The 70,694-nt window shown below is 49.7% G+C and overlaps 2 protein-coding genes across 6 annotated transcripts in view; both read right to left on the reverse strand.

The window, feature by feature from the left end:
- Nucleotides 1-23,979: 23,979 nt before the first annotated feature.
- Nucleotides 23,980-56,005, reverse strand: UBE2V1 (ubiquitin conjugating enzyme E2 V1). Of its 4 annotated transcripts, XR_002480070.2 has the most exons (5): nucleotides 55,942-56,005; nucleotides 36,524-36,672; nucleotides 27,281-27,406; nucleotides 24,606-25,826; nucleotides 24,196-24,212 (listed from the first exon to the last, which is right to left on the reverse strand). XR_002480070.2 is itself a non-coding variant. In XM_021685892.2 (4 exons), the coding sequence occupies exons 1-4, from the start codon at nucleotides 55,961-55,963 to the stop codon at nucleotides 25,680-25,682; spliced, it is 444 nt and encodes a 147-aa protein (XP_021541567.1). In that variant the 5' UTR covers nucleotides 55,964-56,005; the 3' UTR covers nucleotides 23,980-25,679. The 4 variants fall into 4 exon arrangements, 3 of the variants coding, with proteins under 3 accessions (XP_021541567.1, XP_021541569.1, XP_021541568.1); XM_021685892.2 differs by having other exon boundaries at nucleotides 23,980-25,826; XM_021685894.2 differs by lacking the exons at nucleotides 24,196-24,212; nucleotides 36,524-36,672; nucleotides 55,942-56,005 and adding an exon at nucleotides 36,337-36,364 and having other exon boundaries at nucleotides 24,228-25,826.
- Nucleotides 56,006-64,338: 8,333 nt separating this feature from the next.
- The window catches only part of LOC110576694 (plasmanylethanolamine desaturase), a 23,175-nt gene continuing 16,819 nt past the window's right edge, over nucleotides 64,339-70,694 (reverse strand). Inside the window, exons 3-6 of one of the 2 annotated variants that reach the window (XM_044918542.1) lie at nucleotides 70,524-70,606; nucleotides 69,328-69,472; nucleotides 67,781-67,993; nucleotides 64,339-65,824 (exon numbers count right to left, since the gene is read on the reverse strand). In XM_044918542.1, the coding sequence (XP_044774477.1) occupies nucleotides 65,703-65,824; nucleotides 67,781-67,993; nucleotides 69,328-69,472; nucleotides 70,524-70,606 (563 nt within the window). In that variant the 3' untranslated portion in view covers nucleotides 64,339-65,702. Of the gene's footprint in view, nucleotides 65,825-67,780; nucleotides 67,994-69,327; nucleotides 69,473-70,514; nucleotides 70,607-70,694 lie in introns of both variants that reach the window. The other variant, XM_021685891.2, reaches the window with a different exon arrangement.

A 70,694-nucleotide genomic window follows, 5' to 3' on the forward strand; every position in this document is an offset into this window, starting at 1 on the left:
TCCCAGACGGGGAACTGAGGCAGTAGAGGTCAGGGGATCCACACAAGGACACAGCCAGCGGAGGGCTCCCCCCTGCCATTTCCTAAGAAGTAGCTGTGCAGTGTCAGGAAGACATGTGATCGTGTCAGACACACTGAGTTCAAACCCTGGCCCTGCCCCTCACTGTGTGGCCTCAGGCAGGTCACCCTATCTCTCTGGGGCTCAGTTTTCTCTTCTGCAAAATGGGGAGAAAACGAACCTGATGGCAGGACTTTTGAGCTAATTAAGCATGTAAACCACCAAAGGCAGAGCCTGGCACCCAGTAGACCTTCAATTCGTGGTAGGTCTTCCCAGAGGGGAGGCTGTGCTGGGCCATCTTGGCTCCGTTTGGGGTGGGAAGGGCCCCTGGCTGGAAAGGGTCAAGAGTCCATCTCGTGTGGCTGGTCAGTGACCCCTGCTCTATGTAAACAGGATCCGGTTCTTCTGCATCTCCACCCTCCCTGGGGCTGGTGCGCTGGCCACAGCCGCTGCCCTTTCTTATGCTCTCGGGCACTTGGCCCTGCTGGCCTTGCCTGCCGCACCCCAGCCACGCTCGCTCACTAGTGCTGTTCTCCAACCTGGCCCCTTTTGCTCCTCTGTTCTCCCAGCTCACTCCAGCCTCAGGGCCTTGGCACCTGCAGGTCTCCCTCCCCGAATTCCCTTTTCCCCATATTTCTCCTTCTTTAACAGAGATTTTATTTTTAGGTTCTATCTTTAGAATCTAAAACAGGACCTAGAATATTTTGGGCATTTAATAAATATTTGTCCTATAAGTAAATGAATGAACTTTGATTTCTGATCCAATGTAAGAGTCTTTGTTTTTTAGTAGACCCGCTCAACCCATTTACATTTATTATTTACGTGGATATGTTTGGTCTCATTTCTTCCTCTCTTCTGTTTTCTGTTGACTAACTGAATGAATGAATGAACGAATAAAGCAGAATACATTGTGATTACTGGGGTGGGCTGGAGACTGGGGCTTCTCCAAGCTGCCCTGGGCGAACCAAGGTAGGAAGAACATGGGACTGACCTGGGGAGACCCCTCATTCTTTTTCCTTTTTTTAAGATTTTATTTATTTATTTATTTAAAATAATCTCTACACCCAACGTGGGGCTGGAGCTCACAACTCCAGGATCAAGAGTGGCATGCTCTACCGATGGAGCCAGCCAAGCGCCCCAGGGACCTGTCATTCTTGCAAGTATTTATCCCACGGCTCTCTGTCCCCCAGATAAGGGCTTATCTTTGTCTCTCCCAGTGTCCCTCACCCCTTGCCTCCCACCCCCACCCCCACATCCCCACAGGAAGTGCCGGGTGTAAGTATGAGTCTGGATTCTGGAGCCAGATCCCCTTCCGGCCGCAGGTGCCCTGTTCCCCGGTGGCGGGGTCTGACATCCCCCGCCGCGTGTAAGGTGGCGGTGGTAGTTTTCACTTCCTACGGTGATGGCATGGAAAGGCCCGAAGGGCGTGACTCGGGGCAGAGGGCTTCGCACGGTGCTGGCTTGGAGTGCGTGCTCAGTAAGCGTCCGAGGTGACTGTGCTATTGTTGTTCTCGTACCTCAGTTTCCTTCCATTGTACAGGAGGCCGCTTGTCACTTCCTTGTAGGCACCTCAGGGTCCCGCCTCAAAGTCTGCAGCTAGAGGACTGTTCGCCCCCCTGCCCCGCCATCTTTCTGCCCCAGCCCCAGAGAAGGTCCTTTGTCAGGACTCCAGGGGTCCCCAGAGGCCTGACCTACCACCAGGAGGTGGGGAGAGGAGTCAACACTAAAGTGTGGAGAGCAGTTCGTTCCTACCCTGTGGCTACACCAGCGTCATCCCCATCACACAGATGAAGAAACTGAGACGCCCCGGCTCATTAAATCCACAGACGTGGCCTGAGCAACTACTATGCGCGGGCTCTGCTGGGCCCTCTCCCATGGGGCTCACGGCCTAGTGGGGAGGACGGAGGATGGAAAAAGCCACCCACCCTGCAGGATTTAAATCAAGGGTCTTGCCCTGCCCCTAAAAGTCTCCCACAGAACCTTCCAGCATCCCTGAAGGGGTGGTGGGGGGCACCACTCCCTTAGCACAAAGGAGAAAGTGAGGCCAGAGAGGGGTATTCCTGGGCAGAGCCGCCAGCTTCCTCGGGGTGTGGCAGCCTTCCTGCCTTTGCACCAGCTGGTGCCCCTGCGGGAATATTCTTCCTCAGCCGCAGCGCTCACTGCTCAGGCACCACTTCCTCAGGGACCCTTCCGGGCTGGAAGGGCGAGGTCAGGCCCTGACACTCCTGCTCAGCACCCAGCGCCCGAGGGTTTCCTCTCCTATAACCTCTTCCCTGCCCACTCCCACTGCTCTGCCGGCTTTACCTGGCGCTGAGTAGGTGCGCCATCCACGCGTGAACCAGCCCCTGCGGGGGCGACGAGTCAGGGAGACGTCCCCCCCCCCCCCCCCCCCCGCTCTGCAGGTGCACACGGCCAGGAACCTCTCTCCTCCTCCTCGGTGGCTGCACTTCTGCATTTCAGCTGAGGGATGACTGCATTGCTGGCGAGCATCGAGCGTTGTCTTCTCTAGAATGTGAGCTTCCCAAGGACGGGGATCTCTGCCTGTTCCCTGTGTGTCCCCCACAACTAGTACAGGACCTGGCCCATGGCAGGTGTTTAATCACTATCTGCAGAAAGCAGGAAGGAAGGAAGGAAAGAAGAAAGAGAGGGAGGGGTTGCAGTTCATTTATGCAGTTTTTCATTCGTTCATTCAGCAAATGCTTATTGAGCTCCGGCTGCAGGCTAGTTTGGGGACGGAGCATGACCAACACAGACACAATTCCTGCCCTCGGGGCACTGACTTTCTGGTCCCTACAAACAACTGTGATGTTGGTGGTGAAAAGCGCTATGGGGAAAGGGAAAGCGGGAAGGGCTGCTGACAGGGTGTCTGGGCTACTGGGGGGCGCTGCTGGGAGGAGGCGGCAGAGGCAGGGGCAGGTCCCAGGTTCCCCGCCCCCAGCTGGCAGATGCGTGGCTGTCGTAACTGTGGGCAGCCAGGGTTGCCAAATGCCACCACAGCTGCGTCACTGAGAGCTGGGAGGGCCGGTGGGGGGCCGGGGGCGGTGGGGGGGCCAGGGCGAGGGGCCCCCACGCCCAAGCTGGCTTCAGCCCGAGTCATGCAGAGCTGGGCAAAGCCTGCCTGATGTCCACTGTCAGTCACTCTGCATAATGTGGCTACATGGCTACTCGCTGTACGGACCACTGTCAACATACCTGAGCATCCATGTTCCCACTCCGAGAAAGAAAACGTGGCAGAAACCACGGAAGACGCTGTGCATGCCCTGCCCCCCCTCCAGAGGTGACCTCATCCTGAATTCGGTGTCCATGACCTTGTGTGTGTTTTCATAATGTTACTTTCCTGGGTTTGCTCTGCGTGTCCCTGGGCAAGGCACTTACCCTCTCTGGACCTCGGGTTGCTCCTCTGTGTGATGGGAGCAGTCATACTCCACCGTCAGAGGACCAGTGAGGATTTAACCAGCTCATCTGTGTAAAGTGTTTGGATGGGGGCCTGGTGCATAGTAAGCTCATTATTGTGGTGTAACTCCCAGGACCGCGGGAAGCAGACATCAACTGTGTCAAGAATGCAACCTTTAAGCGAGCTCTCTCCTGGTGGTGCCCGAACCAGCAGCTGGCTGCGGTGGGGCTGTGAGGTGCTGAGGCTCTCATTCTGGTTCATTCCGCTGCACTTCCTATGGGGTCTGCCTCCCCCATCAGCTCAGTAAACCCAGGGTCCATGCCTGCCTTGTTCTCTGCTGTCACCCCAGCTCCCAGCCCCGAGTCTGGAGACTCCCAGGATGGGTTTGTGGAGTGAATGAAGGGGACTCAGTTTCCTCATCTATAGGATGGGTCTCATCATAGGAATGAGAAAGTGCCTGATGCACAGTAGGTGCTTTGTAAACGTTGTTTCCTCCTCTCCGGGCTCTACCCCCTCTCCGCCTCCTCCCGGGCTAGCGCTGGAGCCCACTGCCCTCGGGGCAGCCATGATGCCAACTGATCCAGGCTCTCCACTGACCCATTCATTCTTGCATTTATACATTCATACATTCATTTCTGCGTGCATGCATTCAACAGTTTTCTTTAATTTTTTTTTTTTTTGCACACCTGCTGTCCTCCAGACTCTGCTAGGATCTGGGGATACCGAAAGGAATCAAACAGGCAAAAATCATCATCCTGGAGCTGACATTCTGTCAGGGGACACAGCCATCGGACAACAGTGTGACCCAAGCTAAGATTCCCTGGGACAAGGCAGGGGGAGCCAGGGGAGGCACCTGCTTAACCCAGTCTGGGGGTTTGGGGAAGGCAGTGAGCTTAGACCAGAAGGGTGGGGAGAAGTTAGCCAGATGAAGGGTACAGAGGGTGTTCCAGATGGACAGACTGTGCAAAGGGTGAGGTAGGGCTGGCAGTTTGGTGACCTGTCTGTGGCTTGGCCTGGATGGAGGGGAGGGGGGAGGTGGAGCGGGGGTGGGACCTTATCCTGAGAGTTGGGTGGTGAGCCGGGAGAGGCCTGGCTGGATTTAGGTGCCACAAGGTTTGTTCTGGCTGCAGCATGGGGCCTGAACTGGAGAGGTGAGGCTGGAGGTGGGAAGATCAGAAGGGAGGCTGGAGTCCTGTCCACCCATCAGAGGAGAGCAGACGGGCAGGCGGAGGACAGCACAAGGAGGTAAAAACCCTGGAGGTTCTGGCCCGGATCTGGGTTTCCCTGGAAACAGGCCCAGGATGTGGCTGCTGATGAGACTTCCCATGTCCTCCCAGGGGACCGGATCAGGCGTCAGCACACCTCCACCATGAGGACAGTTGGGCAATGGCCCTTGGCCCTCCGACTGCTAAGCCCTGTGACTGGCCAGGTCCTTCGGGGAAAGGACCCCCCCCACCAGCCCCATGCACATGACGTCCCACCAGAGTATTCGTGTTACAGTTAGCACCAGCCCAAGATGGAAACAGCCCAATGATGCATCACCCGAGGCCTCATCAAATTCACCAGGATCCATCCAGACAGAATATTCTGGAGCCTTGGGAGAGGCAACATGGTATAGAGGCTTAGAGCACAGACCTGGGAGCCTGACAGCCTGGGCCTAAATCCCAGCTCTGCCAGTCACTGTTAGGCAGGTGCCTTGTTGCTCTGTGCCTCAGTTTTCCCATCTACAAAATAGGGACGATGAGAATAACAGAGCCTCTTAATAGGATCACTTCAGCCTTATGTCTGATTACTTAATCCATGTCAAGCATCTAGAATTGTGCCCAGCACATAGTAGGTCAGAGGTACAGAAGCCTTTGCTGCTATTATTATGACCATGATGATGATTAGCTGCAGTCATGTTAGAAATACGGATTAATCCAAGGGAGAGAAAAGGAAGGGGCAGGACAGAATGTAAAATGGGAGGCAACTTGTAGAAAAAGGCAAGAAGAGTAAGCAGATGGTGTGTGTGCAAACACTTGCATCAAGGCAGGAGACCCGAGACACTGGCAACATTGAGTTCTCCAGTTAGAGGGAGTAGAGATCTGGGAGGAGGGGGTTAGGGACCCAGACTTTTCACTCCACACCCTTTCCACCCTCTGTGCTGTTGGGTGTGTGTGTGTGTGTGTGTGTGTGTGTGTGTGTTTCCCCTATGCGCTTGTACGTATATTCAAAACCAAACACCAGAAAGCAATTCTGCAAGAGGTTTCCTTCGGGAAGGCCCCAGATCCCCCCACCCCCACCCTCCCCAGCCCTCCCCCGCATCCTGGCCTGTGTGTGGCCCAGTCTCGCCGCTGCTGGTTTTCAGAGCTCTAGGCCTTGGAGCAGGTCCGAGCTGGAGTGCCCTGCAAGAAAAGGGGCTCCTTGGAGACCCCCAGAGCGGCCTCGGCTCCGGGTGGTGCGGGGTGTGGGGGCTGGGGGGGTCCCTACTGATGAGAACTCCAAATGCTCCCCAGCCCAGGCTGCTAATCGCTTCCAGATTGGCCGGGTCAGGGCCAGGGCCGCCGCCGCCTGGCTCCATAAACAGCCCATTGCTCCAGATGGTGGCTGGCTCCAGCCTGGCGAGCAGGTTCACGGGGGGTTGGGGGGGCGGCAGCAGGTGGAGGACCCCCACCCTGTCTCGTTGGGGCAGGGAGGCCCCAAGCAGCCGGCCTCGGCTGCCGCTCATCCATGCTGCTCTGAGTCAGGGACACGGGCCAGAAGGGGCTGCAGAGCTTGAGCCCATTGCTCAGAGGAGAGAAACTGAAACCCAGAAGGGTCAAGGGACGGTTCAAGGTTGGCGGTAGACAGAGGAAGGGGCTCCTGAGGTTGACACTGGGTTTGCTTTGTCTCTGTGAATCCAGCACACGGTGGGGGCACGGTGAAGACCCAAGGAGGGAAAGGAGGGCGGGAGGGAGGGAAGGAGACAAAGAGGCATATTGCTTCCTGCGTTCAAATTCTGGCTCTGGATTTTACTCCCGGAGCAAATAAACTATTTTTGCTCTCTGGGCCTTACTTTCTTCATCTGTAAAATCGGAATGGCTGGAGGTCAGACTTCAGCGGGTTGCTGGAAGAGTCCGTGAGGTGGCTCCTGTGAACCGCCGGGCCTTGTGCGGGTTGCAGACGTTGCTCAGTCTCCCTCCCCCTCTCCCTGACAGGCCTTGGATTCCCGCTTCTGGGAGCACAGGGGCCTCCTCCGGGAAGCTGCCCTGACTTCCCCTCAGACCTCTCCCTTTGTGCCAAGCACTGTGCCCTTCCCATGGCCTCTCTCACGGCTCCCCACTGGAACCCCTGCTATGGACCCTCGGGAGATGAGGGGATGGAGGGTCAGGAGGTCCCTGGGCTATACAGTCTCCACCTTCTCGCCCTGTAAATGAAGACACGGGACGTCACGGAGGGAGCGGGACATGGCCAAGAAGAGGCAGAGCTGTGCACCAGAGCTGCTTCTCCTGGTCACAGAGCTCCCCTGTCCCAAGTCAGGAGACTCGGCTGCTTCTCCCGGCCCTGCCCACTGACCTGAGAGCCCACAACAGGTCGGCTGTTGCCCTAGTTGATTCTGGGTTGTGATCCCCCAGAGAAGGGGTGTGGAGCCCTGGCCTGATACCCTGTCCCCACACCAGCCCAGAGCCCAGGCCAGGCAGTAGCCTCGTCCCAGGGGAGCAGGCTGCTGGACAAGCTGGGGGGATCCCCTGGTGATCATGCCTCCCTGCTCAGCGGAGCAAGGACACAGATCCCCAACAGCTGAGCCCCGGTCTCTCACTCTCTTAACCCATGCTTGGCATAGGACACCCTCAGTGAAGCTGGGTTGAGCCAGTGACCAAGTGGTCATACTATCCAGCCTGGCACTCTTCGGAGCAATGAACTTGTAGTAACTTTCGTATTCACATAAGCCACCGCGGGGGGCCTCCTGTTATTCCCATTTTACTGGTGAGGAAATGAGGCTCAGAGAGGTAGAGAGCCTTGCTCAAGATCACACAGCTGAGCTGGCCTTCGAACCCGGGCCTTCCAGCTCCAGAACACACGCTCTTAACCACAAGTCCCCACTCCCAGGGCAGCAGGGAGCCTGCAGCGAGCTGGGCCCCTGGCAGGTAGTAGGTGCTTTTCCTTGCCCCCCACCTCCCTCCCCGCGCCCCCCATGGCCCAGCGCCTAGATTCAGATTTCGGCCCAGCCTCGAGGTCAGCAGCCCGTTCTGCCCTGAACTGGGAGGAATGTTCGTGGTGGCCTCGGCCCGGGTCCGAGAAGAAAGGCAGCCTTGTGGGCGAAAGGTGAGCCGCTGGGTGGGCGCAGGCGTGTTTACCCAGGGCCGGGCGTGTGGCTCAGGGTGGCGCCGCTGTCAGCCGCGCCGGCTGCCCCGGGCCTGTGCTGGCCTCCAGATGTGCGCTGGCTCCAGCCGGCCGGGCCCCCCCACCCCATGCACAGAGGGGCTTTATCAAAAGCGGCTGTGAGGAGGCCCGGGAGGCCGCTTGGCTCCAGCCTGCTGGCTCCGAGCCCCGGGCCTGCAGAAGCCAGGCGAGCCGCACGCGGGCTTTTGTGCCTGGGGTCTGCAGCCGCGCCACTGCCTGACTGCTCTGCTGGCCTCGGACCCCCGGGGGGAGCCCCGCCGAGGGGTGCAGCCCCCTTTTCCAGGAAACCAAAGCTCCAGGAGCAATCCGGAGGGGTGGTAATTCAAGAAAACTTCTTTTTCATGCATTTTTCTGCATCCCTAAGGGGAAAGGTAACCCACACAGAATAAAAAAGTGCAAAACTCAGTAAAACTCGAGGGGTGTTAAAGGAGCAGGCCAAGGGGAAGGCACTCGTGGGAAGGATGAATTGCAGATTTGGGATGGCGGTTCCCTTAGCAGGAGGTGAGTCACGAGGAGGGGCTCGGTTCTCCCCCATAGTATTTCCTTTCTTGGGGTGGGAGTGGGGGGTGTCATTCTGTATGTTTTCTTTGGTGGCCGGAACTATTTTGCATTAATAAATAACAATAACTGGAGGACAAACCGAACAAACGAAGACTTCCTGCTGCTTCCGACCCTCAGGCCTCCCCCTGCTTGGAGTTGTCTTCCGATACCTTCTAGAGATTGCCTGAGAACCCACAAACAGATCCACACACATTCTCTTCCTGGTTCTGTTTTCGTCTTACTAATAGTATTCAGATAGACACTGCTTGGTGCCTGGTGTTTTCATTTAACGGTCTGTCCGAGGCTTCCCGAAGCCTTGTGCCTTTTCGTGGCTGTGTAGTATTCCATTGGCTTGGGGCTTGCGTTCATTCCCAGGGACCACGCTGCAGTGGACACCCCCACCCACCCACCTTGCACCTGTGTTTGGAGGCTCAGGAGTATTTTCTGGATGCTCAACTCTTAGAAGGAGGGCTGCAGGGTGAGTGCATCCAGTCTTCTGAGAGCCACGGCTGACTCGTCCTCTCTGAGGCTGGTGTCCTGTATTGTCTCACCAGCAGTGCAGCCCCACGCAAGGAAACTGAGGCACAGATGGTCAGCTCTTCTTAAGGGCGAGCAGAAATAGCTTCATGCGAGTCTCTCCCAAAAAACACACCAAAACACCTCTTTCTTGGTTTTGTTTCTTCCTGATTGTACAAGAGAAGCATGTCCCTTGCAGAAACTTTAGGAAGTACAGAAAAATCGCAGTTAGAAAATAAGGCTTCCGCCCTCCCTGCCACCCCCCAGCAGCCTCTCTGTCAGGACCACCACAGTCCCCTCCTCCCCGGTCTCCCCGCTTCCAGCCTTGCTCCCCCGCAGACCCTTATAGGCAGACAGGGAGGTTTTGCAGGCCCTCGCCGGGGACATGTGGCAATGCTGGGGTCATTTTGGGTTGTCGCGCTGGCAGAGGGGCATGCCACTGGCATCTGCTGGGTGGGGGCCCCTTCTCCTTCAGGGTCCGGGCTGGCCCCGGGACAGAGAATGATCCAGCTCCCATGTCAATAGCGCCCAGGCTGAGAATCCCGCGTTAGCCCCGAGTCACGCGCCGTCTGTCCTGTGCTCAGACCTCCCATGGCTCCCACCTCGTACAGAGGACAGCCAAGTCCTCAGAGCGGCCACGAGGCCCTGCAGGCCGTGCCCCATCACCTCCCCTCCCTCCCTCTCTGGGCTCCAGGACACCAGCCCCTCCTTCAGGGCCTCCGCGCCACCCACCACCATCTCTGTCAAATGTCACTTCCTCTGGGAGGCCTCCCTGACCTCTCGATTTAATATCTGCCCCTCCCTGATCCTTTCTGCCTTCTTTCTCCCTGGCACTTGGCCCTGAAGTCGTACTGACTCGTCTGCCGGGCTCCCCACCCAGGACACCAGCTCCGTGAGGGAGGGAGAGGGCCGCTCTGAGGCAAAGCCACCCCCGGCATGCAGTAGGGACTCCGCAGGCGCTCATGGATGGACAGTGGAAAGTCCTGATGTCTGGGCGCAGTTGCGGACAGAGGATCCGGATGCTGAAAGTTGGCCGCTGGGGTGGAGGCCCAGAGGGAAGAGCAGGCCCCCAAGGCCACAGGCTAGAATTTTCCTACACCCGGCAGCCCACCTGTGTCCCTTCCGGCAGCTGTGCCCCTGGGCCCGAGGTCCTGCCCTCATTACACCAAAGCTTCTCTCACCAGGGACAGCAGGAAAGATGGAGGGGATTCCAAAGGCAACTCCTGAACCACCTCTAACATTTATGGAGCACCAACTGCATACCCCACCTTGGACTTGGGCAGCAGAGGGATTGTATCTCAGTGATTTCCTGGAGGCCAGGGTTGGTGACAACCATCTTCCTGTCCTCAGGGCCTAGCACTACGGAATTTATGGAGGCTCTACCATGTACCGTGACTATACTGAACGTACCTTCTTGCAGGAGAGAGAAATTCTGGACTGCGGATTTAGGGCCGGAGAAAGTCAGTGCACATTTCTGTTGATGCTTCTAATTAATTTTTTTTTTTAACAGAAAGCAATCTTTTTGTAGATAAATAAAGAATTCCCAAGTAAGAAAAAAGGCAACCCTACCACCTACCGATGCTGGGAGGAAATTCAAGAGGCCTTGGAGCCCAGAGGGGATCCCTGGGGGTCTTGGGAGAGTCTTCCAGGAGGAAATGAGTTCTAGCAGAGGCCCCAGGATGTGTGGGCAGGAAAAACCCTGTGGGAAGCTGCTGCCCAGACCTGGGGTAGGGGGGCAGCCGGTCAGCTGGGGTGCTGATGGTCTGGCCCATTGCTGTGTGTCCCTGAGTCCAGTGTTTCTTGGTGGAGCTTATCACAGCCTCGTTCCTGTGATTATGTTCCTGTCCTGGGACTCTGTGAGGGCAGAGCCCACTCTGTCTCATCCACCTATCTGTCCCCAGGGCCCAGAGCTCACAGCAAGCACAAAACGCACATCCTTCCAGAAGCTCAGAATGTGGCTTTTTGGAAATCGGTCTTTGCAGATGTCATTAGTTTAAGGATCTTGAGATGAGATCCTACTGGATCAGAGGTGGGCCCTACCTCCATGATTGGTGTCCTAATGAGGACAGCGGAGGACACACAGACACGTAGACACCGGACTGATGTGTCTGTGAGCCAAGGGGACAGGCAAACATTCTGTCCTGGAGCCCCCAAGTAGGCATGGCTCTGCTGACCTGGGTTTCTCTTGTTTTAAGCCACCAAGTTTGGGGGACTTTGTTATGGCAGCCTCTGGACACTCATGAGGGTTGCTCACACGGACGAACAGGTAAGTGAGGGAACAAGCCAAAAGCAGCTTTGGTGGCTGTCCCCAGCCAGCTGTGTGTGGTGAGGCGACTGCCCTCATCCCCTATGACAGGGTTTGCTTTCTGGGTGCCTGCTCAGGCTGTGGGGCTGGGGAAGCTGGAGGTGGCCCAGCGAGGGAGGGGTGGGCTTGAGGAGGAAATCAGGTCGTGTAGACATCACACCCCCCTGCCCCATCCCCAGAAGCCCACATCCACACCCTGTGTGGACACCCAGCTTCTGAGGAACCTCACCCCTCCTGATGCCTTTTAGGTTCGCTGCAGCAGGTGCTTATCCTCAAATATGGACGCTCCTCAGAATGTCCACCCAAGTGACTCTCCTCACCTTCAGTTAGAGCCCAGAGCCAGGCTGTCAGGACGGAATTTCCTCCCGCCCTTTGTCCTTCTGCTGTGGCCTCTGGAGGTCAGGAGACAGTGGGATGCGGGGCGGTGTGTATGTGGGGGGGAAGCCTGAATCCTAGCTCTGCGCTGAGTGAGGCGGTGAGTGGCTGCTCCTCTCTGAGCCTCAGTTTCTCCAGCTGTAATGGGAAGAATGTCACCTGGCTTTGAGAAAATGGTTGTGCAGAGTGGATGAGATGAAGCTGGTCCCGGGCTCGTGGGGCACCTGGCCCATAGGTGCTTACTAAGAGAGTGGGCCCGGCATCCTGCTCTCCCAGGACATAGCCCTGAATCCTAAAGGGGGTTGGCCCTTCCCAGCCTCGGATCCTTTCAGAGCCCCAGTCGCTGGCCCATGGCCTGTCCAGTGGTCCCACAAAGCCACTCCACCCCCAAGGAGCTCAATATCTTTAGAAGGACCAAGGCTTGGATTTCATGCCCATAAAGTGCCTGAAATCAAAGCAGGGCTGGAGACACGGAGGGTTTTGAAGTTGGCGCAGGGCAGGAGGGGCCGTGAAATTCCCAGCAGTCTTGGCCCCTGTCTGGGAACCGGCATAAACGGGGGCCCCTGGCAGGAGGATGGTGGCCAGGTACAAGGGGCCATCTGTCATTTTAGCAATCACTTGAATTCCAATAAAGACTTAATCATACCAAGTTTTAGAGAAGACGATGGGGAAAACTCAGCTGGAAAACCCCCCTTTTCCGGTGCTAGAAGCAGGGAGGGAGCCAGCGGTCAGGTCCTAAAGCAAGGATCTCAATCCCTCCCCTGCCACTTACTTGCTAAATTGCCTGACCTTTCTGTGCCTCGATTTCCTCACCTGCCCAATGGGAGACAATCATCTCTCCCTCAAAAGGCTGCGGCAGGGGGACTTTAGTGGTTCTGCGTGACGTGCTGGCCCAGCCCCTGGGCATGGCTGGCGCTCGGCCACCGACATTGTCCTTGTCATTTTTTCCTAACGACACGAACATCAGCTTCTCCTGAACCGAGGGCCTCCTATGCATCGGGCACTCCACAGGCATCGTCCCAGCGAATCTTCCCACGGCCGCAGGAGGGGGGCATGGCGCGCACCCCCAGCTGCAGCTGGCGACCAGAGAGGACTGACTCTTGCCCGGGGCACGCAGCTGGTGGGGCTCCGGGCTGCGATGTAGAGCCCAGTCCTCCGGCTGCACCGTCATCCATCCTCCTCATCACTTCCCTTCAGGAAATCTGAGGAGCTAAAGGGAGGAGACAAAAGCCCCCCACGTTCCCACAGGTTGAGGCAGGGCTTCTCCACCTTGCATCCTTGACGTTCCGAGCTGGATCATCCCCTGCTGTGGGGGCTGCCCTGTGCGGGGTCTTCAGCAGCGACCCCTGGGCTCTACCCACCAGAGGCCGGTAGCTCCCCGGAGCTGTGACAACTAAAAATGTCCCCGGGCATGGCCACGTGTCCCAGGGAGGGGGCAGCAGGGCTGGAGTAAGGGTGTTAAATGTTGGAGCGTTTCCTCCCTGTCTACACGCACGCACGCACGCACGCATACTGACACACTTAAAAAAGACGAGCATTTCAGCCAAATCCTACGTTTTCCCATAAAAATACAGCTGGTGACAATCACACATGCGTTTGGCTTTGGCAAATCCATCTTCTTGGGACAGGGGGCTAAGGAGAGAGAGTGGGATGGTGCGTGAAGAAAGGGGTGACTCTGGCGCCCGTGAGCATGAGCAGGGGGTTGTGTGCGCTTGCTGTGCCTAGCAAACCGTAAGTTCAAAATCGAGGTTTTCAACCCCTATGCTCCTAGATCCTCTATGAGGTGCAGCAAAGAGCCGACTGGATTCTGGGGTGGAGGGATGGGGGCAGGTTTGGGGGGGCGTTTGTAGCCTCTCACTGGGACCTCTCTCAGGGACCACTGTGACCACGCCTGGGGTGGAGGTGGGGGCTTTTCTCCCTGACCCTGCGCCCCACTGTGGGGTTTCCAGAAACGCGGGCCAGCTGGTGCTCTGCTGAAGCAAACCCATTCTGTGATTTATCTGAGCAGAGCTTTGGTGGGGTGCAGAGACCCCCATGCACAGTCCACACAGATTCGTTCCTGGCTGGCCGGCTGGGGTCGGATCCCTCTTCTGTCGGCCTGAGGGTCATGTATCTATGATTTCATAAGAAGTGCTGGGTTTGGATGAAAATGTCAGGGGCCTCGGCCCAGTGGATCTGGTCCCGGGCTGGGGGTGAGCAGGGGGTTGGCGTTCCCCTCCTAGGGCTGAATTCTCAGAGGTGGGAGGGGGGCACTCAGAGCTCTGAGTCACAGTCTGTGGTCAGGCTGAGGGGACCAAGGCTCAGGGACAAGCAAACTGCTCAAGGTCACCCAGCACGCTGGCCTCTCTCAGCACCTTGGGGTCTGTGGGGAGGTTGGGGTCCCGGGGGTCAGCAGGAGCTGCAGGGGCCAGCAGACTTCCACAATCATTTAGGTCTCGATTTCTTCTTACGTAAAATGGGTTTGGTAAATAGTCCCTGCCTCTCAGGGCTGGGGGAAGATAGTTTTGTGATGTGCCCAGCACGCAGAAGATGCTCCTCAAGATCTGACAGTTATTCTTAGTCCCTGGGTCACCTGCCCCCCCTCGGGGGCCCAGAAAGAAAGCTCTGGACGAAGACAGCTTGGGTTCAGATCCTGGGTCTGGGGGGCCACCCCATACTAGCGGCTTAACTTCTCTGTCTCAGTGTCCTCATCTGAAAAATGGGGGCACCAACAACATCACAGGATAGTGGGGAAGAAGAGTGATATTGGGGGTTGGGGGTGTGATGCACTCCAGGCCCCGGGATTTAGTCTGTCCTGAGTAAACTGACCTCGCCAGGTTGGTCAAGGAGCTGACAGTCGTCGTGGTGGGGGAGGGGTGGGTGGGCAGTTAAGACCTGTGACTCGGAGGCCAACCTGGTCGGAGGGAATCTCACTTTGTGGCTCAGAGCTGTGTGATCTTGGGCCAGTCACTCAGCCTCTCTGGGCCTCAGTTTAATCCTGTTAACATCAGAAGACCCCAGGGTCATGCAGGAGAAGGCTGAGTGGGGCCTGGAGTCTAGTCCCGGCTCTGCTCTGGGCCCGGTGCAAGGCTCTACCTAGGAGGAGAGGTGCAGCCCCCCCCGCCTCCTGCCCCGGCGGGCTTATGCCTGCAGGAGGGGGACCTGTGCCTGATTTGAAAGCATGAGCAACAGAAGGCCTTTTTCTTTCCATCCATGCTGCTCCTGGGAAGCTCAGACTTGAGCCTTCAATTCCATTTCTACATTGCCCACTGTGACATCTGTCTCCCGCCCCAGCGTCTGTCCCCAGCCCCAGCTCTGGACCCACAGCCTCCTTGATCCCTCTGTCTGGAGTCACAGGTGGTGTAGCATACTCAGTGCTGAACCCCCCCCCCCCCCAAAACTGACTCCTCCGAGCGTTCCCCCTACCCCCCGTCGGAACAGGAAAAGGCAACTCCAGCCTCCCTGGGCTGGACCCAGGACCGGGATCTCTGCTCCTCTCCCCTCACCCCTGCACCCACTCCGTGGGCTTGCTTTCCGATCATTCTGCATTTCGTGAATCTAAGAGGCTGTGGAAAATGGGAGACATACGATGGGAAAAAACGTGCATCCTTGAATCAGTGAAATGCCGTGTCCAGCATCCAAGCACCCCTCACCTGGGCTCCTGGGACTGCCTGTGGCAGCCCCATGCTCTCTGCCCGCCCTCCCCACCCTGTCCATCTCCATCAGCTCCCTGTCCCTTGCTTCCACCCTCACCCCCCACGGTCTGTCCTCCGCCTGCGGCTAGAAGGACTCCATGAAAACCCGACTCACATCCTGTTCCTCCTTTGCAGTTTCTAGCTCCCTTAGAGAAAAGGGCAAATCTTGACAAGGTCCTACATGATGTGTCCCTTGTCACCCAGACCTCATCCTCTTCCTGATCCCCTCCCTCCCTCTGCTCCAGCCTCATGAGCCTCCTGGCTGTTTCTCCAACAAATCAGGCATGCTCCTGCCTCAGGGCCCTTGCACTGGCTGCTTCCTCTGCCCAGAATATTCTTCCCCCAGGTACCCACATGACTCACTCCCTCATCTTCTTCAGGTCTTCGTTCAAATGCCACCTTCTCAAATAGCAGGTCTTTCCTGCCCCACGTCAATCACCCCCATCTGCCTACCCTGCTTAATTTTCCTCCATAGCATTTATCACCAACTAATATTCTACATAATTGAATTTTTACTTGTTTGTTTCTTCCTACCCGCCTCCATGGTCGCCACCCCCAGAAGGTCAGTTTCACAAAGACAAGTGTTTCTGGCCTGTTTTGTTCTCTGCTATATTCCCTGGGCCTGGGGCCTCATTAAATATTGTTGAATGGATGAATCTGGAGGTGTGGATGCTGCCATACCCCTGGGCTATCTGGGAAGCTTTAGGGAGCTCTATGATCGGGAATCACCCTGGAAACTGTAGCATGCAATACTACCTCGGCACCATGGGTCAGCATGTTCTCAGTTGGGGTTTGTGGGAAACGGGGCAGCTGAGGGTCCTGGTGTTTACAGTCAGATTCCCAGAGCTGGGTCCCGATCAGGGGCTGGGGCAAGAAGGGGAGACGAGGGGGTCTCCCGGATCTGGCTTCAGGCCTCTGACCACAGTGTCAAGTTTGTGGAGAGAAAGATCAGGAAGGCGGTGGGGTCAGTGTGGCCGGAAGTGGCCGGCCCAGTCTTCTGGCCTGAATTATCTGGGAAGAAAAATAATCACATTCCAAGAAACCCATGGCTTGGGCGCCGGAGCCACTTGTGGGGGTGGGGTGAGGGGGCGAGGGGCAAGGCTGGCCGGTAGGTGGTGGCCCTGCCTGAGGCTCAGAGAGGTCAAATGGTCAGGTCGGGGCGACCTCAGATGGCTAGGATTTGGACCAGGCCGGGGGAGGTGCCCCCAGATTGTGAATGGCTGGGGCATGGCAGCCAGGACACAGCTCCTGGGGAGGGGAGACCACCGCTGTAGACTGGGGTGCAGCTCGGGGGCCCTGCAGCTGGCTGTCCACTCCCGTCCCCCAGATCCTGGTGGGGGCACCTGGCCCACAGAGGGGGCTACTGACCCTACAAGCCACCGATAGGGCCCAAGAGACCTGATGGCCCTTCCTAGGATGGTCCCGAGGCCCAGACCTGGGGAGAATGACAGAGGTTGGTAATAATAGTATTGATAAGAGCTCATATTATAGACTCTTTCCTGTACTGTCTCATTTTACCCTCACATCACCTCATGAAGAGGTCACCCCATTGCCATCGCAGGTCCCCAAGGACCTGTGGGGTCGGTCTCCATCTCACTCCTACCACCCAGATCCTTAAACACTCTCTTCCAGCCACACTGGCCTCTTTGCTGTTCTGTCATCCCATCAAACTCATGCCAGCCTGAGGACCTTTGCACCTGCTGTTCCCTCTGCCAATTCTTTCTCTAATCAGCACTCAGCTCAGAGGTTACCTCCTCAGAGGTCTTCTCTGACCACACATCTAAAGCAGTTCCCTGCCCTTTCTCCTATCACATGAGCTCACTGTACTGTTTTTAGTGCCCCAATCCAGTTGTTAAATTATCTTGTATATTCATTATTTCCTTACTCTGTGTCTCCCATGCCCGGAATGACAGCAGTGTAAGGGCAAGGGACTTTTCTGCTCTATCCTCTTCTGCACCCCCAGTGCCTGGCACAGAAGAAGCCCTCCCAATATGTGTTGAATGAACAAGTGTCAAAGAGACAGACATGTCCTCTCTCTGTGCCTCACTCGTGACTGGATGTGCCAACAAGTCTACCTTTTAGGAAAGATCTCATTTCATCCAGGCTGGACTCCAACACAGGATGGGTTGGGGGTGCTTCTGTGGCCCCCAAATCATGGCCTTTCTCTGAGGGCAGGGCTGATGTTCCTGGAACTTCCTGCCCACTCCGGCCCAGGGAAGTCAGATGTCAGCTCAGCTCCCCCTCTCCACCCCATGCCTCTTGACAAGCCTACGTGGACTCTGAGCCAGTTTGTAGAACACAGACAAGGGGGCTCAGGCCAGATGTGGGGGGATGTCTGGGGCTGTGCAGGGGCCCTGACAGCCAGAGGTAGAACTGGAAACTCATTCCCAGCCGGCCTACTACGGCTGAGGCCAGAGCATGTGTGGGAGAGGCCTGAGATCAAGCTGATGAAACCAGAGCAGGAGCAGCTGGACTGGGTCTGTTCATTCATTCATTCATTCTTCATCAGGCATTGCCCCCGTGCCCAGCACAGCACATCCGTGTGTCTACTTATCCATCCGTTCAGGCACTGTGGACTTTTAATGTGATGATGTGACATACATCTTCCTACCCCAGGGCCTTTGCTCTTGCTGTTTCTTTCACCTGGAACTGTCCACCCTGCCAGGTTCTGGGCACGGCAGGCCCTTCACACACTTGGGAGTCACCTGCTCAGAGAGGCCCTTCCATCCCCTTCATTTACTTAGGTATGTGCTTAATGCTTCAAAAATGACATTGTCCATTGTCCATCTCCCCCATTCAAACGTCAGCTCTGCGAAGGCAGGGGCTCTTTGTTTTGTTCCTGGCTGTGTCCCCAGCAGAGTGGTCAGCACAGAGAAAGCACTTGGTAAATGCTTGTTGGATGAATGCTCTCCTGGGAAAGCTCAAGGATGGGGGTGGTTCCTAAGCCAGAGGATGGGGTGACCTGCAAATTGGGGCCTGGAGGGAGCCTGGCGGGGGCGGGGGGGGCAGGTGCAGAAACAGAGGGACATGGTTTTATCTCAAAATGCCTTCCTCCAAGGCAGCATTAAAAGGTAGATCAGAGGTGGCAAGTGGTGATTAAAAGTTAAAAAAAAAAAAAAGCCTTTAATCCATTGCCACCAAAAAAATTGAGATATTTTACTAAATCCTGATGTCTGGCTTCTCTCTTGAAAAATCAAAAGATGTGGCCATCCTGAGCCCATATTCCAGGGGCAAATAGGTCAAGTTTCCAGTTCGCAGCGGCCCCCATCAGGCCCTTGGGGCGTTTGGGTTTGTGACCGCCCCAGCCAGAGGCTGCAGGAGTGTAGCTAGGGTGCACCAGGGGTAGAGCTCCTCCAGGTACGGGGAAGGAGGTTGCACACCCTGTCCCCGGGTTTCCTGCAGGGCCCCTTTTGCCCAATGCACACTGGCAGACGCCTGAGAGCCCAGCTTAGAAGTGGTTCCTCCCTGCCACATCTGTCCCTGGGGCCGGGCTGGGAACCGAGGTGTGGCCCGCCGCGCCGGTGCAGCGGTCCGCAGCGCGCGGGCGCCCTCTGCTGGCCCATAGCGGGCGTGCAGGTCTGAGCCAGAACTGGGCACCAAGGGTCAGAGACCTGGGAAATTTCTTTTCTATTCTGTTCAGTAGCTAACTAACGTTTCCCGAGGGTTTGCTGTGTGCTGAGGACCGTAAGAATCCCACTACACGTAAAACCTCTGGTAATCCTTAGAGCAACCCTGTGAAGTGGATACAGAGAGGTTAAGGAGCCGGCCCAGGGCCACACAGCGGGTACACGGATGAGCTGGGGTTGGCCCACCCGACTCCTGGCCCCGGGGCCCTGCACTGGGGTCCGGTGAAGTAGATTATGTGAAGATCTCACCTCTGCTCACACATTTCCATCTACTCAGCATTTACAAGCTTCACCTGGAAGGGCCAAACTCAGCCGATTCCTCCACCCACTCACCCACCCACCCTGCTGCCCAAATGTCATTTAGTGAGTTCATGGCAGAGGCAGGTGGAAGCGTCCCAGGCCATTGAGACCCTCCCCTCCCCCAGCTTCTCACTGTCCATGGCTGGAAGAGGAAGGCCCAGGTCCAGCTCTGAGGAGTCAATTCACGTGCTCATTTAATGTGTTCTAACCTCAGCATTGCTTTTCGGTATTGGGGGGCACAGCAGGGAACACACCAGATGAGGCACTCGCCTGCCTGAGATCCACTCCAGCGAGGGAAAGAGGAATAACTAAACCAATACAACAGATCGTTAGATATTAGTAATTGCCAAGAACAACACACAATCAGGCGATGTGAACGGAGAAGGGTGGGGGCTGGGAAGGCCTCTCTGGAGAGGACACACATGAGCTGCTGTCCTGGGGCTGGGGAGCCGGCCACACAGAGAAGAGCGAAGGCCACTCCAGGCTGGGTTTGTGTGTGGAGACGGGGCACAGCTGAGAGCCCAGGACGCTGGCGGTGGCTTGGGCTGGGAAGGTAGTGGTGGATGTGAGAACTGGCTTCCAGAAGCACGATGTTTCTTAGTGCACCTACTCATTGGCATGAGGTCTGTGCTTTTCCAAGCACCGCCGGGGGCAGGGCACACAGGAACACACACCCCGTCACGCAGCAAGCTCTGGGTGGGGTCAGGAAGCCACTCTGCTGACCACGTGCCTGTCCCCTATTCATTTACGGGACTCTGAGATAGGCCTTGAGCAGGGACTGAAAAGGTCCCCAGCCGACCACAACGGAAGGGTTCCCAATTTGAGCTACTCGTACCACAGGGCCCTTGACGGCTGGTGAGGGTGGCCACCCGTCAGCCAACCCCGTCAAGTACAGTAGACCTATTTATGCTTCAGATGCCCGTCTCGGACAGTGAGAAGTCCTTTAGGTAAGGCACTCGCACGGATCAGTAGGAGAAAGGAACAAAGAGGACACGGTCGAGAGGGAAAAACCAGGACTTTTCAACTTGAGAAGACACACCCTCACCCATGAGAACATGCACATGAAACTACGGGACAGCCGCTCAGCTCAGAGAGGGGCAGGCAGGTGAGAACGGGCCCATGTCATATAGCAGCTGGAGGCCTCACAGTATGATGAGAGAGACAGGGAGGGGGGGACCTGTCCCCCATGTTGATGGAAAGGGGTGAGTTGATGCGTCTCTGGTAGACAGCTTGGAAGTCCGTAGAGGGAGAAGCCCACTCCCAGGACTTGACTCCACAGATGTGCACCTGCACGTGCATGTGCGTGCACACACAAATGCGTTGCAAAACATCAGGGACCACCTCTGTGTCCATGAGGGCCAGGCCACCCGGGTTGGGGCAAGCCATGTACTGGGTGCTCAGCAGCTGTTCAGAACCGCACGCTGTTCCCTCCGTGCCGCTCCACGGCGACCTTGAGAGCCTGTTTGGGAGGAAAACATCCAGGGCAGGAGCGAAGTGGAGACCACCTTCCCAGTTACGCTAAACACAACGGTGGGAAGGAGAGATGAGAGGACGAAGGAGCATGGGTCTGCACACGCGTACTGGATCTCAGAGGGACCCACAGCCCAGGTGCTGGTCTGGAGAGGACGGGGTCAGAAGCGGGAGAGGACCTCACCTTCCATTCTATTCCCTTTCTACTGTCTGAAGTACTTCCTAGGTCCACGTATTCTCTTTCGTCAAGACAGAAATGGGAGTCTCCAGCTCAGGTGTGCAGATGAGTGTCTTTCGCAGGGGATGTGACGTGCTTCCGTCCTTTGCCACCAGCGTGGCCATCTCCTCTGCCCTTATCACAACTGACAATACAGTCTGCTTCTCACCAACTGGACACTTTCACATCTTAACATTTCTGGATTGGGACATTCCTTATAATCAGTAGGGTCTCTTTTTTTAAAAAAGATTTTTTTTGACAGAAAGAGAGAGAGAGAGGGCGCGTGTGCACGCACAAGCAGGGGGAGCAGCAGAGAGGGAGGGAGAAGCGGGCTCCCTGATGCGGGACTTGATCCCAGGACCCTGGGACCATGACCTGAGCCGAAGGCAGACGCTTAACGACTGAGCCACCCCCAGGCGCCCCAATCGGTAGGGCCTTACACTTGTAACTGACAGCATTTTTTCTTGGTGGTACATAAAATAATGGTACATCTCAGTGGACTGCATTTGACACAGTGAAACCTGGGTCTCTCTCCCGTGGGTCCTGCAGCAACTCTGGTTTCTTAGAACCTTCCTCCTGTGCCACAGGTGGTGCTGCCCCTGCTCTGACCCCTGGTATGTCCTGGGGGGCAAAGGCCACCATGATCACCATCTTGGGAGGGTCAAGGTGCAGCCGGTGACAGAGCCTTAGGGCCGAACAGCTCTCCCGTGGCCTGCCGGCTGCATCGGCACTTTGTTCTGCGCACGGAATGAAAAGTTGGTCAGTCGACACACTAGTGTTGGGAGATCTCACATAAAAATCTGCATTGTTTGTCTTGCAATCAAAGAGCTGGCATTCACGGAGTCCACATCCCTAGCACACGTACCCACCCCCCCCCCCCCCCCACTGCCCCGCCTGCACGGCATCAGGCACACGCCCGAACTCCGTGTTCTGGTTCAGAGTGAGACCGTGAACACACACTGTGTTGTCTCGCGGCAGCTAGGCCTTAGGCTCTAGCACGAAGACCTCCCCTCCTCCAAGGTCACCTCCAGGCAATGTGAGGCGGCTTGGACTAAAAGCAAAAGCAAGTAAAACTTCATGTCATCCCAAGAAAGCCCTCAAGATACATCCAGTTACCATGTGTACGGCTCAGAGCTATGTAGTCTGTACGGACTCCAGCCCAGCAGAGGATGACTCGCAAGCTGCAAAGAAGACCTGCTTTCACAAGCTGCCCTTTCTTAGAACTTCCTCCTCTGCTGAGTAAGGAAGGGGAGTTCCCTAATGCTACGCCCCAAGGGGTTCTGATGACGGAGTAACATGGAGCAGGCACGAACAAGGAAGGGGAACGTGGTTGCGCATCCACGAGTTCCCTGGGAGCAGGGAGGGGGCACAAAAGGGCAAGAGGCCGAGCAGGGCGCCCTGACAGGGCGGACAGGGCTGCAGCCCATGGAGTCCGTGCCATGGACTCGACACCATCACAAGGCACCAGTGTCAGGGCTGCCCCCACCCAGAAGGCTCCAGGAACCTCCCCAGCAGAGCTGAGACGAAGCTCCAGAGCCCTCATCTCGAGATCAAAGTCCAAGGTCATGGGGTAGTGGAGACCCAGCATGGTTTGCTGTTGGTGTATCAGAAGGGGTGCTTCCTCTCCCACTCAGATTACCCTGGAGACCTCCGTGCACCCCCACACCCTGCAGACACCCTGCAGGTCTACACAGTGAGAAAGAACACAAGTATCTTCTCTCAAGAGCAAAGACCTGGCAGGCGCTGGGGACTGGAGGCATGTGAGCTGAGGCCACCTGGTGAAGCAGTGCGCTTAGCCCCCGGATGAGCGCTTCTTCTGTGCCCTAAATTGAGGCCCGGACGGCAGACATACCTGTAAACCCATCAGCAACAATGAGGAGCAAATCACATGACTCTGGGACATAAGCACAAATCAGACTCCATTATCACAAGACGGTTCCAGCTGATTTTCCAAAAGCTCTGAGGTCAGTTCTGTGTCGTGCACTAAGAAGGTGAAAGGTGCACTCTAGCATTTCAGATGGCTCTTCTCTCTGGAGGTCACGCAGCCCATGAGAGTTGCCACCTTTAGAGTTAGCCCTGAATTTGCCTTGGGGTTTTCCAGGAGCATTCTGAAATAATTTTAGAACCTCCCCTGTCCCTTCCCTCCCTCGGGGAAGCTAAGGACTAAGAGCGAAGAACCCACAACTGGAAGGCAGCGATTCACTCCGGAGGCCTCCGAGGGACCCATATGGCAGAAATTTGGGCAGTGCTTTCTGGAGGGTGGCCTGGTAGGAACAATCTGGCTCCACCCAGGCACCAGGTTCTGACATGTGAGCTGGCCCCGACAGCCACGAAAGAATGGCCTGGCTCCTGGCACAGGACACCAAGGTCATGACTGCTGGAGGTTGGGACCACAGCAGGAAGTTCAAATCCTGGATAAAAACAGCCACAGACACATTTCCACTCCGTACACAGTAGGTAGTAGACAAACTGTCAATTGTCAGGCAAAACTCGTCTCCAACACCAGAAATCCATGTGAAAGTCCTATATTTCCCTTCCCAATAGACTACTAAATCCAGCTGGTAAGTAGGTACTAGAGGGGACTTAATAGCTGGAGTCCCACAAAGCTACTTAAAGGAAAGACTCCCCTGCCCCCGCCCTTTTCACCATAACCTTGTCGGACAGGGGTTGGCAAACTGTGGTCCATGGGCCAAATCTGGCCCACTGCCTGTTTGATGAAGAAGGATTTCTACAGATGAACATTTACAACGGACTTGATATATCATACAACGGATTTGATAAATCATACAACAGATTTGATAAATCAGGAATACTAACTTTAAATTCCAGTAAGCAAAATGTTATCCTCTAAAAAAAAGAATTCCATTTCTCTCATTAGTTGACCTGTAACATTAGAAAAGAACTATACTCAATTACTAGATTTTGAATTCCATCAATAAACAATTTTGTGGAAATCTGTTTTCTCTCACTATATAAATATTTACATAGTACCTTTAATTTTGCCTCTTGGCTCACAAAGCCCAAGTATTTACTTACTTAGGCCCTTGGAGGAAAGAGGTTTGCCGACCCCTGATTTAGGACATCAGTTTGAATCCCAAAGCATCTAAAACATCAAAGTCTGTTCCTAAATTACATGCCAAGAGGAAGAAGGGCACAGCTTCTTAAATATTAACGCACACTTTTTTTTTTATTATATTAAAATCAGGCAATGGTATGACAATAAAAAGGCTGCTTATGGAATACTGTTATGTTCAACTTTACTTACAGGATGTTAAATCCTTAGAACTAAGGTATCCCCCAGAAAAAGATTAATGGAAACATCGATTGCTTTTCAGACTTGATAGTTGCTGCTTCAAAAGGTGGTTTTATACAAACACTAAATTAAAAAAAAAAAAAAAAAAACTTTAGAACACAATGAATCGCTTTTATTTTGGTATGCATCCACATCTCAGCATTTAGTGGTCCTGAACAGAAAAGTGGAAAAATGCAGCAATTTGCCAGGAAGTCAAGCCCGCCAATTTCGGGGATCTGCTGTGCACACCGAGTTCTTTCTTAATCCCTGCTGAGGACCGGGGGAAGCAGCAGCACCAAAACCAAAGTATGCACCGAATTCAAGGTTCTTTTTCGTTCCAGTTGTCAGATTCCAAACTAGACCCAAATGGATTGTAAGATGACCACGTGAGAACCCTGTTTAAAACTTCAATTTTTAAAAGCCAAAGCAATTACAGGAAAAGAAAACAATTCATTCAGAGGGATCGTGTGTGCTTACAAGTGTCTTCTGTGGCCTTTCTCCAAGTTTAACCACCAAGCACTTTGAGAGCTGGCAGGTCTGAGTACCCCTGGTGACTGTTCTTTTCACTTTATCAAAACCTGAGCTAAAAAACCGCATCAGCTGACGATGACAGCAGAAGGTGGCAGGGCTGAGGACCCAATATTCATTCCCAGGCTGGTGGAGAGTGAGTAAATGTGGTTCCAAAACTAAATGAGGGAAGTCAGAGACTCTTTCCAACCTTACCTGATGGCTTCTGGCCAAAGCAAGGAAGTGTCGTGGACAGTGTTGGGTGGTAATGGTGCAAAAAGGGTCTTGAGGAGGAGGAAGGAAAAAGCAGCACCCCTCGATTAAGGTGGGGGAGAAGATATGGGAAAGCCCTGAATTCCTCACCAAAGGCCAATTTCAGAGGGGAGCGGAGGGGGTTACAATCTATGCTTCGGCCAAGGGTGGTCATGGGAAGTGGAGAAAGGATGATGGCTTAGAGGGGGGAGGGCATCATTTAAGACTTAAAAAAAAGAAACCAGGGGTGCAGCTGGAGCACCCCCGCACACCCAGCAGTAGTCCCACAGGCTGCGACCTGAAACCTTCACACCTACTCTAGCAAGCCACCCCAAGCTGGAGGGCTGTTGCAGGGATGGAGGGAGGGAGGGAGGGAAGGAGGGGAGGAGGCAGGGAGGCAGGGGGAGGAGAAGGGGAGAAGGCAGAGACCCCAGGCCATGTAATCAGCAGCAAGGTGATTGTGTGATGTGTCTTTTCACAGTTGAGTTAGATGTGCCCCACCGGTTATGATGGGAATCAATTTAAATATACTTTCCTGATCCCAGAAGTTCAACTATGTGGACAGTGGTTACACTTGACAGGATGATTTGTTATAGCACAACTTATATATTTCAAATGGACAAAAAAATTAGTATCGTTTACAGTATCTTAAGATAAACTGCCTTTGAATGGGAGCTTCCTTTCCAGTACTTTGAGGTCTACAAGACGTATCTAGAAAATGTACTACTGTGGAAAATGACTGCTTAAATCGAATGGGGGGGAGGGGGGAGGGCCTGTGGTTTCTCTTTTTGATTAATTGCTGTAACACTGTCCTTCAGGCGGCTGAGGGAGTTTCATGTTTTCTTTAGACATCATTAGGCGCCGGAGCTCTTGCAGGACAACTTTGATGCTATATGAATTCTGCCATTTTGCTAGCACTGATATGGCTCTTGGGTCCACCTACGAAAAGGCAAACAAAAAACTGTCAGGGTCTCAAACAAATGCACTGCTATGTGCTGGAGTAAAGCTGCAGATAGGAGTAAAATGCATTTTTCCAGTTGAACATGCCCACCACACAATGGTATCTGACATGCGGAAAATACCTGCGTGATCCCTCCCTCCGGTCAGTCTGTGTTTCCTGGTTTGTGTCCCAAACCCTCACCATTTGGGAGAAGGAAACTATGGATAAGTAAAGCCACCCTTAGAGAAACGGCCCTGACACTTGGCAAGAGTCCAGCTGGCTCTAGAACAGTGACCTGCTCTCCTGGACAGGCTGCTATGGCTCAGGGTCCTTTCTCAACGCCACATCCAGGTGGTGGATGCTAATGGCGCACAGGGCCGTAAGGAGCAAAGGCGAGCGGTGGCCCAGATCCACGCTCTCGTGACAAGGACCTGCCTCCGAGTCACACTCTCAAGTTTGTGCAGCAATTCCCAAAAGAAATCTCCCAAAGTGTGGGTCGAGTTCTGGGTTCAGGACTTTTGGTGGAACTCAGATGCAACATGAAACACTGAACACACAGCAACGAGGCTCATCTCTTTTTTGCTTTTCTTTCAAGTCTTCTGAATATCTCAAAACAAAGGCTTAGCTCACATGATGCTTAACGTGTAAAACCCTTCAACGCTTGCTCATCCCCCCTTTGAACAAGAGAGCAGGTCTCAAAGGCTCAACGCCTTTGGCAAGAAACCTATGGAGGAAGAATTTATTAGCATCTCTTCGATTTTGTAGTATTTACTATTGCCACTACTGCCTAAGTTCTTATGTCAAGTGAGACTGGTTTTCCATTTATGGTAATAAAAATAAATTTAAAAAGCAAGGCCATTAAAGGAGAAAAAATAGCATGTATCGTAAGTAAGGCTCGGGAAGTATGAGTATGACCCTGGACAGGACTTTGCACCCACAGGCTCCTCATCTCTACCTCATGAGGGTGCATCATGAAGACAGAATGAGCTCCTATCTCAAGAGAGCCGCACGGTGTTGGTCCGGAGTGAGTATGGCACGAACGATGATTTAAATATAGGTAAGGGTTAGGGCGCCTGGGTGGCTCAGTCGTTAAACGTCTGCCTTCGGCTCAGGTCATGATCCCAGGGTCCTGGGATCGAGCCCCGCATCTTGCTCCCTGCTCGGCGGGAAGCCTGCTTCTCCCTCTCCCACTCCCCCTGCTTGTGTTCCCTCTCTCGCTGTATCTCTATCAAATAAATAAATAAAATCTTTAAAAAAAAAAAAAATAAATAAATAAATAAATATAGCTAAGGAACAGGCCCTCACCCCGAGTCTGCGTATGTTCATACTGCAGTATATTTCAGCATCAAACCACCAAGAAATATATGGACTTAGGGCCACAGCGCCCCTGATGTTTAAGTACAAAGCATTTCTCAACCCAAAGGAACAAGTATGGGCAGGAAAAACAACTTACCACTCCATTAGAACTATTAACTCCATTCATATTAATTTTTGTTACAAATCTTACAAAGGGGGGTGCTTCTGGGTATTTAGGTCCACATTCTATTTTAAGGCTGTATATTCGGTTTTCATAAATTGTCTGGAAAAAAAAGGTACAGAGACGTGAGGCAATTACAAACTATGAATTCAAAAAGGCAGATCTTTTGAAACCCCATTTATTCCTGCCTGCAGAACTGGTGCACGTGCTTCCTCTACACAGAGGCTGTCTACCTGTTACCCGTGAAGTCAGTAGTAACTAGTCCCCACACTAGTGTCTACGAACTCTTACCTCGGGAGAATACAAAGAAAATTTACAACAGTATCACTGAAATTTCAAGTTAGTGTTATTTAAGTCCAACCAGATGGACTTGTTTGTACACTAATTTCTCTACTTTGCAGACCCGTCCCGTGCTCTGGGCAATGCTGTGTAAGAGGCATTCTTTACTCTGGGAAGCCACACTAAACGTATACTCACACCAGGGTCACCAGCCATTGCATTCACTACCACCATGTGCAAAGCATAGAACAGGCGGCTCTTTAGAAGAACTTCAAAATGAAACACAAGTTAGGGGGTGTAGGTGCAGATACGAGAGCCGCTTTCCCACTACCTCCTTACTCTGGGGCTGTGCGCCGCACCATCTCTCCCTGCAGGCTTTACATCGACCTGAGAGATTACAGGCATGTAGTGGGTGAGGCGGGCAGCCACGGATGCCAGGCCCGCAGAGGAAAAGACTGTCCTTCTTCAAACGCCAACCGCGGCTCTGTAGAAAAAACTGGAAAGTCCAATCCCCCACGGCAATGAACTTTTCCCTGTAACTTCCACCCGATGAGCAGCAAAATGTGCTGCCGGTAGCAGGCTGTTCCATCTGCCTAGAGCGCCCTGCCACCCCCCCGAACTACTGCACATCCATCAAGACCCAGCTCAAACATCACCTGCTCAAACTTCACCCAGTTCAGTCATCACACAGGTTAGTCCACAGCTTTCTGTCCTCCATGAAGTGGCAATGTTATCATTTACATGTCTAAAGACCACCCTGAAAGGTGACGTGTCCCCATTAGGTTGGTCCCCTCGAAGGCAGGGCAACCCACCCTCCAATGGGTCCCCGTCCAGGGCACCAGTGCTCCCGCCTTCCTCAGTGCCACCTGCACAAGAAACGGCTCCTGTGTAAACAGCGACATCTAGTTGTCTTTGGGGGGAATCAATTACAGAAGATGTGATTTCAATCCTTGAAAACATTCCGTCTGAACAGTGGTCTAGCCCTAAGAAAAACGCTGGAACATATTTTAAGATTCAGAAGGCATTCATAATACACCCATAGAAACCTTTCACATCCACTTAACAGGTACTCCAAACTGTGACAAACCTAAACTCAGTTCTGGATTTCCACCCACCCTCAACCTGCTCTTCCTCTCTTCTTCCTTTATAAATGGCACCACCACCTAGCAGTTAGTTAAAGCAAAACCTAGCAGCCAGCCACAATTCCCTTTTCTCTTACCCCCTACCTTCTTATCAAAAGGTTTTAGCTTCCACCTCCAAGAGCGATCCCACACCCACCCACTTCCCTCTACCATGCCCCTCGTCTCAATCACCCCACGTCTCTGCTCTTTCTTGCTCCCCCTACAATCTGTTCTCCATACAGCAGCCTGGCTGATCTTTCAAAACCAAGAACTTAACCCCTCCAATGGCAGCTAGTGACCCGAGAAGGAAGCCCATGTTCTTGGATTGGACCCTGCGCACCCCACCTTCCTCTTGTTTCTTCTTCTTCCTCTCCATCTAGCCCCAACTTCTCTCTACCTTGGGGTCCCAACACCAGTTGCTGTTCTGTGTCCATCCTGCAGCTCTTTGGCTCAAGGGCACCTTCCTCTCAGAAGTCCTCCTGACTCCCCATCTGAAGTCTTCTGTCAGACCTCCCTTGATAAACTAAGAACAAGGAGGGTGGGGGTCTCAACAGAACTGGTACTCAAATGTTCCTTGACTCGAATATTGCTCTTTGCAAGTTTATAAAATGAATAGCTTGCTGCAACTAAGGTGCTCCCTCAGAAGACAAAAATTCACTGCGTCAACACGACAAGAAGGAAGCAAACAGGGATTTATGGAAAATATGATAAAAGGTCTATATTCAGCACCTAGCACAGTCTCCATCAGCAACTATGCACTCGGCAGTATCTGTTGACTGCATGGATCCCAAGTTCATCTCTGGATGTCTGTCCTACATTCATACTCAATGGTTTTGTCACACAATTCAGATAGAATTTCTTATATAAAATAGTCCCCGAGGGCATGGGCTTGTGGTAAGTATCAAAATCAGTAAGTCTTTTAAAAAATATTCGGTATCACATTTTGGAGGTTCTGATGCACCAGTGTATTCACCTGCCAGTATGCTCTGTGGCTTATCAGTCTCGAAAAAATTTCACTAATCATTCTATTAACAACAGCATCAAAATGGCTAAGAAGGTGAGCAGCTTGGTAACAGGATTCTGACTATTACATATTTTAAATCTTACCACTTTCGACACTATGAAGTCTAATTTAAAAATGTGCATTCTATGACTAACTTCTTAGAAGGCAAAAAATACCAAATTTCTGACCATTGATGTTCAACTGGCAACTTCACTGGAACACAGTAAAAAATGCCTCAAGTCAAGTGAACATAAAGACACCTGAAGGATCATTAAAAAGTACAAAGCAAGACTTCTGTAGAAAACAGGGTTCTGGTGTTCTTCTTTTGTTTTGTTTACTAGTGTTCCAAGACCTGCTTTGTAAAAAGGTTTCACCAAAGAAAGGAATTATGCCTGAAGAAGAACTGCTAGAGCATTCTATGAGGAACACTTCTCAAGATTCATTATCCTGCCTTCCTACAGGCAGACTTGTACTTATGAAGCTTGAGCTTCATGGGGCAATTTGACAGCGCCTATCAAAATGTGAAACAGGCATGCTTAAACCAGCAAGACTATTTCTAGGAACTTCCTACAGGCAGACATGCACAAAAATGTGAAGCATTAAAAAAAAAAGTGAAGCATCATCTGCAATAGCAAAAATAACTATAAACAATCTAAATGTCCACCTGCAAGGGACTGACTGAACAAATATGGCATATTCCTAAAACTGGATACTTTGTAGCCTTTTCAAAGGCTGAGGCCCAGACACATACATGGAAAGACTGCCAAGACATGGGTCTTGGTACAGCCAGCCAGTTGCACAATATGTACAACCTATAAAAGCAGACAGACACCCCCCTCCAACTGAGGCTGCATTAATGTGCACACACGTTGTTTCATCCACTAGACACTACAAGCCTGCAGCCTAAAGATGACAAACTTTTCCTGGGCCTAAAATATATATATGAGAATCCCAGCCGAATCATGATGAAAAACGTCAGATAAATTCCAATACAGACCTTCTACAAAGTACCTAACCAGTATGCCTCAAAATTGTCAAGGGCAACAAAACCAAGAAAAACCTGAAATTGTCACAGGCATGAGAAGCCCAGGATATGACAATAAAAATATAATGTAGTATCTCGGATAGGATTCTGGAATCGAAAATACACACAAGGTAAAAGCTAAGAACACCTGAAGAAGATACGGACTTTAGTTAATAGTAATGCATCAGTATGGGGCCACTGGTGGTGACAAATGTACCATCCCAATATAAGATGCTAACAACAGGGGAAACTGGGGGAGGGGTACACATGGAACTTTCCATACTACCCTTTCACTTTTTCTATAAGTCTCAAGGTATTGTGAAATAAATGTATCTTTAAAATGTAGGAGATATGAGAAAAGGAAAAGGTACTGGTTGCAAAAACGAGAAAATCACAAACTGTCAGTATATAAAAAGGTGACTCAGGTCAACCAGATGACCGCTACTCAAGTGAAATCTTGCGCAGGCGTACTTAACTTATGTGCGCTGTCCAAGGTGGGCATGTGCTGTGTGAGAACAAGGTGTGGGCCCTTCAAAAAGTGAGAAAGTCTATATGGCTCTGGATGAAGACAGGGAGGAAAATGCACAGGAAGAGGTGTGGAAGGAGATGGACCGGATGCTGCTCACAGTTCATCTGGAGAGCAGGGATATGGCAGTTAGGGATAAGCCAGGAAACAAGACAGAACACTAGGCATTTTAACAGAGAATTTAACATAGGGAATTGGTTAAACAGGTGTCACTGGACTGAAAACACAAAAAGGGAACCTGAGCTAACACAGGGATAACACCTGCAGAAAACAGGTGGCACCCCTTAAGGCTGGGGGAACCAAGGGAATAAGCCAGTTTTTCAGACCTAGAGGCTCAGGGCCAGAGGTCTCTAGAGTTGAACTCAGACCTCTGAGGAGGGGTGCCGCAGGCCGGCTCTGGGAGTGCCCCCAAGAGCTGGAGGCTGGTACCCACTGCTGATGCCGGGATGAAGGGCCATTACCAGAGTGGCGCAGAAAGAACAGGCAAACAAGCAGAAGCAAGTCCCTTCTCCTTGCCTCTCAGGCGCTCTCCTGTGTCCCTGACTGGAGGAACCTAATAGGGCACCAGCTGGCAAAGGAAACCTGTAGTTTGCAGAGTCCCAGCCCCAGTATCCAAAAGCAGAGCTGAGGAAGTTGGGCTTGGAGCTTAAGTGGGCACCTGCACACCCCTCCAGACGGTGACAAGACACAATTTTCCTCTGTACAGAGCCTCTCCCTCTTGCCACCAGTCAGGGTATCCTGCTGAGTGAGCCACCAGACCAGTCTTCAGGCAACATTAACTATTCATTTCTCCAAGTCAATGCTAGTGCCACTTAGAATATTCTAGAACCGAAAGACTAAATTGTCCAGCTAACCACACAATCCTAATATAAAATACACAGGAGAAAGGAAGCACTTATTCCTTTCCATTCGCTTTCTGTTCCTGTCACGTCAGCCCGCGTGCGCCCCTCATCTAGGCCATGAGAGCTGCTCTGGTTTCCAGCGTCTTTCAGTGTCCTCAACATTGTCACTGCCTCCTGGGACCACTCCTCCCGGTGCTCGGTTCTGATGGCTGTGCACCCCCCTCCATGTCCTCCCAGCCCCAGGGCTAAGCTGTTGTTTCCTGCAGTGTTATCTCTGTGGTCCCACAGTGTGCCTTCTCTGCTTTTTCAGGCCAACACTAATTTGATCAACTTCCTATATTAAATTCTCTCTGTTGAAATACATAGCATGGTTTCTCTTTTCCTGACTAACACAGAGTTAAGGGGAACAAAGTGAACTTCTTACTTTACATACTCTGTATTGTTTGAGAATTTTTATGAGGATATATTCATGTATCAGACATGCCACATAAAGCTGTTTAAAAAGAAATCAATATGCACTGATATGGAAAGACATCCACCATCTGTTAACCATCTGTTAAGTGAAAAAAATGAAGTTACAAAACATTATGCATAGCAAGGTCTCATTTTTATTAAAAAGGATATGTACTTATGTTTGTGTACCCAAAGCAAAAGCCGGTAGAAACACACTCATTCTGTGGGGAGTATAATGAAATGGGGGAAGGATCACCTTCCTTTTACCTCACACATTCCTGTAATTATGTTTTGTTCTTAAGCATGCATACAGTATTTTTAGATAAGTACGAGTATAAACACACACCCATGCTCTAACCCGCACCTAAAAACATTATCTTGGACAACCCCAGGGGCACAGTGTTTCTCAACCACAGCAATTTCTGCCCACCCCCCTCAGGGTGGGGTGGGAATTAGGCAACGTCTGGAGACATTAATGGCTGTCACATCTCGGGGAGGGAGGTGCTACTGGTATCTGGTGAGCAGAGACCAGGGACGCTGCTAATCCCACAATGCACAGCACAGCCCCACAACAAAGACTAATCCAGCTCAAGATGTCAATAGCACTGAAGCTGAGAAAACGCTCTGTAACCTGGCTATTCTGGGGTCAGAGTAGAAATAATCCACATCTAATGCTGTGGACAACTGGACATTTGCCAGAATTTTGCAAAGGGCACGTGGATGAGAAACTTACTTTCAGGTTTGGAGAACTTGCTTTCTTAAAAAAAAAAAAAATCAAATAGCTAACACACATAAAATTAAAGCAACTCAGAGTACAGAAAAGGTATATGGTAAAAAAATAAGTCTCCTTTCCACCCTGGTCCCAGCTAGCTAGATCCTTTTTGAAGAAGGCAACCACTGTCACCAACTTCTTTCATGTTCCCCCCAAAGTACTGTAAACACAAAGAAGCACAAGTATATGTATGACTTCTTCCTCTGCACCCCCACTCCTCCCCACCCCAGTGGCAGCATATCCTATACTGCTTTGTACCTTTTTTCACTTAAATATCACGGAAATCATTCCATTTCAACACATTATATCTGTCTCTTTCTTTTCAACAGCTAAGCAGTACATACTATGGTCTACTGGAAGACTCTGAGGTGGTTTCCAGTATTTTGCTACTACTGAAAACACTGCATTCAGTAACTGTACATACAGGCCTTTGGGTAACACATTTTAAAAAGCTGAGTAAATTCCTAGAATTTCTGGATCACTTTTGATGGAGGATTTTGAGTTATACAGTCACAAAAATACAATAGGCAGATGAGTTACTCAAGTGCTCTATTTAGATACTTTAATAATTACGCTGATATTCCAGAGGCCCAGCATACACCTTGTATGTTAGTCATAAAGCAGACTGGTCACAGGAAGCACCTAGAAGCAGACAGTTTTCTTCTTTGCTTTTAACCTTGGGGAGCCAGGGCAAGCATAACTATAGGGGTAAAAAAAAAAGTCAGTGACAAGCATTGGTGAGGGTGTGGAGAAGCAGAAACCCTCATGTACTGCTAGTGGAAACATAAACTGGTGTAGCCGCTTGGGAAAACAGTCTGACCGTTATTTAAAATGTTAAACATAAAGTTACCATATGATCCAGATGGTTCAACTCCTAGGTATACACCTAAGAGAAATGAAAACGTATGTCCATACAAAAACCTGTACACAAATATTCATAGCAGCATTATTCATAATAGGCAAAAAAATGGAAAAAAAATCCAAATATCTACCAGCTAGTTAATGGATAAAGAAAATATGGTCTATCTACACAACGGAATATTATTTAGCCATGAAAAGGAATGAACTACTGGTAAGTGCTAGAACATGTATGAACCTTGAAAACAGTAAAAGCTACCACAAAAGACCACATGTTGTGTGATTCCATTTATATGAAATGTCCAGAACAGACAGATTCATAGGGACAGAGTAAATGAGTGGTGGTCAAAGGTGAGGGAGGGGGGTGGGGGACAGATTGGGAGCAACTGCCAATGGGGAAGGAGGTTTCTCTCTGGGGTAATGAAAATGTTCTGAAATTAGTGACAGTTGCACAATTCTGAATATAACAAAAACCACCGAACGGTACACTTAAGTGGATTCTACAATATGTGAATTACATCTCAGTAGAGCTACCATATACATATATGTATAAAGAACGTGTGGAAAGCAACTTGCATACTGTAGCTGCTCATTAAAAGGGAGCCCCCTGTGGAAAGAGTTAAAATGAAACCCAGGGTAATCCAAGGTGTTGTAGGTAGAACAAAATATTTCCAATGGAATCTGGTGGTTCATTTTGTTTGTTCATTTGTTGAAGTGTATAATTCAGTGGTATTTAGTATATTCGCAATGTTGTACACTGGTTCATTCTTAATTTGTTAGAACCCGAAAATCAGTCTGCTAATGAACAAATCTATTGAACAACTACCCCATGCTGAGTCATTTCCAGGTGCTCTGGTGAGTTAGGAAGAGGGAAGAATGGTTCTCATCCTCAAGAAACCTGAACCATTCTTAGGCAGAGAAGAAATGCAGTGAAGGAAGCCATCACCACACAGTGGACTTCCAAAGATGGCAAGAAATGATCTCCACGAAGAAACAAGCTTTCTAGATCAAGTTTTCCCCAGCATTTAGTAGATCCAGAAATCCTGGTTTTCAGAGATTTTTTTTTAAAAGATAAGGAAATGAATAAAAACAGCAAATTGAATATTTTTCTTTAACCCAAAAAACAAAACCGTGGGATCAAAGATGACTCAAGAGGTAACGTTAAATGGCAAAGCCAGTCATTCACCAGAGTGTTTACGACGGTCCAAGATGAACAGTAGGTTTTCCTAACACTTAATGAGCATGACCTTGTTTCAGCCGGGGCCACATCCCACATGTCTTTCTACTTCCCACAGAGCTGGTGTAGAGCCTGCGCACGCAGTGAAAAGAATGCATGGCCACCATCATCTTCGAGCACAAGCACACACAGGAAAGGTCCTGCTACATTCAGGCAGACTCTCCCATTGTCTGAAACAAGTGTCACATCATGGGAATCTATTTCTGTACTCCTCCCTCGTATTACTACTTAACACTCTGGCTAATTCTATAATGGGAACAAATGAAATCTCAAAATCTGAACAGAAAGGAGATAATGTAGCACAGGGTTAGGAGCACAGGTTCTGGAGTCAGAACCCCCTTGGGAATTATCAGCTATGTGACTTTGGGCAAGTAACTTTACTTCTCTGAGTCTGTTTCCTCACCTGTAAAATGGGATGTGACGACACAGTAGTAGCCCCTAACAACAGGTTCTTGTGAGAATTCAATGACATTTCTTGGGGGTTCTACTATGTACACTAAAAAGTTAGCTGGCATTATGAAGCCTGGGAACTCTCACAGATCACGAAGCTCTAAAAGAGAGGTCAATTTTCTCATCCCCATTGTCTTCTGTCTTCTATGCAAAGGCCTCTGGGTCTCACAGTGCTGCAAGAGACCAGTGCCAACCAGACAGGCAATCGCCTTTGCTGAACAGCCCGATTAATTAGGATATGGGTGCGTGGTAGACCCGGGAAACCGTGAATGAAAACCACAACCATGAAGGCTTTCCAAAGTTCATTTGGACGCTGTCTTCAGAACACTGGCTGTATCTGGAGACTTACTATTTGATAAGCCCAAGAGTTTGTTCTAAAGTACACGTGAGGGTGCAAGGACCTCACACCTCCCTGTCTACATTGCCATGTAAATTCACACTATGAGTCTAAACAGGTTTTTGCTTACCATGTAGAGGGATTAAACAGCATCAGAGGAGGTTCAAATATATAAACTGAAACTGGTCAAAAAAGAATAGCCACATTTCAGAAAATATACCATTGGTGAGTTTTTTCCGTGATAAGGCTAATATTTCTTAAAAGGAGGCACAGTGAATTTAAGACATTGACATTTATAGCCGTAGCTCGACGCTTACTCTTGGAGGCCCAATTATCATCCCTGTCCATCTTGTAAGTGTCATGTCTTCGTCATCTTCTAGACCCCAGCTAACTGTGCCATCTCCTACTCCTTTCTGGCCTTCTTCCAGTTCTTCCAACAGTCGAAAATTGCGAGGGACTTTTACTCCTAAAATAAATGGAAAGAAATTCAAGATACTAGCAACTCCAGGGGAACCTGTAAGGCTAGATCTGGCTGCTTGTTATTACTAAGTGGAAATAAAGATGCTAACATGCAAAAAATGGCTGAAAGTCGTCGTCCCTCAAACTTGCTTACAGAGCTTCCGGTACCGACCAGCGCGCCCACAAGGAAGGGCCACGTGGTTTTATTTCAGGCGAAGTGACCACTGAATCAAGTCTAGAAAGACTACCCCCCCCAACCCTAGCCCCACAGCTTTGATAAACTTCATCAAGAGTTTACGTGTCAAAATGTTGATCAATTTGGGTCCATAACAGATGAAAACCACCAATATCGGTATCATGAGTAGTAAGTGCCTTGGAAGAGAAGAGGCTACTGCTTTTGTTTCATTCTTATTACACATTTCTGAGGCTAAGGGTGTGTGCATTTGTTGGAATGACACTCAAACTACCTCAGGAGGAAGAGCCAGCCGCCACGGCCACATGAAATAAAAATGGTATCCTCTTGATCAGCTAAGAGTCAAAACTGAAGGCGCCAAGGATAAAATTTTCAATTACTTAAGCCATAGTTTCTCTCTTATGAAAAAGCCGAAAGAGGGCGCTCATTCTCTGATTTACTTGTTTCCAAAAAATCCCAAAGCCTGGCAAGTAGCTCATGGAAGAAATCACACAAACACATCTCATAGGTTCAAGCTACTATACCTGAGCTCAGATTGAGGCTTGAGCCATTTCTGGGTATTTTCCAGAACAGAACCGAAGCATTGGGGCCAGGTGGGGGACGAGGCTGTGGGAGGGCAGGGAGAGCAATTTTCTTCCTGTGCTTGGGCACCAAGCAACTCTCCCAGGGATGCGCTCCCAATCAATCCTACCTGCCTCTCCCCTCCTCCAAATCCCTCCCTGGCATTTGAACAATCACCTCTTGGGAAAAAAAACTCAATTTCAGACAAATTATAAGCTCTCTTTTGCCTTGAATGCTGAGCCTCCAACTGGCCAGACTCCCTGAGGCGAGTAGCACTTAACACGTAGCCATGGAGAAAAACCCACTGGAGGGACTCCAGACTGGGAGGTATTCCCAGTATATCTCATTGTTTCCCAAGGTGGGACTCCTGCTACTGTATATTCAACTGGAGTAAATACCTGAGCATCTGCTATAGGTCGGGAACTTTTCTAGGCAATGGGGAATAAGCAGTGAACAAAACAAAAATGCCTGCCCTCGTGGAGCTTACATTCTAATGGGAAACATATAATCACAAAACAAAAATACGAATTATATAGGATGACAGCTGGTGGAGTTCTGGAGGAGTAGGGGGGAGTAGCTACAATTTTAAAAGAAAGCCTTACTGCGACCAGGTGTCACCTGACGTGAAGGAGCACGACCTATGCATAGCTGAGGGGAGAGTCTTCCAACGAAGAAACAGCAAGTGCTAAGACCCTCAGGTAAGACTTTGCCTGGAATGTCAAAGAACAGCAAGATCCCAATTCAGCTAGAAGCGGGTCAGTGAGATGGAAGAGCAGTGGATGGTTAAGGAGTCCAACTATTACTGACCTGAGAAGACACTGGAGTTGTGAACAGAGGAGTGACGGGATCTGACTTGTTTTTAAATAGGATCCCTCTGACTGCTGTGTACAGACTCCAGTGAAGGGAGCTACAGCCTATTGTAATAATCCTGGCAAAAGAAAATATGGCTTGGACCAGTGAAGGTGGTGAAAAATAGTACAATTTCAGATATTTGGGAGGTATACACTGGTAAGATTTGCTGCCAGACTGCCTGAGAAGCACGAAAGAAGAGTAGTCAACTACTCTGGCTTCCAGGCTTTTGTCTGAGCAAGTGGAAGGGTGGAGTTGCTAGTGGTACATTAGAGAATTTTAGGTGGCAATAAGTGAACACTTCACTTTATAGTTCTGTATTCATTTTTAAGAATAATTTAAGGCAAGTAATACTATACTAACTTCCCATGTACAATGATGGTAAAAAATTTCCTTTTACCATAAATGTAAGCAAAAGAGTCAGTTGATTGAAGATAAGAGTAAATGACACAGATAGTACTTTAAAGGAAACAGAATAAACTGGAAAGCATACTTGAATGGCTCATTTGTAAAACACTGGCATTTTTAAAAAAGATTTTATTTATCTATTTGAGAGAGAGAGAGATCACGAGCAGGGGGGAAAGGTAGAAGGCGAAGCAGACTCCCCATTGAGCAGGGAGCCCGACACGGGACTTGATCCCAGGGCCCTGGGGTCATGACCTGAGCGGAAGGCACACGCTTAACTGACTGAGCCCCCCAGGCACCCAAAGACTGGCATTTTTTTTTTTTTTAAGACTGGCATTTTTAATCTAAATAGTCAACTGGATTATTCAGCTACACTGGATTGTGTTCTCTAGCAAACACAAAACTAAAGGATGTTTGTGATGTTATAAGCAAAATGCCAGACAATACAATGTCTTTTGTCCAGAGAGAGTTAAATCTGAATCTTAGTAATCCTAACTAATTTGCCTGGGCAGCAGAGCAGGGAGGGGGTTCACCTCGTAGAACTACTGCTGCGACTACTGCTTAATGTGTAAGCCTGCACGAACGAAAATGAATACCAAAGGAACACAGAATCATACGGAGAGGAGACTGATACATATCACAGATGGTGTAATACGCTGAATTGTGTCCTTGCAAATTTGTATGTTGAAGCCCTAACTGCTAGCACCTCAGAACATGATAGTATTTGGAAATAAGGCCTTTAAAGGGGTGATTAAGTTAAAATAAGTCCATCGGGGCACCTGGCTGGCCCAGAAGGTAGGGCATGTGACTCTTGATCTTGGGGTTATGATTTCAAGCTCCATGTTGGAGGTGGTTTACTTAAACACACACACACACACACACACACACAAATAAAATCTTTTAAAAAATACAAATTAAAGGGGCTCCTGAATGACTCAGTCAGTTGAGTGTCTGACTCTTTTGGCTGGGGTCATGATCTTGGAGTCATGAGATCGAGCTCTATGTGGGGCTCCTCGCTGGGCGGGGAGCTTGCTTGGGATTCTCCCTCTACCCTCCCCTCTCCCCCCCCATGCCCATGCTTTCTAAAACAAAACAAAACAAAACAATACACACACACACACACACATATATATAAATGAAAAATAAAATTAGTCCATTAGGATGAGCCCTAATCCAATTTGACTGGTGTCCTTATAAGAGGAAATTCAGACACACAAAGAAACAACAGGGATGCACGAGTGCATGGAGAAAGACTGTGTAAGGACACAGGGGGAGGGCAGCCCTCTGCAAGCCAAGGAGAGAGGCTTCAGAAGAAATAAACCTGTTGACACCTTGAGCTTGGACTTCTAGCCTCCAGAGCTGTAAGCAAATAAATTCCTGTTGTGTAAGCTACCCAGTGTGTGGTACTGTTACAGCAGCCCTAGGAAACTAACACAGATGCTAGGTGACATTTTAAAAGAAGCTTAACAAAGTTGAAAAGGTTAGAGACCAAGACAGTAACAGCGGTTATCTCTAGGTGCAAGGATTATGGGTGATTCCAACCCCTTTCCTGCATTTTCTTTTTTTAATCATTTTATTTTTTTTCATCATGGTAAGTGTACTCTTTAATCCCCATCCCCTACCTTTTCTGTATTTTCTGATTTCTTTTACCATGATTTCATTATCTGCAAAAGAGAACACTTAGGAACTATGCCAACTATACTTGAGACAAGGTCCTATGTCTGGGCTTTCACATTTGCTGTTCCCTTTGCCTGGGACACTCTTCCCCCAGATACCCATCAAGCTCCCTTACCTTCTCAGGGCCTCACTCATATGAGTAGGAATCTCACTTAATGGTTTTCCCTAAGTGACTAATTTTAAGTGATCCATGTTTTTTAATATTATTAAAACTTGTTTAAGACAAATGCACAATGGCAAAGCACAACGGCTGCCATAGCTAAGCCCTTCCTTACTGAATGGAAGCTCTATGTGTGACCTCTATTTCAAGTTGCTCTTTTTGGAAAGATGAAAAATGTGCCTTCTTGTGTCAGGTATTTAAATCAGGCTGGATTAACTATTTCTGATATGACTATTTCTCTTGTAAACTTTAGCAAAACTTTGTGGCTGGAAATATTACCTCTTCATTAACAACCAGATCTGATTAGGGAATCCTAATCCAAAGATCACAAGCTCATTGTATTAGTTTCAAACAGTGAATTCAAGTTTTTTATATATATATATATATATATATTTTTTTTTTTTTAAGATTTTTTATTTATTTGACAGAGAGAGAATGAGAGCAGGAACGCAAGCAGGGGGGGTGGGAGAGGGAGAAGCAGGCTTCCCACTGAGCAGGGAGCCCAACACGGGGCTCGATCCCAGGACCCTGGGATCATGACCTGAGCTGAAGGCAGATGCTTAACAACTGAGCCGCCAAGGTGCCCCTCAAGTTATATTTTTCTGATGTTTGATTTCTACTTGTGAAATAGGGAAAAATATCCTATTATTTAATCCTATACTTCCAACAGACATTTCTATTGGATTAAACATTCAGTTAAAGCCCATGTACACAACTGAACCAAAGAAATAAAGAATCAGTTCAACTTATTTTAGGTTAGCATTTGGAACAAAGAGCACCACACAGGACAAAGCAGTGTACAGTTCTTGCAGTACTGACATTATAGGATCATTCAATTTGATTCAAGCTATAAAACAGGATTCAGAAACAGTTTAAGGGGCGCCTGGGTGGCTCAGTTGGTTAGGCATCCAACACTTGATCTCAGCTCAGGTCTTGATCTCAGGGTCATGAGTTCAAGCCCTGTGTTGGGCCCCACGCTGGGCGTGGAGCCTACTTAAAAAAAAAAAAGTTTAGGGTGCCTGGGTGGCTCAGTTGGTTAAGCGACTGCCTTCGGCTCAGGTCATGATCCTGGAGTCCCGGGATCGAGTCCCGCATCGGGTTCCCTGCTTGGCGGGGAGTCTGCTTCTCCCTCTGACCCTCCCCCATCTCATGTACTTGCTCTCTCTCATTCTCTCTCTCTCAAATAAAAATAAATAAAATCTTAAAAAAAAAAAAAAGTTTAAAAAAATAAAAAACTGGGCGCCTGGGTGGCTCAGTCGTTAAGTGTCTGCCTTCGGCTCAGGTCATGATCCCAGGGTCCTGGGATCGAGTCCCACATTGGGTTCCCTCCTCGGCGGGAAGCCTGCTCTCCCTCTCCCACTCCCGCTGCTTGTGTTCCTGCTCTCGCTATCTCTGTCTCTGTCAAATAAATAAATAAAATCTTAAAAAAAAAAAAATAAATAAATAAAAAATAAAAAATAAAAAACTTAGGATTGGCTAATATCTATTAGGTAGTCAAAAAATATTCCAAGTGGGAGTTGGAACATATATATAAATATCAGAATAACTATACCATATACTGATTAATTACAATAAGCATTCATTCCATTTGAACAGCAGTTCTCAAGTTTTTTGGTCTTTTTTTTTTTTTTTATTTTTTTTTTTTTTTTTTTTTAAGATTTTACTTATTTATCTGAGAGAGAGAATGGGAGACAGAAAGCATGAAGGGGAAGGGTCAGAGGGAGAAGCAGGCTCCCTGCCGAGCAGGGAGCCCGATGCGGGACTCGATCCCAGGACTCCAGGATCATGACCTGAGCCGAAGGCAGTCGCTTAACCAACTGAGCCACCCAGGCGCCCCAAGTTTTTTGGTCTTAAGACCCCTTTATAGTCTCTTAAAAATTATTGAAGACTTCAAAGAGTCTTTGTCTATGTGGGTTACTGCTATTGATATCTGCCAAATCAGAAATCAAAACTGAGAAATTTAAAAAATATTTAATTCATTTAAAACTAACTACAACAAATCATCACGTGTTGAGATAAATAACGTATCTTATGAGGTAACTAGTTTCCAAAGAACAAAAGAAAATTAGTGAGAAGAGTAGGATGGCTTTACAAATTTTCTTTAATGTCTGGCTTAAAATAGGGAGTATTAAGAACTGAGGTGAGCTGGAGAATACATGTCCTTTTCAAAGGGGACAGTCACTCCTTTGGTCTAACCAACTATCTGTGGGTCAAGTTCTGCTTATGGACCACCACTGTACATGTGGGGACACCTAATTGTTCTCAAGAATCTCTTTGATCCCTAACATCCTAGATTCAGCTCAGAAAGTATTTAAAACCCTTTGTTCTGTCGAAAGGGTAAGTAAAGATTGATAAACACTGTGCTAATCTGGCATTGGGTGGTTAAGTACTCTGTTAACCTTTATTTAGCTAAACCTTGGAGAGTTTAAGTCCACAAACTCAATAGCTTTAAAAGGGAACCGTCACTTTGAATTCATTTTTACTAAGACATAGACTTTTATTTTTACTCAAAAACTGACTAAAAGCAGAGTTTGGAGAATAATAACAGCTAGCAGAAGTCAGGGAATTATAAAATTACGGAGTGATTCACTTAGTTTTTTTCTGATATTTACACAGGAGTGGCTAATTAGCACCTAGTTAACTGGTTTACTGAACTCTATTTGGTAAGGCACCATTCTGGGGTACACCATGTTTAATGTGTATAAAACTCAGCTCACTCCACACTTCCAAGCAAAAAATCCACACATTTCATAAGGCACCATTCTGGGGTACACCATGTTTAATGTGTGTAAAACTCTCACTCCACACTTCCAAGCAAAAAGTCCACACATTTTAGGACTGCAATTTAAAAAGTTTGCTGGGGGGGTGCCTGGGTAGCGAGTCGGTTAAGCGTCTGCCTTTGGCTCAGGTTGTAATCCCAGGATCCTGGGATTGAGTCCCTGCTTCCGGCGCCCTGCTCAGCGGGGAGCCTGCTTCTCCCTCTCTTTCTGCTTGTTCTCTCTCTCAAATAAATAAGTAAAATCTTTAAAAGAAAAAAAAAAGTTTGCTAGGCTTTTTACCTGCTTGTCAAAATTTCCCTATACATAAATTTGTCAGTAACATCTACGTACACAACTTCTTTCTGTGCAATAATACCCAACACTTATCCAATACCATGCTAGACCTTTGAGGGGCTATGAAAGAAATAAAAACAGGAGTCTCCCAACTGGAGTATAAAGTCTCACTATGAAAACAAGATACAGGGGCGCCTGGGTGGCTCAGTCGTTAAGCATCTGCCTTCGGCTCAGGTCATGATCCCGGGGTCCTGGGCTCGAGCCCTACATTGGGCTCCCTGCTCCGCGGGAAACCTGCTTCTCCCTCTCCCACTCCCCCTGCTTGTGTTCCCTCTCTCGCTGTGTCTCTCTCTGTCAAATAAATAAACAAAATCTTTAAAAAAAAAAAAAAAAGAACAAGATACACACATACAACACTCAGTAGAACAGAACAGTATCAAAACTGGATGAGAGAAATATAACCTATCACAGGACAATGTTTCTTAACCTTTGTGAGGGTCCTAGACCCCTATGAATCTGATGAAAGCTAAAGAAGTGGGGCCACGCTACCAAGAGGGACAGGACTTTATCCCCAGGGTCACTAGGCAGGAGCCGCAGAAGGCTCCAAGTGGGACGAGAGATAAGGTGAATCTCCTGAGTAATGTTCAGGGTGGGCTGGGAAGGATGAGAGGCCAGGTTAGGGGTATGCAACCATCAACGTCTCAGGATGCAAAGCCAGAAGCATTTGCTTAAAGCAAATATTGTGGCAGAACATCTTATCAAGGGGCCAAGAGATGGGAAACTGAAGGAATGTTAAGAGGGGCGCCTGGGTGGCTCAGTTAGTTAAGCGTCTGCCTTCAGCTCAGGTCATGATCCCAGGGTCCTAGGATCGAGCCCCACATAAGGCTCCCTGCTCTGTGGGGAGCCTGCTTCTCCCTCTCCCTCTGCCTGACCTCCCCCTGCTTGTGTGTGCTCGTGCTCTCTCTGTCAAATAAAAAAATAAAATCTCAAAAAAAAAAAAAAGGGAATGTTAAGAGATTTAAGGCAGCACATACTAATTTGCATGACTGCGGTAGTGGTTCCCATTCTTACAATGTGACATAAAAACAACTGGCCTGGGCGCCTGGGTGGCTCAGTCGTTAAGTGTCTGCCTTCGGCTCAGGTCATGATCCCAGGGTCCCGGGATCGAGCCCTGCATCGGACTCCCTGCTCTGCTGGAAGCCTGCTTCTCCCTCTCCCACTCCCCCTGCTTGTGTTCCTGCTCTCGCTCTCTCTCTGTCAAATAAATAAATAAAATCTTTAAAAAACAACAACAAAAAAAACCCCAAAAAACAACTGGCCTGTACACAGCAGGCTTTACATAAGTATTTGTTGAAAAATCCGTAACTGGAGGTAGGGGGAGAGGATAAAACGGTATGCAAACCCCATTTTATAAAAAATAAGCACACAGGCGCCTGGGTGGCTCAATCAGTTAAGCGCCTGACTCTTGATTTCAGCTCAGGTCATGATCTCAGGGTCTTGAGATCCAGCCCTGTGTCTGGCTCTGCGCTGTGCACATGGAGACTGCTTAAGATTCTCTCTCTCTCTCCTGTGTGCTCACTCTGTACCCGCCCCCCCCAAGAAAAGCACAAGGTCACCCATGCTTCCTTGTATGGTATAATGATCTTTAGATGTCACAAACATACAATCATGAAGATACCTGGTCTACCATTCTAGTATTTATTTTTTTAAGATTCTATTTTTATTTATTTATTTATTTTAAATTTTATTTATTTATTTGACAGAGAGAGACACAGCGAGAGAGGGAACACAAGCAGGGGGAGTGGGAGAGGGAGAAGCAGGCTTCCCGCTAAGCAGGGAGCCCAATTCGGGGCTCGATCCCAGGACCCCGGGATCATGACCTGAGCCGAAGGCAGGCGCTTAACGACTGAGCCACCCAGGCGCCCCAAGATTCTATTTTTAAATAATCTCTACACCTAACGTAGGGCTTGAACTTGCAACTGCAAGATCAAGAGTTGCATGCTGTACTGACTGAGCCAGCCAGGCGCCCCATACCATTCCATTTTTTAATGCTCATCAGAGCAATGGCTAAGTTATCTCCCACAAAAAAGAATCAGAGTGCGCTCCAGAGAAAATCCTATAATCTCTCCACAGAGGATTAAGAGCAAGATCTGGGACCAAGTCCTGGCTCCACAGTCTCCTAGCAATCTAGCTGTGTGTGTGGCTGTACCAGCTACCCTGAGCCTCGAAAGAGGGATACCATCACTCCCTGACGCTATGCGGGGCAAGGAAGAATCGATGAGATAAAACCTATAAAGCACTGCGTGTAATACCTGGCAGAGTAATTTTTCTATCAAATCACTTTCATTAACACATTGTATCACCCTCATAAAATAAAAACCCAAATCCCTCACCTGATCCCATACCCCTTCCAGCTACCGTCTCATTTCTTTGTTCCTTCTTAGCAAAAAAACCTCAAAGGGGTTGTCTAGACTCCTTGTCTGTCATTCTCCACCTTACCTGCACCTATCCTAATCAGCCTTTCTGTCTAGTCACGCATCAAAACAGCTCTGGCCAGGGGCACCAGGGGCACTCTCTAGGCCAAATCCTGGGGCAGATTTCAGCCCCCACCCCAGAGCTCCAGTGGCAACTCCAGGGGCTTCCCTGAGCCTCAGGTTCTCTTCTTACCTCACTGGGTCCTTGGCCTCCCCTCCCTGACCTCCAAATATTGACTGCCTGGCCTCAGGGCACAGTCTGCACACCTTCCCTTTTCTGTCTATTCTACTCCCCCACCCCCAAGCGATTTTACCCAGACCTAGGAGGCTGGTAGTGACTTTACAATTTACATTTCCAATTAACTGCCTCCCTGACATCTCGGTTTAGAGGCCTATGAGTCCTCTCCAACTTAAAACACTTCCAAACAGAACTCCCTTGTATTCCTCAAAAAAAAAAAAAAAAAAAAAAAACACTACCAAAACCACCCACTCCCCAATCTCAGTATATGGCACAAACATTTACCAGATTCCTCTGGCCAAATATCTTGGAGTCAAGATGAGAAATCTTTCCCTTACACCCCATACTCAGTCCATTTCCAAATATATTCCAAATATGGTCATTTTTGCCATGTCCACTGTGATCCCTGTCGTCCGTGCTCCCTCAGCATCCCCACGGGTTGCTCAGCCTACTGTCCTACACCTACAGTCTAGTCTCCACGGTGAGCTTTTTAAAGTAAGTTCGCTTCTGTCACTCTCCCAGCCCTCTCCTGGCCGAGCACACACCTGACTCCTTAGGGTGCCTCCTGAGCACCACCTGTGTCTCCAGCATTCCCTGCCACCCACTCCTTTGCTCCTTGTCCTCCTTCAGCCATACCCACCTTCTTTCAGTTCCTGAAGGAACTGGCAACTTCACTTTCTGCCTCACCCTGGGATTTTCTGAATGGCTGGTAGGCTCGCTCTCTTATTCCTCACTAAGGCTGAACTTCCCATTCCCTTATCTTGCTTTGTTTTTCTTCACAGCATTGGTTACCACTTGACATTTTAAATATATTCATTTCTAATTCATTAGCTGTTTACTGTCTCTCCCATCTGAACATAAATAAGCTCCGTGAGAGTAAAACTTTATCTCTTGTTCACTGTTAAATCTTCAACCCCTCAAGGGTTGCTTTGCCAGAGTATGTGCTCAAATGCTTGTTGACTGAATGGGTGGCTGGGTGTTAGCGAGGGATCTTATTTCAGAACGAATAATGCTCCATGTCACAAAATTCTAACTCTGGTTTATTTCTGAAAATATAGCATGGAAACATTCATAGCACTATTAAAAGAAAGCCTTAATATTAGAAAGATTATCAAAGTATGGATTTTAAGTAGCTGAAGGAAAGTTATACACTGAATTCGGAATGATCTTGAGAAGAAGTAGAAGGTTTAATTTGGAAGCCACGCAGTCTACAGAGGTCTTCTCAGAGCGCTCCTCCCCCACATCCCTTTACCCTCACCCAATGTCTGTGCTGGACCTTTTCTTTTTCTTTGCATTTTATTTTCTTTCCTTTTTATCGTCTGACTCACTCTTGAAGCTTCTCGAGCTAGAGCTGTGACTCATTCAATCCTGCCTCCCCAGAATGTGGTGTGTTACCTGGCATACAGTGGTGCTCAATAAATGTTTCCTGACAGGAGACACAGCACTAGCTCTTCCTTTCCTACTATAAACTCTAACATGGTCTACTGTGGCCAAAACACTGAACGCTGATACCATGTAACTGAGAAACCTAATGTCTTTTATTTTGAGATCATTAAAAATTGATAACCAATCTTATTTTTTAAATCAAGTATGACAGACTTTTAGAGAAACCTACATTTTTTTTTAAATGACGGAAAACTGGTTTTTTACTCAAATCACACAAGCCAAAGGATTCTTCACTACAAGATGACCTTTGTTTTACAAAATATATATGAAAGCACGTTACTGATATTCTACGCTGTTTAGGAACTGTATACAAAGTTAATACATCGGGCGCCTGGGTGGCTCAGTTGGTTAAGCGACTGCCTTCGGCTCAGGTCATGATCCTGGAGTCCCGGGATCGAGTCCCGCATCGGGCTCCCTGCTCAGCGAGGAGCCTGCTTCTCCCTCTGACCCTCCCCCCTCTCGTGCTCTCTCTTTCTCATTCTCTCTCTCAAATAAAAAAAAAACAAAAAACCAAAGTTAATACATCAATATTTTCTACAAAGCAAGAGCATTTAACTCCAAATGGCCTGACTACATCCTAGTGCTAGAACTTCAGGGTCTATACAGGGACACAAATCCAAATACTGGTGGAGTTCAGGTGCCTGGCTGGCTCAGTAGGTGGAGTGTGTGAGACTCTTGATCTCGGGGTTGTAAATTTGAGCCCCACACTGGGTGTAGAGATTAAAAATAAAATCTTTAAAAAATATATATAAGTGGAGTTCAGAGATCCTATAGGCCTTGTATCAGTCACAAGTTAGGACATCATCCCACCTGAACGGAAGGCATAAGCTTAAAATCATGATACATTAATATTAACAAAAGATTTCAGTGAATATATTTAAAAATTAAATCCACACATGCCAAAGAACAGAAACATAACAGGTCAGAAAAACTTACGAATACTCCAATGTATGTTTAATCCCTATGGCACTTTAATCCACTGAATCAACCTCAATTTTAAGATTCCTAATATTTGTGTGTGAATCTGACACCAAAAGGCAGCTGGAGAAGCAGCTTCAAGGGACAATACAGAGGATGTAAAAATGAACTCCTGCTAATCTTAATAAACTATTAAAAAGTTAACTATGAAAATGTTAAGATAATTTCACCAAGGTGCTAAAATATCACAGTAGTCCAAGATTTTTTAAAAGAAAATATTTGTCCTGTTACTTCAGAATTCTTTCCAGAAAGATTTTTCCTGGATCTGTGTCAGTATCAAAAGTCAGCCAGTTTTTCTTCTGGCTAAATATAAACTGAAAAGTCAGCAGCTGCAGGATATTACAAAAAAAATATGACAACCAGGTTGAAAAGGCATGAATATCTGACAGGGTCCTATACCATGTCATAGTAAAACATTTAATGCAGTAATCCGAAACACAGCAACATATTAAAGTATTTGTGGTACAAAATGGATGTGACGCCCTTTAAAACACCTTTTGGGAAAGTCATGGCTACAAAGCAGCAGCTACTATAGCACACCAATCCTGGAAAACCCTGGCCTGGCTGAGCCTCAAAGGTTTTCTCCTGAGAAGAAAGTTGCCAGTTAAAACTGGTTTGGTTGCGCACTTAAGGAAGACAGTGAACTAAATAAACTAGGAGTCTGGTGCTACTCCCGTTTTTGGAAAATAAGGAGACCTGCATGGTGATGCACCAGCTTCAATGTTCCTGAAAAGCAGATATAAAGTCAGGGGCAGGTAACTTTTATTCCTGAGCAACTGGCAAGTGCAGTCTGGCTGTGCCTGCCCAGAGGAGCAGAACTGTTCTCTCCTCTACAGCAATCATCCTCCAAGGATGGTCCCCAGATCTACAGCATACACATCACCTGGGAACTTACTAGAAATGTAAATTCACAGGCCCCATCCCAGAACACCAGAACACACTACAGAACTACTGACTCTGGAACTCTAAGGGTGGAGGCCAGCAATTGAACAAGCAATCCTGGAATCTGGACACTAGTTTAAGAGCTGCTGATCTAGGGGAAGAAACAGTGGCAATCTGTCTTTACAGTCCAGATGATGGGACAACAAGAGCTGATGACAAAATGCGAGACATTGGGTTTCTCTGACACTAGGGTGACCAAGGACAAGGATCAGATTTCCTCTGATGGGTGGAGACAAAGAATAAGACGTGGGTATCAGGACAGTTAGGGAAGGAGAGGACAGAGTTAAGTCTAGCTAAAGTCCCTCTAGAAATACCAACCAATCAGGACAAGAGCTTTCCTTTTTGAAAAGCTGAAGAGTCACTTTTGCTTCTGCCTTATCAGACACATTGTTTCTCCAAATATGTCAAATTTATATATCTGGCTACATCAAGGTGAGACAGTCAACAAATATTTACCGAGCACCAACTATGTTAGGGACTGGGCAGGGTGCTACGACATAACAGTGGAGAACACGAAAGAATCCTGCCTTCGTGGAAAAGCACAGAAAATATGCAAGAAAGCAAATAAGAAAACTTCAGAGAAGGTGAGCGCTTTAGAAGAGAACAGAAAAGAGATGTAATAATGACTGAGAAGACTATACTGAATGGGGTGGTCAGGGATGTCCTCTCTGCAGAGCAGAGACCTGAAGAACGGGAGGCAGATCATTCCCGAAGGGGTTAGAGCAGGAGCAGAGGTGTGCGTGATACCACGTGAGGTTAGGGGGTGGGCAGGACCAAGACCACGGAGGGCCTTCTAGGCCCCAGAAAAGAGAATGATTTGATTCAAAGTGCAAGGAGATTTCATTCTAAGGGCTTTCTGCAGTGGAGTGGCAGTTTCTGTTCTCAGTCTGCAAAAGATCATTGTGCTTCCTCTAGAGAACGAACTGGAAAAGGGTAAAACTGGAAGCTGGCTTCTGCAGTCTTTCAGACGAGAGATGGTTCTGGTCCGGCAGGAATGACAACAGTGGAGATGGAGAGGAGGATTTAGCACCTTTTGTTGGGTTATACCTACTGGACTTGTGATGGGTGGATGTGAGGATGAGGAAAGGACCCTACCCGAGGGCCCTGACTATCTACCGTGAAAGAACTAATTGGCCAAGTCAGAAATGTCAAAAGACCTGCCAGAGACTGAAGAAATGTGAGATGCCTACCTGGAGAGAAGGTAATGGGGGCTGGAAGATTGATAATGTGGCCAAGAGCACATGCCCTGGAGCAGAACTATTCTGCACCCTAGCTCCACAAGTCACTGGATCTGCGCCTCAGTTTCTCACCTTCACGACAGATGCCTGTCTCGAAGGACTGCTGTGCGGAGTAAGATCATTTAATATGACTCAATTTAATACACTGACTAGTACATAGTAGGCCCTAGAAGTGCACTTTAAAAAGAAGTCTGGGGGTGCCTGGATGGCTCAGTCAGCTGGGTATCTGACTCTTGATTTCAGCTCATGTCATGATCTCGAGGTTGTGAGATCAAGCCCACGTCAGGCTCTGTGCTGGGTGTGGAGCCTGCTTAGGATTCTTTCTCTCCCTCTGCCCTTCCCCACCCTCTTAAAAAAAAAAAAAGTCTGAAGGACTTGCATATAAATGAAGACAAGGCCCTACTTTGTGAATGACACGAGAAGCCCCAAGCCCAGCGAGTATTGAGCTTCCTTAAAAATGAACTTCACTGGGCACCTGGGTGGCTCAGTCGTTAAGCGTCTGCCTTTGGCTCAGGTCATGATCCCAGGATCCTGGATGGAGCCCTGCATCAGGCTCCCTGCTCCGCGGGAAGCCTGCTTCTTCCTCTCCCACTCCCCCTGCTTGTGTACCCTCTCTCGCTGTGTCTCTCTCTGTCAAATAAATATATAAAATCTTAAAAAAAAAAAATGGACTTCACTATCACTGGACAGCAGGTTACCCAGAATGAGACAAACAGTGGCCTGGACTGCTATAAAAAGGGTCCCTGCTACAGCTGGCAGATCCCTCTCATTAAAGCCCTTTCTCTCACGTGATTAAACACTCCAATACCTAGGAAGAGCATATGCCAAAAATCCATGCCTTTCCATTTCTTTCCTAAGATACTGGAGCAGGCTGGAGAGGGAGGCAGAGCCAAACCCCCTGGGCTCTAGTCTGAGTGCCACCACTCAGCCACCCTTCTCCCTCAGTAAAACTTCCTCTGGTTAGCTCACTGGGCTGTGGAGAGTTGGAGGAGATGACGTAACAGGTAAGTCAAATTACCTGGAAAACTCCAAAGTGTTTTAGAGTGTTAGATGTTTACTTCACCAAATAAACTGCTCTGTACTTCACTGGGCCTTTCGGAATTTAACAGAGGATTCCTGACTTCACATGTTGTATTCCACTTTTATCAAAGTATTGTAGCTACAATTCAGGTGAGAGTGAAGGGGAGGGAGAAAGAGAATGTGGTGGAGTGAAAAGCATGGTTTGCAAGTTACCACAAAGGGGAAAATCATAATCATCAAAATTAACCTTGGGAATCCTTGAAGAGGGCAATAGGTGGTACTGGACCAACCTCCATCACTGGAGCAGACTGTTCCAGCTGAGCACTAAGTACATGAGGCAGTTCTCTGGAACGGAGGGCCCACGTTGTACAAAAGGCAGCTGGCTACAATCAGCACAACAAGACACTCACACGGTGAGACACACAGAACAAGACCAACTTCACAGACTACAGGTTCTCATCTCCCATCTCCAGCTCTCTGGGAACACCCTTGAATGGAATGGAAGACTACTTAACCTCCACTGCCCATATGGTTAAATTTGCATATGCCGAATGTGTACAGGAGGCCACTCCAGTGAACGCAAATTTAAAATCAGGCCCAGCCAGGGCTTATGCTTCTGGCACTCAGGTCTCTGGTTAACTGTCAGGAAAGCCTGTGGGATGCTGGGTGAGAGGAAGGACCTGGCAACCAAGGACTTGAGGTCCTGCAATCCTGGCCAAGACAGGAGGAAGTCACCTGTCACAGCACCGGCATCCTGAGGGATTCTCGTGGGCTTCTCAGAGGCCACCCTCTAGGAACTATGCAGAATTCACACACTGCAGAACCAAGGGAGGTGGCAAGGTGTTGCACCCAAGTGTTGAAAGCAGTGGTGACCATTAAAAAAACAAACAAACAAACAAAACAACAACGAAGGCCAGCCCTTTACAGGAACTCAAGGACTTCAGAGCTGTTTTCTGGCAACTAGAGGCACAGATTAATCAAGTGGCGTGTTCTAAACCTGACCAAGGAAGGCTTCAGGGCCCCTGACCAACCTGAAAGACTTCTCAGGGTTAGAAAGCAGAGGCTTGAACATTCATTTCGATTTAACCCATTTAAGGCCCTTCAGCTTCGACTCTCAGTAATCTGCACTCCTTCACTACATAGGGGCACAGGTCAAATCTTGTCATTCCCCTCTTCTTCTTTTTTTTTTTTTTTAAGTAGGCTCCATGCCGAACGTGGGGCTTGCACTTACAAACGTGAGTTTGAGAGTCGCATGCTCTACCAACTGAGCTAGCCAGGCACCCCGTCATTCCCGTCATTTTCAGATTCATTCATTCAATATTTACCAAATGCCTACTTCATACCAGCCACTTTGATGGCTTCCCTCCACACTGAATAAAATCCAAAGCCGTATCTCCCCAACTCATCTCCTTAACAAGCCTTTCATGCACAGTAAGGACTTTAATTTGTTCTTTCAACATATCACGCTTGGTCCTGCCACAAGGCCTTTGCACTCACTGTCCCTACCCACCCTGCCTATGATACACACTGCAGGCTTGGCTTCTTCCATCATTTATATCAGTTCAAATACCATCATCTTCTCAGAGAAGCCTTCCCTGATCACCACTGCACACACTCTAACTCACATCACACAATTTCCTTCGTAGCACTACTGCTGTCGGAAATTGGCTTAATTATTTACTCCTTTAATGGCTTTCCTCCTGACTAGACTGGAAGCTCTTCAAGGATAGGGGCTATGTCCATCTTGTCCACTATTCGCCATGGGACATAACAGGTCTTCAATAAATATCTATTGAATAAACAAAGGACTTTTGGGAAGCCCACTATCTGGAGCAACTTAAAGCCCGTTCTATGTTATCTGAACCATGCCAAGTGCTCTTGACACTAGACAGCAGCTGATGACGTTTTATCTGACTACATTAGCATTTACGAAGCACTCATCAATTGGCAGGGCTTCAAGAAGTTAGAATTAAGTAGCTGTTACAACAGATTGTAGGCAGCCAATCTCAAGTGACTGCAAACAGGGCTGATGTGCAATATGACCATAATGCTGGCTGTGACAGGCACACGGTACCCCCCACTTCAAAGCAACCTGACAGGGGTGCTGTTATCGGGAGAAGTTTCCCACAGCAGTCTGGCCTGACTCAGCCTCTCTCTTCTGTGGCAGTATCTTAAAAAATGAATTGACTCAGCACTATTCCAGCTAAGACCAAAACCTAGGAAAAGGATGTGTGGTCTCCTCTATCCCTCGTGGGGGACCCCACTGCTTTAAGTATAAAAGGCAGCTTGTGATAGGTCACTTTAGTCTGATCCCCTACCGCCAATTCTATTGCCACTGTAACAGATAAGGCTGGCTCCTTGGGATACTGCAGGAGCAACATCCTGGAAAGATAGACTCCCCTCACCCTGTTCCCTTTAGGTCATCAAGCCTCTCCTAACAGTGCTGATGCTATGGCCTTAACTAGCCAGAGGATTTCAGTACCCAGGCTGGTGGCCCTGTTTACTTCCTTCATCAGAGGTCACCCATTGTCACCCTATCCATGAGGACTTCCTTGGCCAACATCACTGTGAGGTATCTCAGGGTACAGCCTCCTCACCATAAGGGGGACACTCAGTCTTCCCCCAAAACTTGCACTTCCAGAATCTCTCTTGCCTTATCAGCCCCTCTGGGGGACCTCTCCCAGCGAATCTTTACCCCACCCCCTCAAGAAGGCCATCTAAGTCCATCTCCTGATGCCCATTTGTGGAATGTTAACTCTGAAACAGACCCTTCAGGATTTGATCCTCTGGCCCATCTTAGGAGTGCAGAACAAGGAATCAAGTCTCAAAATAAATGCTGCTTCCCTTAACCTACAAGGGACTGAAGGAACTCCCCTCCCCCAAAGTATAGCTCCCTTATTCCCTCTTCTGAATCCTGGAGATGGGGGTTTGCTCAGCTTTCCTGCCCCAAAGTCATCCAGAGTTCTCATTTCATTTGTTCCTCTCCCCATGCCCATCCACTCAATGGGGAACTTCTGAGCTGAACCCACATATCTTTTACCAATATCCAAAGGAATGCTAGGAAGTGACAAGCTCCTTAAAAGACACTTCTAGGTTATGCTTTCCTCACCCAACAGAGGCTATTTTTCTTCTCTAAAAGAAACATCTCTGAAGCAGGACTTTTTCCCATTCTCACCCACTGCACGGAGCTTCCATCAGTTGACCCTCCCGCCCCAAATAGACACCTTCAGGGCTCCCAATTTACCTGTTCTTTACCTAATATCGAAAGCTTCCACCACCACCCCACTCAGATCTTGCCTCCTAAAACCTAAGATGTCTCTTCAAATAAAGCCTGATAATGACGGGGTCATTTCCCTTTGGAATACAAGAGATCGTTTTTCCCTTCTCACTTATCCCCTTCCCCAAAAACTGCCACCCCAAGACGCCCCCTTTCCAATCAGCATAGAGATTTCTTCAGCTAACCCCATCCCCCAAACTAACGCTGGAGCCGTCCCCTTAACCAATGGAGGATCCTCGGTCACCCCTTGAGATCCCGTTTTCTTCTCCCATCCATCCTAAGGGGTTCTCTGAAGTCCCCGCCAAACGGACATCCCGAGGCTCCCCCCTGGCTCGGACTTCTAGCACTCAGTAAAGAACTCTCATCCGTTTTGGGGAGCCTTCTCATCCCCTAAGAGACCTCTTGAACTACCCCAAGCCCCCAGCCTCGGTCTCCTCAGGAGTGCCTCTAGGCTCGCCCCTCGCTAGCTCCGGCCCCTCCTCAGTGCCTTGAGGCCCAGTCCTTCCTCTCAACGGGGCCCTCACACCGCCCAGGGGAGCCTGTGGGCCCCGCCGCGCCGCCCACAGGCCCCTCCGGCCCCCGCCCGTGCTTCCGGCCACCGCCTGCTCCTCCTCCCCACTCAGGCCGCCCGGGTCGCCACCGCGGAGCCAAGCGAACAGATGCAGCGCAGAGGCCCTGGTCCCGCTGCAAGGACCTTTGCAGGTCCTCGGTCCCCGGCCCAAGCCCGCGCCCCCTTGGCCGGCCGGGCCCGGCGCCCCAGCTCACCCGAGCCCGTGGTGGCTGCCATCTTGCGTCGCTGTCGCTGGAAGGCCGGCCCCTTCTTCACCCCCCCACCCGTCCCCTGGCCCTTCTGCGCAGGCGCACACGCGTGCGCAGACGCCGCCGCTGACGCCCGCTCCGCCGACGGCGCGACCCGTTGCCGGGAAGATTTTTTTCCTGCCTTTTCAGAGGAAGGAGACATGATTTGCGTGCGGGAGGGCCCAGCAACCTGCATGTCCCTCCCCAAGGTTGATTAGACTTGGGAGGACGCGACTGTGAAGGATACAGAAGAAAAGAAAGCTTAAAAAAAAAAATCTGTTTCGCTTCGGCCATTTTCCTATCTAGTTGGATCCTCACAATATCTCTAGCAGGTCGGGATTAATGCGAAAAATGAAACTGGGGGGGGGGGCGGTTCAGCGATTTATCTAAACTTAGCTGTTAAGTGGCTGAGTCAGAATTTGAACCCACGCCAGATGCTCCCGAGCCCCAGAAGGTTTGTTTTGGGGCACTAAGGTGTCAGGGAAAGCATTCACTCATTCATTCATTCACTCATAATCCATTTACTCCTCCAAAGAAATACTAAGACCTACTATGTGCCACACGCTGTGCTAGTTCCTGGGAATGGATATACATCCCCGAAGTCTGCTCTTACGGACTTACATTCCAGTTGGAGATAGAGAGCTAGTTAACAAAGAAATAGGAAAGAATATAACTATGATAGGATATAGAGTAAACCAGGGAAGGGGCAGCAGGGGGTGGTAAGGGAGGGCCTCCTAAAGTTGTCACATTTCAAGAGAGACTGCATGATTAGGACGTAGAGGGAACAGCATGTGTAAAGGTCCTACAGACACATATTTACAAATATATGTTAAATCCAAGAAGGGACGGCTCCTTTATCATATATGGTTGAAGAAGCCCTGATAGGGATGTAGAAACAGGCTGAGAGAGGTGAAGGGACTGCCTCAAGGTCACACAGCTAAACACCAGCAGGGGAAAGATGGGGACTTTCAGTACAGAGGAACAAGGAAATGGGAAGCCCTCATCCAGCACATCCAATGCATCACTTTGTTCTGATGGTAGTGCCTCCTAAGCATTTCTCAGCTCCATCTATTTTTCCCACTTAGGGTAGGCTGCCCGTGTCTCCCACTTGGGTGATCCCAGCAGCCTTTATTCTTACCCCCATGGTCCATTCTCTGTATGGCAGCCAAAATTTGCTCAAAACACCCTTCAGTTAAATCTTTCAGTGGCTCCCCATTTCCTTTTGATAAAATACAGACTCTACAAGTTGCATGGCCATAGAATTATCATCCAATAAAGACAATCATCAGATTGAAAGGAGACCTAGTATAATCTTGCTGGAACAACGGGACTCTTCAGGGCAAACCACGGTGGATAGCCACCCTAACCAAAGGCCATGGACCTAGGGCCATGACCAGTGAGGCCACTGAAGTGTCTAGGGCTTTCACTTAAGCCTCATTTAAGGAGACTTTTATTCTTAGGTCTCAGCTCTGCACTTGCATGATCCTGCAAGTGAATACATTTCTAAAATTTGCACCCTGGGTGCCTCTTTCCCCTGTCCTTGGCACAGCCTGTACCTCTGGGACTTGCCTGTACCTCTCTTGCTATATTGACCCTTTTCAAGGGTCTCCCTCCTCAGGGCTTTTGCCTGTGCTATTCCCACTCTTCCGTTCTCAGATCCAGCATCTCCCTCTCAGGGAAGCTTTCCCTGATTTCTCCAGATCCGATTCAGCTATATAATTGACTCTCCCAAGTGCCACATGTGTCTCCTTCCCAGTACTGGCAACAGGGAATCATCTTGATATCCTGTGTATCACGTGATTCAAGTTTATCTTGAAAAACACAGAAAATATTTGCCCTGGACTTTGGGTCCTTGTAAAGCGTAGGGTGGCAAGTGGGAAGCATTTGGGCTCCTAAAAGTGGACTCACCTCTGGAGTGAAATTTCCTGGATTCCAGTGTTCTTTCACCACTCCCTTTGCTGTGTGACTTCAGGCAAGAGATTTGAATCTCTCTTGGCATCAGTAACCCCCTCCTGAAAAGAGGAGTGAAGTATCAACCTCATGGGGTTGCTGGAGAGATAAAATGCTTTGATAAATTCCTCTAGCAGAGAGTGAGGAGGGGACACTAGAACAGCTGATATTTACCCAGCCGTCATACCCAGTTTTTAATCCTCACAACAACTGGATGCAGCAAATTCTAGGGATATCCCCATTGTAGAGATGAGAAAACAGACTCAGAGCTAACAGGAGGAGGGATGAGGATGAAAACACAAGCCACTTATCCACGATGCTCCTAAACGTTTACTCGCATAGATTCCTTGGTTCTCGTAGGGAATTTCTGGTAAGCAAAATTGACAGTACAGCAAATTCCCGTGCAGAGGACCTCACAGGAGGAATAGGTTAAGCCCGACGGCCCGGGGCATGCTGGGTATTATAGTTCAGCGGCGTCGCGGAGCCTATCGGGAGTTGTGGTCCTCTGCGCCAAAGCTCCCTCGGAGGGGCTCCGCCCCCGCCCTCGGAAGTCTACGGCCAGTCCCCAGGGCCGGATTCCTCTGGTGCCTGCGCTTCATCTCCGCCTTGCGTTGGAGCTGGTAGCTTCAGCTGATGTGGCTAAGAGTCCTGTTTATTGGATTGTTGGGAAGATTAAAATGGTTAATGGAACTAAAGAATTTACAAAAGGCCTTGACACAGAGCAAGTGCTATATAAGCATTAGCTACTATTTTTCTTACTTTTTTTTAATCCTCGGTGACCCCTGCAAAGTAGCTTTTATCATCTGTTTGTCAGATGAGGAAACTGAGGCTCGGTGGCGTTAGAATGCTTTCCCAGGGTCACACAACAAGGAAGGAGTAGGAAGGAGTAAAATCAGGTTTGGAATTCAGTTCTCTTAACCCTGGGGCACCTGCCGTTGCCGCTGTGGAACCTGGGAGGGTTTTTTTGTTTTGTTTTTTGTTTTTTTAAGATTTTATTTATTTGACAGAGAGAGGCACAGCGAGAGAGGGAACAGAGCAGGGGGAGTGGGAGAGGGAGAGGCAGGCTTCCCGCCGAGCAGGGAGCCCGATGCGGGGCTCGATCCCAGGACCCTGGGATCATGACCTCAGCGAAGGCAGAAGCTTAACGACTGAGCCACCCAGGCGCCCCGAAACTGGGTGGTTTTTAAGCAAAGCGTGGAGCTGCTGAAGGAATCCTGGGGCTGTTTACCTACAGGTTTCTTTCTTTCTTTTCTTTCTGGATGTTAGTATTTTTAAGTACTATCAATGCCCAACATGGGGCTCGAGCGCACAACAGCGAGATCAAGAGTCGCATGCTCTTCTACCGGCCCAGCCAGACGCCCCTACTTACAGGTTTCTTAAGACATGAGATAATAAGTCTTTATTGCTTCAGCTGCTCTTAAAGGTGGGTTTTTGTTACCTACAGTCAAAAGCATACCTAATAGGTACAGAAGCTGGCACAGTGCCCCAGTGAAGAGACATAGATGTGGACTGTTCCACAGTGTTCATTCAGAGACTATTCTCAACAAGGTGGGAAAACATCTGGGCAGTTTGGGGATCTCTGTGATGTGAAAGGCATAAGTAGTATATTCAAAATGTAAAAAAAATGCAATATACCTTTTATAAAACTGACAGTATTATTTTTTAGAGCAATACTCCTCAAACTAGACTGTGCACACGAATCACTAGGAATCTTGTTAAAATGCAGATTCTGATTCTGTGTGTGTTCCAGGGGGCGGGGGTTGTGCTGAGATTCTACATTTCTAACAAGTGCCTAGGGGATGCACAGAGGACACTTTGAGTAGCAACCTTGTGGATAACATTGTATAATTTTATGTTTATATTTCCAATTTATAGTTAAGAAAAACCCCCAACCTTCTGCTATAACTTTTATAATACAAACTACAGAAAGCAAAGCTGACAAATTGTTGACAGAGGAAGGGTCATGGGCACCCGGAAGACAGAGTCAAATGCCTGGGGAGGGGGTCTGTGGTTGATGGGGTGTGGGAGACACATTTGCTAATGGCATTTCATGGCACATACATGGAATTATATCCCTCTGGGGGGGATATGCTACGTCTGAAGTGTAGCATGAAGATGTTTTATCTAACATTTGATGAATTTGCTGAAGTCTGCAACCCAAAAGGGATGGGAGTGCGTGCAGTAGGGGGTAATGGTACAACATATTTACTCATTCCCCTCTTGATGGACATCTGAATTGTTTCCGTTGGCTTCTTCCTATGCAATTTATTTCTGTACTGTCTGAATTTTGTATCATCTGTTACTTTTATGGTCAGGGAAAAATAAATAAGAACCAGAAGTCTGGGGTGGCCGGGGAGGGGGAACCAAAGGATGAGTTTCCCTAAATTACAAAGAATCCTTGCAACTCATCGTGAAAAAAAGATAAACACTCCAAAAGAAAGATGTTAATCACAGCAAACATTTGTGCAACATTTACTATGTTCCAGGAGCATAGGGTTTTGCATATATTAATTAATCTTCACAACTACGCTATCCAGTCTACCATTATTATCCCTTCTTACAGATGAGGAAACAAACACAGAGAGGTTTAGTAACTTGGCCAAAACATGATCTTGTAAGTGGCAGAGCCAGGATTTGAACCCTAAGCTCTTAACCACTACTACCCTGCTTCCCAAGAAAAATAAGAAAAGGACATGTACAGAGTAAGGAAATGAGGTAAGATACCTGATCTCACTCAACATATTGCATTTTAGTGATTCTAAGATGCACATTTTTACATTCAAACATCTCTGGAATCAGGATGCATCTTAAAATCAATGATATCTTAGATTCAATGAAATAGAGTAAGAGAAATGTAAATTAAAACCAACTATCAGATTGGCAAAGGACAAAACACTTGATAACACACTGTGTTGGCAAGGGTGTGGGGAACCTGGCCCTCTCCAGAGCTGTGAGTTTAGATGGGCAGTTGGAAGGCAATTTGGTGTGAGCTATCCGAATGGAACACAGACAGCCTGGGCCCAACAATTTGGTTCCTAGGACCTGACCCCTCAGGTCTACTGACCCTCATGAGCGAAGACATAGGTTCTCCTGTGCACACAAACAGCGGTTCGTATTACTCAAGATTGAAATGTCCAACAAAAGACGAGTTAAAACATGAAAGTCCATTCTGAAGTTGGAATGCTACACAGCTGTCAAAAAGAGGAAAGGAGGGCGCCTGGGTGGCTCAGTTGGTTAGGCGACTGCCTTCGGCTCAGGTCATGATCCTGGAGTCCCGGGATTGAGTCCCGCATCGGGCTCCCTGCTCGGCAGGGGGTCTGCTTCTCCCTCTGACCCTCCCCCCTCTCATGTGCTCTCTCTCTCTCTCTCTCATTCTCTCTCTCAAATAAATAAATAAAATCTTTTAAAAAAAAGAGGAAAGGAAGGAGTTGATGGAACACTGTCTCCATAATACACTAAGTGAAAAAAGGCAAGTGCAGAACTGTGTATGTAATATTCTACCTATCACGTGAAAGTGGGGGCAGGCATGCCTCTCTGCCTGTCCGAGGGACTTGCAAGGGTCTTGTTGCAATAATGGCGTCTGGGGAGGGAAACTGAGGGCTTGGAGGAACTCGAGTGGGAGCAATTTACTCTTCACTCTAGATCAGGAGTTGGTAGACTTTTTATTTTTATTCTATTTTTATTTATTTTAGTTTTTTAAAGATTTTATTTATTTGACAGAGAGAGACACGGCGAGAGAGGGAACACAAGCAGGGGGAGTGGGAGAGGGAGAAGCAGGCTCCTCGCAGAGCAGGGAGCCCGATGTGGGGCTCGATCCCAGGACCCTGGGATCATGACCTGAGCCGAAGGCAGACGCTTAACGACTGAGCCACTCAGGCGCCCCCTAGGAGTTGGTAGACTTTTAAAAAATTTATTATTATTATTTTATTTTATTTTTTTTGTAAAGGGCCAGATAGTATTTTAGGCTTTGAGGGCCGTTTGGCTCTCAACTTTGCCTCTGTATTGGACAAAATGCAAATGAATGGCTGTGGCTATGTACCAGTAAAACTTTACCAACACACTGAAATTTGAACTATGTGTTAGGGGATACTCTTTTTTTTAATACCCCCCCAACCACTTAAAAAAAATGCTCATGGGGCCATGATTGGCTCCCTGGCGGTATCAGCTGACCCCGATCTAGATCCTTTTGTATTGATTCTTATTCTTTACCTTATGCATGCATTACCTATTAAAAAATGTTTGGGGCGTCTGGGTGGCTCAGTCGGTTAAGTGTCCAACTCTTGATTTTGGCTCAGGTCATGATCTCAGGGTCGTGACATCAAGCCCCGTGTTGGGCTCCAAGCTCAGTATGGTCTGCTTGAGGTTCTCTCTCTCCCTCTGCTCCTCCCCCTGCTCACGCTCTCTCTCTCCCTCTCTCTTTCAAATAAATAAAATAAATAAAAAAGTGTTTAAAGGGTAGCTTGAAATTTTTAGGTTTATCAAAGGGAGTGGCATTAAAGTTGGGGATAGGTGTCCCGCCCAGACCCCCTCTAAGAAGAAGCCAGCACAGTGGGGGATTGCATGACGTTCCCAGCCAAGCCGGGAAGGCGTTTGCCCTGCATTGCTTGCTACCTGCCCCACTCCACCACCAGATAGCAGCACAAATCCACCAAAAAGCGGGCCATCCCCGCACAGCTGGGAAGCTGAGGGCAGAAGTCAGCCCGTACACCTGTTTTATTTTGCCTACCATCTGTTTAAAAAATGGAGCCAGCATTTAAAAAAAAATCTGGATTTCTGGTTCCTCTTTAATCAGCTGATGTGAGCAGCGGCTGCCCTCTGGGCCTGAGGTCCCCAGCGCATCCCAGTCCTCAGTGTCAGCGGCTCTTTCCCATCCTGCCGTGTAGCTATTTTTTCGCAGGGGACACATTTCTCACTCGCCACCTGCCTCCTCACCTCCATCCCTCCACTGGGGCTACAGGCCGGTGTTAAAGCATAAGGGCTTTGGGGCAGATTAGGGCTCAGGTCCCAGGCCTGCCATCTATCAGCTGTGTGACCTTGGGCCTGTTCCATGACCCCAGTGCCTCAGGGTCCTTGTGTGCAAATGGGGCTGAATGTACTCACCTCTCAGATTCAATACATGGAGCTCCGTGCAGTCTGGCGGGTGGTCAGCATGCGTGGATAGGAGCATTTTCCCCTGCCCGGCCCTCACAAGCCCTTGTTTGCAATCCCCCCGGCCCAATCTCACAAATGACCCCAACACAGACACAAAACATAACTGAAGGTTCTGAGGGTGTTTTTCCAGCCCCTGGGATTCAGGAGCAGTGAAGACAAGTCTGCATGTGAGGCCTGGCTCTGTCTTACCGGTTGTGATATCTTGGGCACGTCAGTTCATTGGTGGACTCAGGCTGGTTTTTTTGTTTTTGTTGTTGCTGCTGTTTGCTCCGGGCAATTAAGACAGGTTGGTAGGCCTGGAAAATCTCTCCACTGGGGCCTGTGAACTAGAAACCAACCTCTGCAGCCCCAAGGGCGCTTATCTGACCCTTCTGAAGTTTCACTCTCTGCCCCACCCACTGTAGACTTCCTTTGATAACACCTTACTTTTTCTTTTGGGAACAAATCACCTTTCCTCCTCTCATCCTGTGGCTTGTGAAGTGTTGTTTTCACCCCTGCAACCCCAGGTGGCATGTTTCAAACCTGGCCAACCAGAACCATTCACCACCACAAGACCCAGTCTGTCCCACTGAGAGCCTTCCCTGGGCTTTTGCTGCAACCACTGGAAGGGGAAACTTTTCCTGCTGAGATTGCTGAGCTGGTCTGATGTCAAGTCTCAACTCAGAGAAAAACAGGACCAGACTGACCAAGGTCTGGTGAATCATGTGAGCCCCTCAGTCCTGCCAAACCTTAAGTCACAACCACCCCTTCTCCACTTTTCAGTTACAGGAGTTAATCAAATTATTTTAGCTATTTTTACTTGAGCTATTATTTTCTGCCACTTATGAATTGAACTCTGATTCCCCCTCCTTTTGTGGTCCCCTCGGACAGTCACAAATCATCTAGTAGTGGGCAAACTTTAAGGAAAATTATGTTATGGGTCACATTTTTCAAAAAGCTTTATCTGTGACCACTCTAAAGAGTATTTTATCATCTCTGTCCCCCCTTTTTGGGGGGGCTAGTATTGCAGAAACTACCTAGCCCAGATCAGATATTGATTGTAATGTCTGTATGTTCACTACTGAATCTCAGTGCCTAGCACATGGGAAGGTGCCTTACAATGTCTTGCTCAATGGATAAATGAACAAGATACTCATTTGTCTAAAATGTCCCTCCTCGGAGAGACCCTCCCTGACCGCCCTGCCAAAACTGCCCCACCCTGCTTTTCCAATGTGATACATTTTTGATTTTCTTTATAAATCACCATCTGAATGTACATGTGCATTTATTTATGTTTATTGTCTGTCTCCTGAGGAGGTCAACTCCACCAGGGTTTTGTTCACTGCTGTGTGCCCCGGTGTCCAGGTCAGAGCCCAGCACACACCAGGGGTCAGTAACATTTGCTGAGGGAATTCACTAACAGGGATCCGCCGTCATCGCCTTATCATCATGATCTCCTGCAGGAAGACCATTCCTCATCCAGTCGTGGGTCCCCTCCGAAAGTGTTTGGAGCAGATGGCAACATTAATTCACTGTGTCAGGTGGCGAAGCTCCCATTTTGAGCCCAAGGGAGGAGGAGGGGAGCTAGGAATGGGATAGGGGTGGGGCCTCACCCTCCAGGATCCTTAACCATCCCCCGCCCACCAGCCAACCCGGAAACATGAGGCAGCGAGGTTAAGTAGACTCTTGCTGCTTTGTTATAAATATATTATGTACATCCAAAACATGACATTAAAATATTACTCCGTGTTACAGAAAAGATATTAAGGCTTTCTATTATTTACATTAAACAAGCAAGCACCTTTAAAAAAAAAAAAAAACAAACCAAAACAAAAAAGCCCCATTCTTCCTTCTTGGACATCCCTCTAGCCAGAGGGGACTCTGTGTCCCCTTCCAGATGGCCAAGACCCGTTGCAGGGGCTGCACTCTGTGAAGACATCCTCTGATTAGAAATATCAGCTCTGGCTGGAATCCCATGGGCAGATGGGGAGGGGCAGGGGGGGAAAGGGGGTCCAGGCTTGGGCAGGGGAATCCTGCCTCTTCTGGCCGGCTGCCCTCAGACCCTTGCTGCACCTGGCCATCCTTGGGTGAACAGGCTAGGCCAAAGGTGGTGCCTGGGGCTGTCCACCCACCCAGGCTTTCAGGGTCAGTTCGAAGGGCCATGGCAGGGCAATGCTCCAGGCACACATAGGTGTGCCTGGGGGGCTCGTAGACCACTGGGGGCAAACAAAGAGAGACAGAGAAGACGACTCAGTGGCCCCAACGCCAGCCACGCTGAAGTGCTGCCCAGTGAGGCGGTGGGGGGGGGGGGGCGCGGGCTGGGGGAGTGCAGGGAGTGAATGAGCTTTCCCTCTACCCAAGGAATGGCTAGCAGGGCGGGGCTCCTTTTTCTGCAGAGTCAGGCTTGGAGACAAGAGCAGCTCAGGTGGCTGGGGAGGGGCCAAGGAAAGAAAATGAAAAAAAGGAAATGAAAAATCAGTGGCTCAAGTATTCTGTGTCACGAGGGGTGGGCTGGGGGGTGCCCGGGCCCAGCCCAGGAGGCGTCCTCCCCACCTGGAGGGGCCAGCACGAGGAGGCTGGAATTTGGCAGATGGCTTCGGTTTGGGGGGCTGGGGAAGGTTGGCAATAAGGTGGCAGGCTCCGAGGAGTTATTTGATCTTCTGGGCCCATTTCATGTCGTCTGCCCGAGGCTTCTCGCCTGTCAGGCCCTGGATGAGGTCCTCTAGGCGTCGCCAGAAGCCTATCTTCTCTAGAGGGTAGTTGAGCCAGCCTGCAGTGGAAACAGAGCATGGGGGTTTGAACGGGAGAGCGGCAGTTGAGGAGACGGAAGAAACGTGTTGGCTTTGCCTGGGGCAGGGGCACCGAGGAGTCAGTCTGGACAGGGCAGGGGACAAGGGCTGACCAAGGAATCTGGGGGTGGGCACCTCCCACCAATGGGCTTAGGGGCTGCTCACACATGCCTTCGTCCCCTCACTCATTCACTTTCTTACCCAGTGCTTATTATGTGCCAAGTACGGTGGCAGCATTTCTTATCACCGGGCTCCCCTGCCACCTCTTCCAGGGAGCCTTCCTTGACCACATCACCCTCCTTTGTTTTGTTACAGCTTTTATGATGACCTGTAACCGTTCTCATTAATTCACCCCCTTCCTGTTTTGTGTTGGTTTTTCTCTGCAACTCCCAACACAGCAGAAGCCCGTGTTTTTCCTCCACTGGTGATCCCCTGGCACATAGTAGATGCTCAATAAATACTGCGTACAATCTTACTTCCTCTCTTTTACAGCCTCCCACCCAAATCACGAGGTAGGTACTATCTGTGCCATTTTCCGGATGAGAAGACAGGCTTGGAGGGGAGTCTCCCAGTTAGTGGGTGGCTAAACCAGGATGGATCCTAGGCCTGGCTGAGCAGTTAACCTGATCCCAGCAGCCTAAATTCTAACCCGTCCACCTGTCCAAGAACATGACTTTCAGACATACAAAAACTATTTTTTGTGGTTCTCAGTTCTGCCTCCAGAAAGACAACGCGCCCCGCCCCCTGCGAAAACCAGGAGCTGTAACTTATCCAGGAGCTATCACATGACAAGCCCTGGCCTCTGCCATAGTGCCATTCACAGCCTGGCCTGGGAAGGCCATATGTAAGGAGGGCGCTGCAGCCCCATTCCGGCGGGGGGGGGGGGGGGGAGGAGCTGATAGTTGAGCCGAAGCCGGCCTGACTTGCTGTCAGGATGCCGAGAGCACCTCAGTCCCACTGAAGTTTGATGCCAGGGGGCCCCAGCAAACCTGCTCCATTCACCTTTGGTACCGGCTCATGAACCCCCAATGGCATGTGGGTCTCCTTACTGTTCCTCAGCCACACCGGGCATGTTCCTGCCTCAGGGCCTTTGTACTTGCTATTCCCTTTGTCTGAACTGGTCTGTCCTGACTTGGCTGCAGGGGTCTCTCTCACGCTGGTTTCCGATTTCTCACCTCCTTCTATGAACAGCTACTCCTGCCTCCTCACTCCACGCGTCTCTGCCCTTTACCCTGCTCTGTCCCCCATAGCATTTCTCACATCTGGACTTGGTCATCTCCCCTCTACTCTGCCCCTAATGCCCTTCGCTCCAGCCATACTAACTACCTTGCAGTTCCTCAAACCAACCAGGCACGTGTGTCCTCCGTCAGGCACTTTGCACCTGCTGGTCCTGTGGCCTGGACTGCTCTTCCTCCAGATCTGCATCATTCTCTCCCTCAGTTCAAATGTCCCCTTCTCAGTGAGGCCTTCACCGACTGCCTTCTCTCAAGGGGAAAGTCCCGCAGTTCCTTCTCCTACCCTCTGCTTTGTTTTGCTCCACAGCAGTCAGCACGGTTAAATGTACTACTTCTGTACTGTCTGGCATGTCCCCTAGGAGAACAGGAATGCCACAAAGGCAGGGATCTGTGCCTGGTCCTTTGGTGCTCTGTCCTAAGCCCAGGACAGTGCGTGGCACATGGTAGGTGCCCAACAAGTATGAGCTGGCTGGCTGGGTGGGATCACAGCTCTATGAGGTGGGAGGTGGGAGTGGGGAAGGTCGTCCTCCCCCCCGTACCTAGAATGCTTGGCACATAGTAGGTGGGTGTGTGTTGTAAGAGCATGCTCCTGTAGGGCGAGGATTCCAGGACCTCCTCCTGTGACCCCTGCCCTACCGATCCTAGGATGGAGCTACAGCTGGACGTGGGGACAGCCTATTCCATGCCACCCTGTAGCCACACCTGTGGTGATACAGAAGTAGGTCTCGTGGGGAGAGACGTGGTGGATGCGGTGGTGTTTGCGTGGCAGGATGACATGCCAGTCCTGTAGGAGGGTGACCCAGCGTGGCAGCCCGAAGTACGTGTGTGACCACTTGTGGATTTGGTTGGTGAAGGTGCCGAAGATGATCAGGCAGAAGATGAAGCACTCCCAGGGGTACAGCTGCTCCAGGGCTTCTGCAAGGCGGGGAGAGGGTGGTGCCCACAGGGCCACACAGTTGTCACCGGGCGGGGCCACCACCAGCCTGGCCCTCCCCACTTGCCCCTGGGCAGCTCCCAGGCCTCCTTCCACCCTCCCCCATGGTCTCAGGCAAGTTCACACTCCCCTCTGGGCCTCAGTCCTCTCTTCTGTTCAGTGGGCAAATAATGGAGTCAGCATAAGAAATTGTTACAAATCTGGGCTCTGGAGTCAGGCAGAGCTGGGTTCAGGTCCGTGCTCTGAGATTTCTTGGCTATATGAGTTTGGGTCAGTGCCTCTGCCTCTTTGAGTCTCAAATTCGTCATCAGTAAAATGGGAGTAAGTCTTTGTCCAGGTTCCCTAGAAGCAGAGCCTGAGACAAGGGTTCATGTGCTCATAATTTATATGAGGAGGAATGCAGTGGAGGCGGGGGGGGGGGGGGGCCCCCTTTGCCAAAAAAACCCCGGGGGGGGGGGGGGGAGGGGGGGGGGGAGCAAAGCAAGGGGGGGGTGGGGGGAGTCTTGTCAGCCTGATCCTGGGGGCAGCTCGGCTCCACAGAGTTGGTCCCACCCAGAGGTGAGAGGGCTGGTCTTCTGTAGGCTTTTCCTGTCACTTTAGGCTTAGGCTTTAGGCTTATCCCAAGGGGAGAGGTGGGACCTGCTCTGGCAGTTCTCCTAAGGGACAGTGGGGAGTTGTTAGCAGCCACCACTCACGGCAGCCGGGGGATGGGCGCAAGCCTGCGGAAGAGGATACGGGCGGGCACCGCAGCACCCACCGCACCACAGCAACTCCTCACAGCTACCCACAGAGGGGGCGCTGCTCTAAGGATCCCTGAGGTGTCAAGTTGTTAGAACAAGACCCGGAACAGAGGAAGTACTTATCCCCCCGCCCGCCACTTCTGCCCACCTGACAGATAAGGTAACTGAGGCTCACAGAGGTGAGAATGACTTGCTTTTTTCCCCAAGACAGGCAGAGCAGAGATCAGAACTCAGAACTTCCTGAGTTCACAGCCTATATTCTTCTGACTAAGCCAGGGCAGCCAAGCCAGCAGCCCTCAGGGCCAGGCAGGTCATGTAGACGGGCAAGGTGGGCCAGGTGTAGGACAGCAGCGGGTAGTGGGGACTGTCTAAAGATGGCGACCGCAGCTCAGCTCCCACCAGTGGGAACGAGGACCCAGGATGGCCAGAGCGGATCGTCCAAGAGAAGCTGGGAACACAGATTTTATGTCAAATATCCCAATTCTACAGGCCGGCAACTAAAAATCTTTTATAATGTCCTGAGGGAACTCTGTCCCCACAGGCTCCTGCAGCCCGCCGCCGGCCGGCACGCTCACCAGGGCTCTGGGTGTGGAACGTGTAGGCCATGTTCAGCAGAGGCAGCAATGTCAGCAGGCAGTTGTCCCCGTTGGTCTCGATGAAGTCGTGTCGGGTGATGGCTGTGGGGTCGATGTGATGCTCCCGGAAGGGTCGAATGAAAGCCTGGAGTGGGGGTGTGGGCGGGAGAAGGGATATACGGGACCAGTCAGCCTGTGCTGGCCAGCCTCTCTCCACCACCTCCTGTACACACTGGACTCGGGCTCGCCTCCTGGCCTTTGGGATGCCAGAACATTCCACCATGCTACTGATAACGGAGCCCACCTGGCCTTCAGGGTCCCGGTCTAAACAGCTCTGGCAGAAGACAGTCGCAGTGACTTGGTGGGGACCTCGGGAAGGTACTGCCCCACTTGGGGCCTCAGTCTCCCCATCAGCGGTGTGAGGGGAGTTGGAGACAATCTCCACCCCTCTTCCCCACTCTAATACAGCTGAGGACGCCCCTCACAGTGACAGGCAGGCCCCTTCTATTTCTCCCCTGCGGCCATGCCCCTCCCAGTAACAGTCTCCCCCTCTTCCTCTTGTGTTGGTACGAGCTGTTCCGATGGGGCTGACCCCTCCATCCCCTAGGTGAAAGTGAGCACGTGACCCTGGCCCGGCCACTCAGAGCATCTCTCTGCCACAGTGCCTGACAGGGATGCAGGGAGATGGAGTCATGAGAACACGGTATGACCGTCTGTCCTACTGGACCTGGCAACGCTTTACCTTGGTTCTACTCTTGAAATGTTCAGTTACGTGAATCAGTCCCTTTATTTGGTTAAGCCAGCTCGTACTGGACGCTGCGTCACAACCAAAGAAGTCTGATGGGAGGCAAAGTTCACTTAACACGAACAGTGAGACGCAGCAGGGCTGGCAAAGGAGAATAAGACGTGGCCCCCAAATTCATGGGATAGTCAGAAAGAGACGTGGCCCCCAAATTCAGGGGGTTCAAAGCTTTCTGACTATCCCATGCTTCATGCTTTTGCTTCCAGAAAATCCCAGGGGGGTTTCTAGTCTCTTCTGGTCCCGGAGGAGGGGCATGGGGTCAGGCTGGAATGATGGTTTCTGTCTTTCAAACAGGGAAACAGGAGGCTCAGAGAGGAAGGGGGCTCACCCAAGGTCAGACAGCCCAACCCCCTGCTGGGTGGCAGGGCTGGGTCAATATACGCACCTTCCCCACGATGGGCAGCTCCACGGAGCCCCAGGTGTCAGCTCCCCAGTGCACCAGGCCAGACAAGAAGTCAGCAATGAGAGCACCTGCAACTGTGGACAAGAGGAGGGTGAGGTGGGGGTGGGGGACCCCCAGGGGGGCAGTCCTGCCCACCCTCCACCCCACAGTAGGGAGACCCTC

This window comes from Neomonachus schauinslandi, chromosome 10, assembly GCF_002201575.2.
Source record: "Neomonachus schauinslandi chromosome 10, ASM220157v2, whole genome shotgun sequence".
Lineage (NCBI taxonomy): Eukaryota > Metazoa > Chordata > Mammalia > Carnivora > Phocidae > Neomonachus > Neomonachus schauinslandi.

Excerpts from the sequence above, each read along its gene's own strand:
- UBE2V1 (XM_021685892.2), bottom strand. The coding sequence starts at position 55,963 with ATGGCAGCCACCACGGGCTCGG. Across the intron at positions 36,673-55,941 it reads GGCAGCCACCACGGGCTCGG|GAGTAAAAGTCCCTCGCAAT; the intron begins GTGAGCTGGGGC and ends CATTTATTTTAG. Across the intron at positions 27,407-36,523 it reads TGATAATTGGGCCTCCAAGA|ACAATTTATGAAAACCGAAT; the intron begins GTAAGCGTCGAG and ends TTTTTTTTCCAG.